The sequence below is a fragment of the Myotis nattereri genome (genome assembly GCF_964212035.1).
Source record: "Myotis nattereri genome assembly, chromosome: 15".
Lineage (NCBI taxonomy): Eukaryota > Metazoa > Chordata > Mammalia > Chiroptera > Vespertilionidae > Myotis > Myotis nattereri.
The window spans coordinates 2,182,097-2,251,833 of record NC_138090.1 but is presented as its reverse complement, the minus strand read 5'-3'; the positions used below and the strand labels follow the sequence as shown (position 1 = coordinate 2,251,833).

General features: G+C 58.2%; 1 protein-coding gene across 1 annotated transcript; it reads left to right on the top strand.

Annotated features, from left to right (window-relative positions):
- The first annotated feature begins 39,208 nt into the window (after positions 1–39,208).
- N4BP1 (NEDD4 binding protein 1) lies at positions 39,209–69,531 on the top strand. The gene is made up of 7 exons (XM_081107020.1): positions 39,209–39,430; positions 52,851–54,508; positions 60,191–60,321; positions 62,271–62,367; positions 63,910–64,017; positions 66,951–67,058; positions 68,894–69,531. The coding sequence occupies exons 1-7, from the start codon at positions 39,233–39,235 to the stop codon at positions 69,249–69,251; spliced, it is 2,658 nt and encodes an 885-aa protein (XP_080963146.1). The 5' UTR covers positions 39,209–39,232; the 3' UTR covers positions 69,252–69,531.
- Positions 69,532–69,737: the final 206 nt, after the last annotated feature.

Sequence of the window (69,737 nt, the reverse complement as noted above, 5' to 3'; positions counted from 1 at the left end):
TGGACACGAGGGCCAGGAGCACTGGGTCCTCCGCTGGCACTGGCTCTTTCTAGCTCGCTGGTCTCCACACCTTGCGTTCCCCATCTGTAAGGAGAGGATTGGACTTTGACCTCCACAACCTTTCCCAGAATTCCCATTCGGGCTGGAAGGACAGCTCCACTGGCTTAAGCACTGCCTTCAGTTCACCGCAAGGCACGATGGCTGGTGCCCCTCCCTCCCCAGCTCTGGCTCTTCCGTGTTAGATTTTTTCTCGCCTGGCGTCTGCCTCGTGGTGGCAGAATGGCTGCCAGGAGCCCAAGGCCTGAGCAGTCCCAACGGAGAAGCACATGACGAGTCTTCCATAGGGAACTGAAACGAAGTTCTGAAACCCAATCTCAATGGGGAGATCTGGTCACGTGGCCTTCCCATGCGTCATCCGATGCTCTGATTGGCCAACTGGGCCCAGGTCCACACCTCCCTGAGCTTCCTGGGCTGAGAGTTGGTTCTTCAAAAGACATACTGGAGAGCGACGGGTGCTGGGCTCCTGACAGTTAGGCACAGCCCCCAGGGCCCCTGAGAGGCCAGAAGAGGCCACGTGAGACCATGTTGAGTTTGGATATATTGAACTAAGCGAATAAAGGCCAAGAGGAGGTTAGAAAAATGAAGAGATACTCGTATACTTTTAACCAACACACCAAGGAACTACAGTTGGCCCTTGAACAGCACAGGGATTGGAGCGCCAACACCCGACTCCATCGAAAATCCACATGTAACTCTTTGTTGTTGTTCATTCTCACCCGAGGATATTTTTCCCATTAATTTTTTAAAGAGAGTGGAAGGGAGGGAGGGAGGGGAAAGAGAGAGAGAAACATCAATGTGAGAGAGACATATCCATTGGTTGCCTCCTCCATGCACCCCCACCAGGGCCTGGAATTGAATCTGCAAACAAGGTGCATGCCCTTGACTAGGAATCAAACCTGTGACCCTTGGGTCCTCAGGCCGACGCTCTAATCCCTAGGCCAAACCAGCCTGGGCCACATATAACTTTTGATGCCCAAAACCTTCAGGGATTGGTTCCAGGACCACCTGTGGACATAAAAATCCGAGGCTGCTCAAGTCCCCTGCATAAAATGGCACAAAGCAATGTGGACCCACACAGTTCACACCTGTGTTGTTCACGGGTCAGCGGTAAGAGAGCATCATGGTGCTGATTGCAAGATAAATCCAGAGCTGATTGAAGACATGAATCTGCAGAGCCCAGCCAGCTCTGCTCCATGAGTGACACGTACGCCCCTGAGGGTTGGACGGCCTCTCTCCGTGCCCCGGGTGGGCCTCGGACCCTGAGCCAGGCTCCCAAGGGCACCGGGGGTAGACCCTCAGCTACGTGGATCTGCATGGTTTTATCACAACTTTGCCGGCAGCTGGCAGCAAAGAGGCTTGTGGGAAGGGGCCTCGCCTATGTGGATTCACTGCCTTGGTCAGGGGGCGAGCTCGAAAGTCTAACTGTGGGCCCTTTTGTGAAAGTGAGGCAGAGGCCAAGCCGCTCTCTCGTTCCCGTCATCACACACAGACAGCGAAAGTCCTAAAGACCAACTGAGAATGCGGGTGCCCGGCTGGGGTGGCTCAGGGGCTGAACATCGACCCATGAACCAGGAGGTCACAGGACAATTCGGGTAAAGGGCACAGGCCCGGGGTGTGGGCTTGATCCCCAGTGTGGGGCGTGCAGGAGGCAGCCGGTCCATGATTCTCTCTCATCATGGATGTTTCTCTCTCCCTCTCCCTTCCTCTCTGAAATCAATAAAAACATATTTTTAAGAATAAATAAATAAAGAGGACAGATTCAAAGACCGGGATTTGCCCTTTCGGAAGGAATGGCGAGCAGAAACCCCATTGTAACAGCCGCGTTTTCCCCCGTGGGCGCGGACAGAGCCCCTCGGGAGGGTGGCAATGCCTAGGGCAGGTGTGGGGTCTCAGGTGGGAGCATCCAGCCCGCGCCCAGGGGGGCCTCTGCCTTCCATGAGCTCAGGGGGAGAGAGAGTGGGGGGAGGGGCCGGCTGCCACAAGGAGGGGCCATTCCTCAAAGGTTTGGGGGGGGATGAGGGGGGGCTGAACGGAATGGCTCCCTCCTCTCCTCGGGCTCTTTGCTCTTTGCGTTTCTCTGGCTGCTGTGGGCGCCCGGTGCCGACTCTCTCTGACAAAGACTCATCCCCCAGGGGCTCAGATGAAAGCGTTAACAGTGACCCAGGAGGGCCTGGGTGTGATGCTGCTGACAGGATCCTGATTCTATGTGAAGGCTCCAGAGGGTCCTCCCACCCCCCACCCCCACCCCGTAAGCAATTACCCAGCGCCCTGAGTGCTCCTCTGCCCCCTGCAGGGGAGGGGGGACTGGCTATGTCAGACGGGGGCCAGGGATATGAGATGGGGAGGGGAGGGGACGGGGACCTCAGAAATGCGGAATCTGCTGGAGGACCAGCGAGTGGCAGGGAGCCTGGGGAGGAACTGCAGGTAAACGGGGAGAGCAGGGCAGCCCCCCCCCCCCAGAGGAGAGGATGGGGAGGGGCTAGGATAAAGCAGAGGGGAGGTCGGGCGAGGGAGGAGTGGGCAGGGCGCCACCAAAGAGGAGATGAACTGTGGGGCTGAGAAGGACGAGGGAGAAGAGGAGGGCGGGGAGAGACCCCGACGGAGGGGCTGTGGGAATTCAGCAGCATCGACCGTCTCCCCGAGTGGGATTGATTCTGGGCGGGGCGGCCATCCATCCATCCGGCCACCCCGCACTCTGACTGGGGACACAGCGGCGCTTCCTAGCTGCCGGCGAGACCTGGATAAGTGGGAGCAATTGGGCCGGGCGCCTCCGAGGCACAGCTGCCCCGCACGCGGGTGCCGGGCCCAGCTCAGCCTCAATTAGGGCCCAGCGTCTAAATCGGCCGCGTTCACCGCTGAGCATGTCCGGCGCCTCCTTTACCGCCACCACCTGCCCAGCCAGCTCCCCGCAGCCCCTGAGGCGGCTGTGCCACCGGGAGGCTGTGCCACCAGGAGGCGTGGGGAGGCAGGGGTGTCGGGGAGGGCGCGGGCCCTGCAGCAGCGGGTCAGTGATCTGCTTGCCCGGCGGCCAGGCACCGGCCGGGACCTCGAAGACATGACTTAGCTCCGAGGGCAGCCTCTGCCTGCTTCCCAGCTGAGGAAAGCTGAGTTTCAGGCAGGGAGGGACCTTGCTCAGGTCCTAGCTGCTAAGTGGGGAGACAGAGACTTGAACCCAGAACCCGGGCTGCACTCCCAGCCGGGTCTGCACAGGCCCACAGGGGGAGGGGACCTCGTTCAGTTCCCAGCAGCAGGGCCTGCCCTGTGGGACCAGCCAGGGAGGGGCTGGCTTCCTGCGAGAGCCAAGGCCTGGAGTCACAGCTCAGCAGAGGGAGTTGCCAGAGGCAATAGAGTCCCTCCCTCTCGTCTGTCAGACAGGGAAACTGAGGCCTGGGGAAGACGAGTCGCGATTGGAACGAATGGCAGGTGGTTACCACCCTCCCGTGCTCTCGGGCACCAGATGCTGCTCACCTGTTGGGGGGGGGGCAGAGCTGAGGGCCGAGGCCCCTCCATCCACTGCAGTGGGTCCCTCAGAAGGGGGGCTGGGAAGGCCAGTGGGCTGGGCCCTGAGAGGGGGGCAGGAGGAACTCGGGGTGCCATGGCCCCTGGGCAAGCTCCTTAGCTCTCTGTGATCCTGGGTTGGGGGCTCAATCCCCAGTGGGGGGCGTGCAGGAGGCAGGGGTTCCAGAGTCTCTCTCATCACTGATGTTTCCATCTCTCTCTCCCTCTCCCTTCCTCTCTGGAATCAATAAAAATATGTATTTTTTAAAAATGACTGGAGAGAATCATGGATCGGCTGCCTCCTGCATGCCCCCTACTGGGGATCAAGCCCACAACCCCGGCATGTGCCCTTGACCGGAATTGAACCCTGACCTCACGGTTCACAGGTTGACACTCAGCCCCTGAGTCGCACCGGCCGGGCTGTGCTTGGTCTTTGTGTGTAACTGCCGTCACCTGAGCTTGGTGCCCTCAGCACGCCATCTGGCGACCTCGGCCCCCCCACTCTGTTTGGGGTACTGCCTGAACCAACAGGAGGAGTCCACGGAAGTACCCAGGCATGTGCCCTCGACCGGAATCAAACCCGGGACCCTTCAGTCCGCAGGCGGACGCTCTATCCGCTGAGCCACACCAGCCAGGACTCACCCCCCTCGCTCTAAAACTCTGTGGCGTCCGGCAGATTACAGGACCACTTTGTGCCTCAGTTCCTTTGTGTACAGACTGAGGTTAACACCGCCTAACGCCGTGGAGGGTTTAGGACAAATCACACGCACAGAGCCCTTGGCACGCTGCCTGGCAGGAGCACTCACGGGGTCCCAGCCGTTCCGCGGGTCCGGCCCTCCACCTCCAGCAAGTAGGTTCCTGCTCCTCGTCCACGTTCTGCGTGCAGAGCTGCCTCGTCCGTGGGGTGGGCCAGGAGCCCGAGACGGCGCCCCTCCTCCCTTGACTCATCCGGCCACCTGGGAGGCAACAGAGAAAGAGCCTCTAAGAGGGACACGCAGCCCGTGGGAGAGGAAGACACGCAGCCGGGAACAGACACAACAGGACGGACGGCGTCGCCGGACGCGAGAGCTCCCGTCAGGCGCGAAGCTTGGCCTCAGGAGCTGGAGGAGAGGGGCTCTGAGCACCATGTCTGCAGCTTTCGCGGGAGAAACTGTGACTTACGTTCCCAAACATCATTCTGACCAACCAGCCGAGGCCGCCCGGAGCCCTGGCTAAGCATGAGAGGCCGTGTCGGGGCCCGTGGGAAAGAGGGGTGACCCCTGGACACGTCCTCCGGGGCCCAGGAAGCAGGGGGGCTCCGTGCAGAACATGCATCTCCTGGCCCTGCTCGGCCTCTTATGTTTCACTTGGAGAAACCAAGGCGCAGAGAAGTGGAATGACTTGCCCAAGGTCACTCAGCTGGGGGTGCTTAGTCCCTTTCGCCTACAGTTTCTTTGTTCGGATTCCAGGACGGAAGACGTCAGGGGCCATAGCAGCGAAAGTCAGGTTCTAATTGATTCCAAAGATCGGGGTACCGGAGGCTTTGTTTGCTCAGAGCTGCCGACAGAAAGATGGACGAGATGTGGGAGAGAGAAAGAGAGAGAGGAAGGGAGAGGGAGAGAGAGAGAGAAACATCAATGATGAGAATCATGGACCAGCTGCCTCCTGCACACCCCACACTGGGGATGGAGCCCACAGCCCGGGCCTGTGCCCTGACCGGGAATCGAACCCTGACCTCCTGGTTCCTAGGTCGACGCGCAACCACTGAGCCACGCCGGCCGGGCCTCTCACAAGCTTTAAATATCTGAGACGCGGAAGGAAGGTGGCCGCCACTGAAGGTGCGGGGTGGTCTGGAATATCAGAGCCGCAGCGGCCGAGCTCACTGGGAGGTCAGCGAGGTGGCGGTAATCTATGCGCAGATCTATCCGCGTTTGTTTGGGCGAACGTCTCGTCCAGGAGTCAAATGAGAAAACGTTCTATTTTTAACTCCATCCTACTCATCCGTGCCATTCCATAAACACTTACTTAAATATTTGCTGAGTTCTCTCCTCGCATCAGCCTCCTCGTGGCAAAAGCCAAGCGAGAAGAACTGGGGGGAAGCCTTCCTGCCGGGGGTGGGGGGACGCGGGAGGGAGGGTACAGGACGGCTCCTCCCAAGGTCACGGCAGCAGGCAAAGCACGGCTGGTCACGGAGAAGAGACGGGCCTTGGAAGCTGTGGCTCCCAACTCCATCGACTCCCAGGACACTTGTGGCACGTGCCCCGCCCCCACGAAACAGGATTTTGGGGGAGATGCATATTGTATTAGGGTTTTCCAGAGAAATAGCACCAATAGGAGGAGAGAGAGAGAGAGAGAGAGAGAGAGAGAGAGAGAGAGAGAGAACCAATAAGAAATATTTTTAGCCCTGACCAGTTTGGCTCAGTGGATAGAACGTTGGCCTACAGACGCAAGGGTCCCAGGTTCAATTCCGGTCAAGGGCATGTACTTGGTTGCAGGCACATCCCCAGTAGGGGGTGTGCAGGAGGCAGCTGATCGATGTTTCTCTCTCTTCGATGTTTCTAACTCTCTATCCCTCTCCTTTCCTCTCTGTAAAAAATCAAATAAAAAAAAAGATATAGATCTATATCTATCTATGGATTTATATCTAAGGTATAGAAGATCAATATCTAAAGATTTTACTGGCTATGTTCTCAGAGGGGCATGTATATAATTTAGAGAGATTTATGTTAAGATTTATTATTGGATCATGAGATTCTGGAGGCTGAAGTCCCAGGACCTGCAGTCAGCAGGCTGGAGCCCAGGAAGGAGATGAGGCCAGCTCCAGTCTGTCTGAAGCCGAGGACGGACGAAGCACGACACCCCCATTTAAAGACGACCAGGGCCCCGGCCAGGGTGGCTCAGTGGTGGGGCATCATCCCATGCACCCCATGCACCGAAAGGTCACTGGTTCGCTTCCCTGTCAGGGCACATGCCCTGGTTGTGGGCTCGATCCCCAGGAGGGGGCGTGCAGGAGGCAGCCCATCCACGATTCTCTCTCATCATGGATGTTTCTGTCTCTCTCTCCCTCTCCCTTCCTCTCTCTAATTAATTAATAAGACCAGGCAGCGAGAGCCCCCAAAGGCTCTTAGCTTCTGCGCCTCCTTAGACGTCTCGTCTCCAACCATGCGCTTCCTGTGTATGTCCACGTTTGGCTCATCCAACCCCCTCTGAACCAAGTGGACACATACAGCAGCATGAGGGGGCGCCACTCAGAACAGAGCCAGCATCTCCCTGAAGAGCCAGGCCTGGGCCCCGAGCGCCCAGCTGTCGGGGGCGGTGAAGCCAGGGGCCGGGGCGTGGAGTCATCACACTCCAGGACTAGGAGTGGGGGAGGCGGCTGGGAACTCAGTCCCTAGGCAGGAACAGGGACCCCAGGGCGTCCTGTGAGGACCATGTACAGAGGGGCCGGACCAGGCTCTCCCTCTGATGACGGGCCAGAACTCTGCACCCACAGGGCTGATAAGCAAAGGCTGGTGAGGTGGCTGGAGGGGCAGGGACAGCCCACGGTCACGGGTTGGAAACGCCATCCATGCAGCACAGGAGGGGAGCGTGGCCAGTGGATGAGCTGGTCGCAGGCTGCCTGCCCCGAAGAGATGAGCACGGGGAAGAGGGAAAGTACGGCACGTGCACACACGTGTACACATGTGTTAAGACATGCACATGTGTGTGTACACGTGCATATGTACACGCACACATAGACACGCATACACCACCCTGCACTTTTCTTCTCTCCCCCTTTCTTTTGCCCGTGGCCCTGGTGCCTGCTCTTCACCCAGCAGACAGCACTCCGTCCGTCCGTCCGTGAGAGCCGGCATTTCGGCCCCAAGGTTAAGGACAAGGTCAGGTTGCTTTGTCACTGCCTGGGCCACCTCCATCCTTCTCCCCCTGAGAAACCGCTTAGGAAACGCTGTGTGAGAAGGTGCTTGGGGTTGGCAAGCTGCTATTTTTCTCCGGAGGTTAACAGCCTGGCCTCCGGCCCCGGGGGCCCGAGGATGGATTGCGGAGCGAAGGGCACAGGACAGCCTCCCCCGGTGTTTCCGCCCTGACAGCGCGCCTCGTTTGTGTTGTGCGTCCCCAGGTCATCCCACCGCAAGGCACTCGGCTAAGGAACAAAAGCAGGAGAGTGAGAAAGCCTCAGAACAGAGAGGCTGAGCCCAGCCGAGGCGGCTCCGGGGCTGAGCTTCGACCTGGGAACCAGGAGGTCACGGTTCGATTCCCGGTCAGGTCATATGCGGGGTTGCAGGCTCGGTCCCCAGTGTGGGGGTGTGCAGGAGGCAGCTGAGCAACGGTTCTCTTTCATCATTGATGTTTCTATCTCTCTTTCCCTCTCCCCTCCTCTCTGAAGCCAATAGAAATTCAAATAAATTTGAAAGAAGAACAGAGAGGTTAAGGACTTTCCCTGGGGTCACACAGCCGGTGAGAGTCAAAGCTGGGGTTTGAGGCCAGAGCCTCTGCCCAGCATACGTCCCCCTGCGCTTCCTTCGGACACGCTGACTGCTGATTATGAAAGAGAAAGCTGCCACCCACTCGCCTTAAATTCCAGTGAAAGTGAAGGAAATCGCAACTTGTCAGAATGAGGATTAGGATACTCCGGTTTCACACCACTTAGAGACATGCGAAATGTGTCGGCAAAGATGTCATGGACCATGAATTGGACGTGACCCGGGACATACAGTCTCCCGCCTTCCTTTCTCAGACCGGGAAACGAAAGTAGAGCGCGGAGAAGGAATGCAATGTCCCCAGCAGCGCCGCCTGGGGCTCCAGCCACGGCACCCAGCGCCCACTGGACACTTGCGCCCAGCGCCAAGACGGCAGTGCGCCGGTAACCCCAGCTAAGCTCCTCAGGCCTCGGGCAGCGGACACCATTAATCCCCCCTTTCTCCATTCCCCTCTCCATCCCCCCACCTTCTCCTTTCCCCCACTCCATCCCCCCCACCCCACCCCCCACTTACAGACCGGGATGCAGGGGCTGAGAGAGCTCGAGTAGCTTGCTCAAGGTCACAGGGTTGGTAAGAGCAGAGGCTAGAGTTGAGGCCAGGTCGGGCTAACCCTGAAGGTCACTCAAGGTCGCGCTATGCCGTCCCTGCCCCACCCGGGAGTCACGGGGCTGTGGGAAGTGCTCTGCACGGGGCAGACTTTGCTCTGAGCCAGGTTCCACTGCTTCCTATCCCGGCAGCGTTAAGCTACTCAGCTTCTTGGACGTTCAGTTTCTTTGTCGGTGAAATGGGCCTCATAACAGCACCCTGCGGGGTTACTGTAAGGACGGAGACGACCTATGTCTGTCACCTGGCACAGGCTTGGCCACAGCAGAGGACATCCGTTCTCTTGCTGACTGATTACCAATGTGTGTGTGTGTGTGTGTGTGTGTCCATCCTGTGGTGACCAGCCCCAATGCCTTCTACCTTCTAAGAGTCACATCCTGGGCACATTCCTCCCAAATGTACCGGCCAGTCTGTGTGACCAACAGAATTTAGCAGAAATGGTGTACATTTCCAAGGGCAGGGGTAAAAGACCGTGCCTCCCACTGTGGTCTGTCTGTTTGTGTATCTACCTACCTATTTATGTACCCATCTATCTATCACCTATTTACCTGCCTGCCTATCTACCTGCCTGCCTATCTACCTACCTACCTATCTACCTACCTACCTACCTATCTACCTACCTACCTACCTACCTATCTACCTACCTACCTACCTATCTACCTACCTACCTACCTACCTACCTACCTATCCACCTGACCACCTGGGGTGCCAGCAGCCATGTCATGACCGGCTCTATGGACAGGAATACAAAGCACAGAACTGAGGCCCCTGGCCCACAGCTCGCGGGACACGGAGGCCACCCAGCAGGCACGTGGTGAGCGAGGAAAGGGCCCCTCCAGCCCCAGCCCAGCATTCAGGTGGCGCCCCAGGCGACAGGGCGGCCGCAGCTCCTGAGAGACCCTGAGCCAGAACCACCCAAGCCAGCAGCTCCCGCTTCCTGACCCTCCGAAGCCAAAGCGTGCGAAATCGTCCGTGTTTCTTGACCTTAGGTGTGGGGGTTATTTGTGACACGGGAGTGGGAGAGGGGTACCCCCTCACTGGATTGGCGCGCGGGGGGGGGGGGACGGTGTCCCGGGGCCTCGGGCTGAGCCAGGTCTGCCCGCCGCACCCTCCAGGCTCCTCCCGCCCTGGCTGCGGCACTGGGTCCGCATTTAGAAGCTGCTTCCCAGCGTCTTTAAGCAGAATCCTGTTCCAAGCCATCGAGCAACAGAAACAAAGGTGTTGTCATGGGGAGAAATAAAAGCCTTTTTTTTTTTTTTTCATTTACATGTCAGCCGGGAGAGAACGTGAAAGCGCTTTGCACGTTTTCTTGAATCGGGGCTTCTGTTTTGATTGTTTTTAGGTGCAAATCAGCATCCAAGCTCAGACCTTGAGTCGAGAAAGTTAATTGGAATGTGGGATGTTTTACATACATTTCTTTCTTTCTGCTTAAAACATCATTGAGCGGGACGCGAGAAGAGGAAAAAAGGCCTAGTCTGAAAATTTAACCCCGAAGCAGAAGCAGGGGAGCGGGGGGAGGGGGAAATGGGGGGGCGGGTGCTGATACTGACCTGGAACTGGGGTTCTTTGTTAGGCCGAAGATGGTCGTGTATCAGTCAGGAAACTGCCATCAGCGTCCAGCCCACGTTAGTCACGGGGACACTCCCGGATGCCCTGGTCCCGCTCCTTCAGGGCACAGGCCACAGTTTCAATCACCTCACGCCCTTTAAAGTTACGGAGGGCCACGTGACTTGCTCTGGCCAATGACGAGCAGAAATGAGGGAAACTTTAAGAGCTAGAGCTACAGCCCAGCTGGCGTGGCTCAGTGCATGAGCGTCGATCCATGAATCAGGAGGTCACGGTTTGATTCCCGGTCAGGGCACAGGCCCGGGTTGCGGGCTTGATCCCCAGTGAGGGGAGTGCAGGAGGCAGCTGATCGATGTTTCTAACTCTCTCTCTTTTTTTTAATATATTTATTGATTTTTTACAGAGAAGAAGGGAGAGAGAGAGAGAGTTAGAAACATCGATGAGAAACATCGATCAGCTGCCTCCTGCACGCCCCCCACTGGGGATGTGCCCGCAACCAAGGTACATGCCCCTGACTGGAATCGAAGCTGGGACCCTTCAGTCTGCAGGCCGATGCTCTATCCACTGAGCCAAACCAGCCAGGGCTATTTCTAACTCTCTGTCTCTCTCCTTTCCTCTCTGTAAAAAGTCAATAAAATTTTTTATAAAAAAAATAAATGAGGACAGAGATGAAGAGTGCGTCTCTGAAGTTTCCCAAAGCAGCGGGGACACTGATGCGCACAAACAATCCCAAGGCCGGTCCTCTGAGCCGGCGGCGCTGGGAACGTCTCCCGGGGAGCGTGACCTTTGAGCTGGGGGCCGGAGCAGGACCAGTGCAGACCAGGAGAGGGCATTCCTGGCGAAGAGCATGACCTGACGGCATCATGACAGGCCTGAGAAACCCTTTGTCCGAGAAAGTCCTCCCTGGTGACTTAGCCGGGAAGTAGCCGGGGTGGGAGGAGGCGAGTCCATGTCCTGCTGGCCGCCCCTTCCCGGCTATAGACATTCATGGAGCCTCTGCACCCAGCCGGCCCGGGGCTGGCCCTGGGGCTGCCGCTTTGGGCGGCTGGGCCTTGCAGGCCTGAGCCGAAGGCTGAGCCCCCGCGGCCAGGCCAGGCTCAGGGAGAAACCCCAGCGGATGAGTGACCTCGGGGAGGGTTTCAAATAAGGGCCACCTCCCAGCCTCTTCTCAGCCAGCCGTGTCCCGGTGCAGACCTGGACCGAGCGTCTAACTCAACGCTCCATCCAGACGCGTCCTCACGCCCCCGGCCTAGGCCTCTGGGCGCTGCTGCGCTCTGGTGGGGAGTTTTCTAAAAGTCCCGGCAGCAGAATGCCGGGGCAGCGGCAGGATGGGCTGGCTGGCGGCACGGCTTTGGCGGCCATGAGAGGATCAAGTGTCCCACGAGCTGGTGCTCGGCCCTGCTTCCCGGCCCCCACATTCCTGCCGGAATTGAGGAGAAAGACGCCCTAGAATCCTCCCCACTCGGGTGCGTGAGGCAGACCAGCCGCTCACGTGCCACCTGCCCTGCTACCATCGCGCTCTCTCCCGGGGCTGAGCTGGATCGGGCGTGTTCTCCGTGGCTGCAGACTGCGGAGGGGGTGCGTCCAAATCTGCATCAGCGCCCCGAAAGCTCAGAGCTCAGACCTGGCCCCGGCCGGACTCACCGCTCAGAAACAGACCGATTCGCCAAAAGTCATTTCGTCCAGAGCTAACTGGCACAAGAACCAATTTTCCAAGAGACGAGCGGACAGTAAGAGCCTCACCCAGTGAGGGCCTGTTTCTGGACACCCCTCCCCCTCAGTCGGCTCCCGCCCTTCAATTATGTGCCTTCAAATTCTTACCTAAAGGGTTCATCCACCCGGCTCAGTGGCTGAGCGTCGACCTAGGAACCAGGAGGTCACAGTTCGATTCCCGGTCAGGGCACAGGCCTGGGTTGCGGGCTCAGTCCCCAGTGTAGGGCGTGCAGGAGGCAGCTGATCCATGATTCTCTCTCATCATGGATGTTTCTCTCTCTCTCTTTCTCTCTGAAATCAATAACAATATATTTTTTAAAAATCAAATAGATGATGCATCAGTGAATGGGACGCTCGGGGACCTGGCCCTGCAGGCTCACTGATAGCTTCCAAGTTCAGCCGGCAGCCCCTCGCCTGGTGGGCACTCCCCCGCCCCCAGGCAGCGTCTGACAGCACCTGTCAGAAAAGTCTCCGTCACCTGGCTCCGCCGAGTGGGGGGACATCGTGTGTGAACACGGGAGAGTCGTGACCGTCCTCCCCACACACACACGTGGATGCGATGCCCCTCCCCAGAGTGGCACGAGGCCTCCGTGTTGGAAACTTGCCCCTGATGGTTTCCTTACGTCGGGGCACCTGCTCTGACCCCGCGGGGAAATCATCACGGAAGAGCAGGCTCTTGGCAGGTGCCTACAAGCGACGCAACGCGCTTTAAAACACCTCGTGCAAATGCGTTCCTGCCACAGGGTGGGAACTGCGGTCGCAAACTGCGACATATCCTCATGGGTGAGGATTAAAAAAGAAAAGACGACCGGGCTGCCTCCGTCGAGGCAACAGCGAGTCCTCGGTGCCAGGAGGGGTGCCGCCCGCCCAGCTGGTGTGGGATATAACCGTCTACCAAATCAAAGAACGGACGTGCTGTTCCTTCTCGGGGCTGAATGCAGCCATGCCCCATCTGAGCTAAGCTTTTTTTTTTTTTAATATTTTTTTTATTGATTTCAGAGAGGAAAGGAGAGGGAGATAGAAACATCCATGATGAGAGAGAATCATGGATCGGCTGCCTCCTGCGTGCCCCCTCCTGGGGATCGAGCCCATAACCCGGGCCTGTGCCCTGACCAGGAATCGAACCGTGACCTCCTGGTTCCTAGGTCGATGCTCAACCACGGAGCCACGTTGGCCGGGCCCACGATTCTTAACCATGGAGTCCTACTGCCTTTAAGTCAGCACATGTGGGCTCTGGGTGATAAGCCCAGGCCAGAGCGAGAGCCACAAGGTATGCCTTCCCAGGAAGTGGGGGAGGTCCGGCTCCTTCAGCCTCAGCGCCCTTTACATGTCAACACAAACGTCGGCGGTCTGGGCACACGCAGATGAATCGCTGCACAAGCCCTGGCGCTCGCCGACGTCTGCTGGAGGCGAGAGACGGGTCCGTGTCAGCTGCACCGCCGAAGACGGAAGACTTATCTGTTTATTTTGATACATGTAAATGAATTCTATTACTTGTCAAAACGTTATCAAGACCCCAATGAAATGAGCTCCTTTTTTTTTTTCCTTCCTTTTCAGGGTGAAGGGAGTGACGGGGAGAGAAATGAATGCTCAAGACAGATTGCTTTGATTTGAAATGAAAACAAACAACTCAAGGGGGGGGGTTAGAGGGGGAGCTTTCATTATTTGGGAGGCCTTGGCATTCTTGCAGACACAGTCATGAATTAATCATTAAAATCCTGAAACGGGGAATAAATCATGTGGTTTCAATGCCAGCCCACAATCAAGGGGCCTCCTATTGGTATGAAGACACGGGGCCCTAAGCGGTGGCTGCCGCCCGGAGTGACTTTTCTCCAGGAATCAAGTGGATGGCGCGTGTGTGTGCGTGCGTGCGTGTGCATGCGTGTGTGTGCGTGCGTGCGTGTGCGTGCGTGTGTGTGCGCGCGTGTGTGTGCATGTGTGTGCGCGCATGCACATATGTCTGTGTGAGGCAGCCCTGGGGTCCCAAGCTGGAATTGTGTGTCACCACGAAGTCCCGCTATGAAATGCCTGCTAATGGAGTGACCCTGTCTGCCATCGACAACAAGATCAAGAGGGCCTCAAAGCTTTTAAATTATTAGCACTCATTAGGCAAATCAAAGAGGAGGAGGGCGAGGAGACCCGAGGACCGACGCGTTAGAAGGAACGCGAGGGGATCGCTACCCACCTCGCACTGTCAAGATGGAGAGACCAAACAGCCAATTAGTGCGGAGCGGAGAGAGGGGGCAGGCCTGCCCGGGCAGACGCAGGATGGCTTCATTACGGCGACTCCCTAATTAAAATGTAAAGGTTGCTGATTATTGCATAATTAAATAACGTGGCCGGCGGTAGGAGACAGCCATCCAGGAGTTTCTAGGCCTTGCCTCGCGCCATTAAAGCCGCCTCCGGGCCTTCGAGGCCCTCCCGAGCACCGCCCGCTGAAAAGCCCGTTAGGACCAAAGTGCTTGGAAGGGGACCTTTCTCCTTCCTACCCTCCGCCACCCCGTTACCAGCCCTGAGACTCCTCTGACTTTCCCCATCACCTGTTTGCAAGCTAATTGCTCGGGGGGAAGAGGATGGGGAGGTGGGGAGCGGAGAAACCAAGCCCAATTAACTCCCGCCGCTGCCATCTTCACATCCAGCTGCTGAAGCTGAGGTCGTCCGCTGCCGACGTAACCTTTACCCCTCTTTCTTTTTTCTTTTTCTTTTTTTTTTTTTTTATCTGCCAGGAAGCAATGCTGTTTCCTTAAGGGCTGGATTGGCAGCTGAGCTCAGGTTTGACACCGAACCTCGGGCTGCCGGATCTACTCAGAACGCCCGCAGGGGTGAGAGGTGAGAGGCTGGTGGGCCAGAGGTACCGGTACCAGGCCAGGAAAGCGTCTTTCGGCATCAGAGGCTGCGTGTGATGAGTTCCGGGAAAGTCGAGCTAGGGAGTCTTATCTGCTGGGACCTTTAGGAGTGACCTTTTTTTAAAAAAAAAAAAAATGTTTTTTAATTGATTTCAGAGAGGAAGGAAAGGGAGAGAGAGATCGAAATGTCGATGATGAGAGAGAACCATTGACCGGCTGCCTCCTGCACATCCCCTGCTGAGGATGGAACCCGCAACCCGGGCACGAATCGAACCCGGGACCCTTCAGTCCACAGGCCAACTCTCTACCCACCAAGCCAAACCAGCGAGGGTTAGAAGTGACCTTCTTTAAAAGTCAGCTCCTTTCCTTCTCTGTGCCCTCTGCTATGGTACTTCCTCCCTCTTCTCCAGTCTCTCTTCTTGCTGCTTTATCTTCTCTCTCTACTTCTGCTTCCTCTTCTGTGTCCTCCGCCCAGCTCTCTTCTTTGTCTTTACTTCTCCCTTTCCCATGCCCCATCTTCCAATATCATATTTTCACCATAACTAGAACAAATGTCAAGTTTTTTGTTTGCTCACTCTTTGATTTTTACTGTAGATTCCTTATTTTGTTTTTATATGTTTTTATTGATTTCAGAGAGAGTAAAGGAGAGGGAGAGATAGAAACATCAGCGTGCACACCCTATCTGATTTGGCTCAGCGGATAGAGTGTCGGCCTGCAGACTCAAGAGTCCTGGGTTCAATTCCAGTCAGGGCACATGCCTGGGTTGCGGGCTCGGTCCCCAGTAGGGGGGGGGGGGGGGCAGGAGGCAGCTGATCCATGATTCCCTCTCATCATTGATGATTTTATCTCTCTCTTCCTTTCCCTTCCTCTCTGAAATCAATAAAAATATTTTAAAAACAAAAACAAAACATCTATGATGAGAGAGAATCATGGATCAGCTGCCTGCTGCCCGTCCCCACTGGGGATGGAGCCCACAACCCGGGCATGAGCCCTGACAAGGAATCAAACCGGTGACCTGGTTCATAGGTCGATGCTCAACCAATAAGCCCCGTCGGCCAGGCAGACACTACATTCTTAGCATGACGCCTGGCATGTGCTAAGGCCTCCGTAGATAGGAACTGTTGAGACAGCTGCCATGCCCACCACTACTGCCGTATTGTTGTTCTTACAGTTTCTTCCATCTGTCCGGTGCCCCCTTCTCATTTCCCACCTAATCGAGGTCCCATCTTTTCCGTGACCTCTTTCCCTTTAGCATCGTTCCCAAGGGCTTGCTCTAAACCCCCGCCACCCAGGGGAGCGCGTTATCAAAGCTCTCACCGTGAACGGGAATTCCCTGCGGTTTAGCTGGGTTGTTTGCTGGGCCCCGAGCCTAGCACAGTGCCTGGCGTAAGACAGGGGTTCGCTGTTACTATTCTTGAGTGACGAGCCCATGTCCCGAGATGCACGCGTGTCAAAGGGCCCGATGCATGCCCTTTCTCGACACGGAATCCCACTGCTTTGAGGTCATTCTCTGATTTTCCGTGTCGGTTAGTCTTGTCTTCCCGGGGAAATTGAATTCACGGGTCCTCGGAATGATCTTTTTAAAATGTAAATTGGATCTTTTTTATTCCTCTGCTTGATCCCCTCCCCATGACTTCTCATCACCCTTAAAATAAGCCCCAACTCCTCACCGCAGCCCGTAAGGCCCTGCAAGGCCTGGCCCTGTCCCGGTTCTCTCGTTTTATCCCATGTTCCTCCTCCACCCCCCACCCCCACCCCCTTGAGCCGCACAGGCCTCCCTTCTGCGTCTTGACTTCACCAGGATTGTTCCCATCTGACAGACTTTGTCCTCACCGCCCCCTATTCCTAAGCTACTTTCCCCAAGGGCACCCTCAAAGCTGCCACCACACACGCACACACACACACACACACCCACACCCACACACACACACACACACACACACACCATTCAGGACTGAGCTCTATAGACCCGCCAGTGAGGCCTCTCCCAGAAGCTCCCCGCCTCTAAGCCTCTCCCATCACCCCTCACTGTGTGGGGCTCGGTTCTCCAGGAAACGGACTGAGGTGGGGACCTGTTAGCAGAAAGTTCCCGGGGGCCGCTCTCGGAACCAGCACTTGCAGGGCTGGGGTGGGGGTGCCGGGAACAGGACCCAGAGGAGGGAGAAGCCACGCTGAGATACACTCACACCAAGCCCTCAGCTGACCCCACGGGAGCCCTGGAGCGGGGTGGCCCCTAGAGCTGTCCCACCCTGAGCCCAGGGGCCGGGGCTCTGAACATTGGCGCTGCTGGCCATCGGGTGCAGGCTGCCCCTGGGAGGAGACGGGACCTGGGGAAGGGTGCTCTCTCACGGAGGCGGCCGGGCACCAACACTCCCAGCAGGTGGGCAAGGGGGTGCCTGGGTCCTAACGGCTGCCCTTGTCTCCTCTCTGTTCTGGACTCCCCTCCCCCTCGTAACAGGCTGCTTTCTTTTTTTACTATATTTTTATTGATTTCAGGAGGAAGGGAGGAGAGAGAGAGAGAAACATCAATGATGAGAGAGAATCATGGAGCGGCTGCCTCCTGCGCGCCCCCCACTGGGGATGGAGCCCATAACCCGGGCCTGTGCCCTGACGGGGGAACCGTGACCTCCTGGTTCATAGGTCGATTCTCAACCACCGAGCCCCGCCAGCCGGGCCCGCTCATCCAGTCTGAGTGTTCGAGAGGAAAGGCTTTTCTTCTTTAAGGAGACAGACAGTGAGGAAGAGCGAGCGCGGAGAGGTTTCCCCTGGAGACCCTCTCCGCACAGAGGACGGGGGTCAGGGTGCTCTTCCCACGGGGTCCAGAGGGCCTGTGCGTGGCCTGGAAGGGCAGCTCCAAATCCCTGGTGGTAACCCCTCCCCACCAGGTCACAGTCATGACCTAGGAGGTTTGCACGTGGTGTTCCCTCCTCCGGGACGCCCTTCCCCACCTTGAACCCTCATAGCTCATCCTGAACATCACCTCCTCTGGGCAGTCAGTCACTCCTCTGCGGGGCCACAGGCACACGCAGGCACCACCTAAGAGCTCATCTGACCGGAGCACCCTCAGCTGAGGGTGCACAGCCCTCCATGTGGGGGCTCTACCCTGGCCCGGGCTCCCCTGGGTGACGCCTCACGATGCCCCTTCAGACCGCAGACCGACAGACATCCTGGCCAGCGACGTCTGTGAACCTGGGGACGGACAGGTGCTGCCCGTGCAGCTGGTCCCCGTGAGCGCCCACGCCGTGCCACCCATTCACAGCCAGAGAAACCAGAGAACGGGGCTGCCAGCTCACTTGCCCAAGACCGCACAGCGCGTGGGAAGCGGGGCTCGGATGTGAACTCCACCGACCCAACTCCAGAACACGGGCTCGTATCTCCACGCACGGGCTGGGACATGCTCTTTTATGGTGAAGATAGCCCTGGCTGGTGTGGCTCAGTGGATAGAGCGTCAGCCTGCAGACTGAGGGGTCCCAGGTTCGATTCTGGTCAGGGCACGTGCCTGCGTTGCCAGCTTGATCCCCAGTGGGGGACATGCAGGAGGCAGCCAATCAATGATTCTCTCTCATTATTGATGCTTCTATCTCTCTCTTTCCCTCTCCCTTCTCTGAAATCAATAAAGGTATATTAAAAAAAAAAGATAGTGAAAACAGATTTTGGTTTTGGTAAGAATCAAACATCACTCAAAAGATAGATGACAGACAGATAAATAGATAGATAGATGATTTAGATGATAGATAGATGATATAGATGATAGATAGATAGATAATAGATAGATAAATAGATAGATGATAGATAGATGATAGATACATACATACATATAGATACCCATATAGACAGCAGACAGATAAATGGACATCAGTCTGGTAAACAAAGAAAGGTGGAAGTCCAGGATCATAACTGTGGTTAAACCCAGGTGCTATAGACTATGTGACAACTGGCTGCTGTGTGAATGTCATCAACTGGGAATCCAAGGTCAGTGTGAATTCCAGGACTGGGATCAGACACTCCCTCTCAAAGCCCCTCTCAAAACGCTGCCAAACACTCATGCCACCCAATGGCAAGATGCTACTGCAGCCCAGCTGGTGTTGCTCAGTGGTTGAGCACCGACCTATGAACCAGGAGGTCAGGGTTCGATTCCCGGTCAGGGCCCATGCCCAGGTCGTAGGCTCCATCCCCAGTGGGGGGCATGCAGGAGGCAGCCGGTCGATGATTCTCTCTCGTCATTGACGTCTCTATCTCTCTCTCTCTCTCTCCCTTCTTCTCTGAAGTCAATAGAACATTTTTGTTTAATGTAGTGACCCTGCTTCCCGTGGGTGTGAAGATTAGGGGATGTCGGTGGTGAACAGTGAGCCTGCCACAGAGCGGGCCTTCCATCCACAGTCACGGGGACTGTCAATCCACCAGAAGTGGTCCTTGATGCTTACCCGTGGTCGGCAAACTGCGGCTCGCGAGCCACATGCAGCTCTTTGGCCCCTTGAGTGTGGCTCTTCCCAAGCCTTAGGAGGACCCTAATTGAGTTAATAACAATGTACCTACCTATATAGTTTAAGTTTAAAAAATCTGGCTCCCAAAAGAAATTTCAATCGTTGTACTGTTGATATTTGGCTCTGTTGACTAAAGAGTTTGCCGACCACTGGCCTAGACCAAAACGCATGGAACGATGGTCTGGCTGTCCCGACCTAGAGCAACGAGACGATGGGCGGGGCAGTCGGCGGGCCTGTGCGGGTACTTCCCGGCCTCCGTTCGGGTCAGGGCTCAGTGTCCATCCCTCCTTCACGCCCGATGCAGAAAGCCTCACGGCTTTTCACCAACGAGACACTAATGTGCCCTCGAAGGGAAGTTACCCTCCCAGGGTCCGACTGTGGGTGTAAGATGTTAAATAACAAATCACTCTGTGGGAAACAGCCTTGTGTTGGCTTTTCGGTGAAGATGAGCGGGACGGAGGAGTTCATAAGACCGGCCGTCAGACCCGAGCCTCGCTCTCTCTCCAGCACGCCAGTCACTGAAAACCAGGCTCGCCCGTCTCCCGGCGCCTGGAGCGCACCGCGGTTCCCAGGTCCTGGAAAGGAGACCACAAATGATCCATTACCTCTCGGCGCCCGAGTGAAAGGTTAAACTATTACTGCTCACCGCCGCGGCTCTGACCTCAGGATTAATGCCATGAACAGAGAAAGTAAAAACACCCTTCGGCCTGGGAAGGTACCGGCAGCCAGAAATTACAAAAATTGCAAAAGGGAGATGGGGACCTCTGCTGGTAGGAACTAGAACCGCAGCCGGCCCTGGGCACAGGGAGAGCGGAAGGCGCACAGGTTCCCACTGGGAGCATTTCCACAGGGAGACCCACGCTGAGCGGGTGCAGCTCTGGGAGGAGCAAAGGACTGGGTCCCCCTTACCCCCCCACCTCCCCACACACCCCATAGCATTGGAGCTGCGTTTGCATTTGCAAAACTGAGGCTGAATGGAGGAACTGCTGGGCCCGGTGTGAGGGCCCAAGGCTGCTCCTTTGACACGTGGGGGGAGCGGCAGCCCAGGCCCCTCCCTGGTGCACCAGCCACTCTGATCCCAACGCCCACGGCACGTTCCCGCTCAGAGGCCCCGACGCGGACCCCTGTAGCGAGTTCCCGCGTGAGCATCGGAGAGGAGCACCCACCCCTTCGAGTGGCTTCTTCCCGAAGGAGAAGCCGTGACCCACTGAGCCGGCCCCCGACTCCTGGGGCAGCGCGTCTGGAACGGACAGACACTTGGCCATGACAATTCTACACGGAAGAGAATCCATGTCCCGGTCCCCCGGGTGAATGTGAAAAAGCCAAGCCCGGCCGGCGGGGCTCAGGGGCTGAGCATCGGCCTAGGAGCCAGGGGGTCACGGTTCGATTCCCGCTCAGGGCACAGGCCCGGTTGTGGGCTCCATCCCCAGTGGGGGGCGTGCAACATGCTTTTCTAAATTCGAAGAGCAGTGTTCAAAGGGCTCCGCCTGGAAGGAGCCCTCCCGCCAGTGATATTTAATTGAATCATTTTATTTATTTATCTATTTGTTTGAGAAGTGAGGAAACTAAAGTGTAGGAAGTGGAGATGTTTCTTGGTTTTATGTCAAAACAGGGGCTTCCACATAGAGTAGCGGGAGAAGAATGTTCTGTTATTCGGAAAAGGAACATAAACAGCTCAGCCAGCGAGAGTCAAGGGCGGGGTTTGTTGGAGAGTCAGGGAAACACCTCCTCTGAAACTCTACCTTCAAGCCCCTCCCAGCTGTTCCAGCGCCTTCGCTGACAACAACCACTCGAAATCTCCCCCTCCTCTGGCATACAAACGCGAACATTCAGTATAACCATGTCTACCCAGCCTAACTATTCATCTATTTCATAAGATCTCACGGTGCGGCCACATCCTGTGGCTCAGCGGTTGAGCATCCACCCATGAACCAGGAGGTCTTGGTTCGATTCCCGGTCAGGGCACAGGCCCGGGTTGTGGACTCGAGCCTCAGTGTGGGGCGAGCAGGAGGCAGCCGGTCCATGATTCTCTCTCATCACTGATGTTTCTCTCTCTCCCTTCCTCTCTGAAATCAATAAAAATAGATTTTAAGAGGAGCCCAGACGCCGCAGCCCCTCCCCTTACTCTACACAGGTGACTGCGCTGTCCCCACCCTCCAGGGGTCAGCAAACCGTTTCTGCAAAGAGCCAGGTTGTAAATATTTCAGGCTGTGCAAGCCACGGAGTCCAACTACTCAACCTGCCGACATGGCCGGAGCAGCCACAGGCATGAGCCAACAGGAGTGGGTGTGGCCCAATAAAACTTTTTTTTAATATATTTTATTGATTTTTTACAGAGTGGAAGGGAGAGGGATAGAGAGTTAGAAACATCGATGAGAGAGAAACATCCATCAGCTGCCTCCTGCACATCTACTGGGGATGTGCCCGCAACCCAGGTACATACCCTTGACTGGAATCGAACCTGGGACTCTTCAGTCCACAGGCCGATGCTCTAGCCACTGAGCCAAACCAGTTAGGGCCCAATAAAACTTTTTTTAAGAAACACAGTGGGCCGGACTTGGCCCCTGGGCCGAAGTCCACCAATCCCCGCTGCAGTTCCTGGGACTGCACCCTCCAACACCCTCCCCCTCCATCCCATGGATACTTTAAACCCAGTCTTGAGCCCTTTCGAACGGTAACATCATCTCTCAGATCCACAGGTCATTACTGCATGAAGACACAACATCCCAGCCGGTGTGGCTCAGTGGTTGAGCGTCGACCTATAAACCAAGAGGCCACTGGTTCGATTCCCGGTCAGGGCACAGGCCCGGATTACAGGCTCCATCCCCAGTGGGGGGCGTGCAGGCGGCAGCCGATCCATGATTCTCATCATTGCTGTTTCTATCTCTTTCCCCCTCTGCCTTCCTCTCTGAAATCAATAAAAACATATGTATTTTTTAAGACAACCCAGTTTTGTGTATGAACAAGAACAGGCAGAGTGCCCCATTGGCAGGAGAGTAAATCCTTTGGGCACATGCAGGTCGCTGAGAGGATCTTCCCTTGGGGAACAGGAGCCCGCTCCCTCCTGCTGGGGCTCCGCCCTGTCACACCTACAGTGGCATTACCCCCCCCCCCTTGCAGGATAGCATGCCACCCCCCCAACCCCCCTGCAGGCCTGTCTGCCTGCAACACCCGGCAGCCGGCAGCCGCCTCCTGGCGACAGCGCGCAAATGACTTGCCCTCGGTAACGGTCTGGCGCTGACAAGTGTCTGTCGTGATGAAAATTGGTCCCTTCCGTCTCTATCCCATTTGCCAACGATCCGAACGGAGCCGATCCCATCTCCCCACACCGCCGCGCACGGACCGCATCGGGAAGGGGACTTTACCATGAGCCCATCAGCACACGACTCCGGATTCACATGGAGAAAGACCCTCTCTTCTGGGAGACGTCCCAGCTCCACGGGGCCCCCAACCCGTGCGCCTGAGCTTTGGTGACAGGACCCCAGAAAACGCATTCCAGGGGCCTCGGCAAACACGTGCACTCGCCGTGAACTGAGTGAGCCGGGCAGTCAGTCACCCGCGGTGATTGCAAAATGTGCTGCTTCTCCCCCTGCCCCTCAACCCCCCATTTTAAAGCAATCACAGAATCACAGTTATTTTGCAAATGGTTTTCGATAGTTTCTCAAAAGAGAGAGAGTGCCCGGCCGGCGTGGCTCAGTGATTGAGCATCGACCTATGAACCAGGAGGTCGGGGTTCAATTCCCGGTCAGGGCACCTGCCCGGGGTTACAGGCTCCATCCCCAGCTGGGGGCGGGCGTGCAGGAGGCAGCCGACCCATGATTCTCTCTCATCATGGATGTTCTCACTCTCCCTCTCCCTTCCTCTCTGAAATCAAATTTTAAAAATAAAAGAGAGAGAGAGAGAAAGTGTGCTAGCCACAGGCTCCAGCTTCCTCCAGGGGGTGGGACAGGGAGTGGGGCAAAATGGGGAAGGTTGGAGGTCTGAGGCGGTCACCTGGTTCCCTAATTAGCTCCTCTGCCCCTCTCCCTCCAGAAGACTGTGCCAAGAGGAAGTGACGTTTAGGTGCTGCAGAGAGAGAGAGCCTGCGAATGCCGCCTGAAGGCACAGGACGTTCCCACGCGGCGAACCCTGACTGGGCTGTGCAGTGGGAGTTCCGCTAAGTGAACTCCCATAAACAAATAGGAGGGGGGTGTCCCAATAAAACTTTATTTAAAAAACACAGTGTGCCCGATTTGGCCAGGGTTGGGAGCAGGAGGCAGGGGGCGAAGGCCACGGAGGAGAGAGGAAGGAAACAAAATCGCAAGGGGTCCCTCCTACGCTCTTGTCCTTGGGTTCCAGGCAATGCTTTAGGGGACCCCTGGTCCCAAGGGGGACCCCACTAAAGGTGGGGCTGTCCTTCGGCGCCCTGATCACGGCCTCGGACGCCATGGCCTCCGGTATTCAGCTTATTACGCTACTGTTCTCAGCAACAGAGCCGCGCCCCACACTCTCCTGGGCGCCCGGGGGGCTGAGATGGGCAAACCCACGGCTCCCTTGCCCGCTGGCTTCCTGCCAGGTGCTGCTGATGGAAGCACTGAAGGGGGACCAGGAACTGGGGGAGAGAGAGAGGGCTTGGTCCTACCTGTCGCTGCTTCCTGTTGGCGTCCCCAGCGATGGCCCTTCGCCCAGCAGCACCCGTGGGTCCCGTTTTCCGGCTCATCCAGCTTCGCCGGAAATCACCTGGCCGCCTCCGCCCACCCGCCCAGATGAGCCGGCGCCAGCTTCCGGGGCCGCCTCCAAGGCTCTGGGTCCCTACAGCCTCCTCGCCTTAACTTGCTGCCTCAAGCCCCGAGCCACCCGCTGCTCCTGCGGTCACTGCCTTCTGATGCCTCAGCTTCTGTTTCTGCCTTTTAAGTCCCTTTAAAAGAGGTCATTTAAGACCAGCTGGTGTGGCTCAGTGGTTGAACATCGACCTATGAACCAGGAGGTCACGATTCGATTCCCGGTCAGGGCACATGCCCTGGTTGTGGGCTCCCCAGTAGGGGGCGTACAGGAGGCAGCTGATCAATAATCATTGGTGTTGCTGTCTCCCTCTCCCTTCCTCTCTGAAATCAATAATACAAATATTTTAAAAATAAAATTAAAACAGCCTGAAAGTGGGGGGTCTGCCCCAGAAAGGGCTCCTCTTGCCGCTGAGGAAATACATCAAGACTGTTAGACTGGGGGCAGGCAGGAGCCTCACTGCCCAGGGACCCCGGCTCCTCTCTCTCTGTCCCCCAGCCCTGGGGTGCGGGGATGGCAAGGGCACCTCCTCCACACTTGTGTGGGTTTTAAATAAACTAGCCCGTGGGGAGGGCTGGGCCTGCGTCCGGCAGATAACAAGGCTCCATAAGACTCAGCTCCTGCTGCCCATCATCACAGCCGCCTGCGGGTCCCTCTCCCGCCTCACGCTCACAGCTGCGTCTGGGCGGGATGCCCGCTCCCGCCACAGGGTGGCACCCTCTTGTCTGGCCGCCCTTCCTGCCTGAGTCACTAAAGCTTCACTTCTCAAAACCCTCAGGAGGGGCCAGGATGGACGGTGGACCCAGAAAGAGCCGGCAAAGCCCGTCTGGGTGCTGCAAGGGGCGCAGCGTCCTACCCGTCACCTCACAAGGGCAGAAGCTGCCTCGCTCCTCGTCTCCGCTGCCTCTTCTGTGTCTCCAAACCTGGGGGGCCCCAGGCCTCAGAACAGGCGACGGGGCTGGTAAAACTGGGTGGGTGGCCCCTGCCCCACACACCATGGCGGGAGGGGAACGGGCCTGAGCGTCGGAGGGAGAAGGCTCATGGGAAGCAGAGCTTCTCGGACATTTTTTAACCCTCCCCCGAGGATGTCCTCATTGATGTTTAGAGAGGAAGGAGGGGGGTAAGGGTGGGGGGTCGGGGGGGAGAGACAGACTAGCCCCAAATTCACAGCGCACAAGGACTGTGACTTCTTCGCTGCAGGAAGAAGGCTAGACCAAGGAGTCCTCTGATGCCGGTGCAGTGGCCTGCAACCTTTGGAGGACCAGACTCAGGGGTGCCCGTTAGAAACACGCCTGCCTGCCTGCCGGCCTGTGCGGCTCGGTTGGTTGAGCACCAAGAGGTCACTGGTTCTATTCCAGGTCAGGACACATGCCCAGGATGCGGGCTTGATCCCCAGTGGGAACGTGCAGGAGGCAGCTGATCATCCATGTTTCTATCTCTCTTTCTCTTTCTCTCTCTCTCTCTCTCTCTCTCTCTCTCTCTCTCTCTCTCTCACACACACACACACACACACACACACACACACATGCCCAGGGCCCACCCCAAACCCATGCACAGATCTGCTGGGGTGGGACCTGCGCACTCCTATTTGACCCGCACCGCCCTGCCTGCAGCTCAGAAAGACCAAAGCTAGACACCAACTAAGGCCTGGAGGGCGGGTCCCAGACCCCCCTCCCCCGCCCCACGCCCCACCCCCCCCTCCAGCTGCAAAACCTAAGCGGGCTTGGCGCTATCTGTTCCCCGTTCCAGCAGGTGGCAGTGTCGGGGCGCAGGCGCCCGCGGGGCACACCGAACCGGCCTCAGCACGAGGCTGCGGAGAAAGAGCGCTCGGGGGAGCCGCCCCCCACGCGTGGGAGCGGGGGGCGGTGGACCGGGGGGCGCTGCCTGCACGAATCTTGGGCACCAGCGTCCTCCTCTTCAAACAGCAGAAAGAGGGCGTGGGTGCATCAACTCATCGGCCGTGTACTGAGCTCCCGCCGCCCTGCACCCCAGCGACGCCGGGGGAGCGGACCCGGCGCCCCTGGTTGCCTGGAGCCGCCCGTGGGGAGCCCGTACGTCCGAGAAAAGCGCAGCTACGAGCAGCTCCAACAACTTGCCCGCTTTTTCCCGGTTGCCTCCGAGGCCCCGCCCTCCGTGGGAGGCCTTTCTGCCGATCACACAGATGCGCGCACTTGGCATCCGCGCGTGGCCTGGCCATCTGCTCCCGAGAGATCGGGGTCCCGGATTTCCCGGGGACTTCACTGTCCCTGCGGGGCGGGTGGGCGGGGGCCGGATGGGGATCCCACCGGCTCCGGAGGCTGCACTGACGCCCCAGGGACAGCAGGTGGCGCCCCGACCTCGGTGGCCGAGACGGGAACCCCAGAGGAGCAGACTTTCCTAGAGAGAGGAGGTGTCCCGTGCACGAGAAGTACGATCAATATCTGATAAGGGAATAGGTGTGCGTGTGACACGGGAAATCGTCTGCCGTTACACTCCGCCTGCCTCCGGGGCTGGGCTCCAGAGCTGGTGGAGGACGCGGAGGATGTCAGCTGGGAAGGCTGAACCTCTTGTGGCAGAATGGGGCACCCCCACCCAGGCACCCACGGAGAAGGGCAGAGCCCGGACCCCTGACCTGCCGGGTCCTCCGCCCACCTGGAGGCGCCCTCAGACCCAGGGCGGCCCTTCCCAAAGATGCGCGCTGTGGGCACGTCCCTGCCTAAGGGACAATGTACGGGGTGCCCAGCCAACCAGGGGCGTATCCCCCACGCTGGAGTTTTTTACATAATAAAAGGCCAGCGACCATAACGGCGTATGGACCAGAACGACCGTTCAACCGATCAACTAGTCGCTATGAGGTGCATTGACCACCTCTCAGTCCCCCCCCCCCAGGCTCTGACCACTGGATGGCCCACGGGGAACCATGGAGAACGGGGTGGGTGGCCGTGGGGCGGGACTGGGGCCTGGAGAGCAACTGGAGACAGGTGAGTGGGCGGAAGGCAGACCTCTTGGTCCCCCCGCCCCGCAGGCTCCCATCGATGGATGGCGATCCAGGAACCACACGGGGAACCAGGGTGGATGTCAGCGGCGGGGCAGGACTGGGGACTGGCAAACGGGCAGAAGATGGCCCTGATCGCAGGCTAGGCCTAGGGACCCTACTGCACACAGTTTCGTGTGCTGAGCCTCTAATATATATATACTAGAGGCCTGGTGCACGAAATTCGTGAACAGGTGGGGTCCCTACACCTGGCCGGCAATCAGGTTCCTCGCCTCCCTGCCTCCTCCTTCCCTTGCCGCCTGCGTCCACCACCACCCGCCCCCAGTCCCCTGTCCCAGCCCAGGGCCCAGCCCCGATCAGGTGATCGGGACCTGCCGGCTGGGGGTAGGGACCAGGAGTTTAGCCAGCCAGCCCCATCAGCAATCGGGGGCTGGGGGCAGCTCCTGTGTTGAGCGTCTGCCCCCTGGTGGTCAGTGTGCATCATAGCAATCAGTTGTTCTGGTCACTTAGGCTTTTATATATAGAGATAAGGGAGAGAGAGAGAGAAAAGGAGAGAGAAACATTGATCAGCTGCCTCCTGCACACCACCAAGCAGGGATCAATCCTGAAATCTGGGGTATGCTCCCTGACTGGGAATCGAACCTGCGACCTTTTGGTGCACGGGAGGACTCTCCAACCAACTGAGCCACACAGGCAGGCTGGTATTTTTCTGAAAACCAGCCCACTTTTGTTGAAAAGAGAAAAGGAAGAAGGAAGGAAGGAAGGAAGGAAGGAAGGAAGGAAGGAAGGAAGGGAGAATTCCTCCACAATGGAGTCATTTGCTCCCAGCCACTTGCAAACCCAGCATGTTGTAACCTCCACCTCTCTCTACAGACCACCTGGAAGCTCCTGGTTAGCAGTAGTGAGGCTGTCCTTCCGCCCCCCTCGGGGCTAAAACAACCTTCCCTGCCTTTTGCTGAGTCCTCCCTGCCCACCCGCTAGCGGCCTGGGACGCCATCCTGTGCGGTGCAGCCCCGCGAGCAGCCCTCGACTTGTGGTGAGTGCCGTCCAGTTCATGGACTGACGAATCGGGTCGATTCTATCTTCACATTTACTCCATTCGGATTTACTTCCTAACACTTTTTCAAGGTAAAAATAATTGTAAGGGGACCATTTCGGTGCTACAACAACGGGAGGCCCTGCTTCTGGTTTTTTGTTTTCATTTTTAAATCAAAACACAGGACTGTAAAAATAAATATATAACAAAAGTCTGGCCCGGCCGGCGTGGCTCAGTGGTTGAGCGTCAACCTAGGAACCAGGAGGTCACGGTTCTATTCCTGGTCAGGGCACAGGCCCGGGTGGTGGGCTCGATCCCTGGTAACGGGCGTGCAGGAGGCAGCCGATCCATGGTTCTCTCTCATCACTGATGTCTCTCTCTCCCTCTCCCTTCCTCTCTGAAATCAATAAAAATACATATTGTTTTTTAAAAAAATAACTGTAATTTTAAAAAAGCAAGTCTGGCTGTTTTCCGAGGAAAAGCATCTGCCATGTCCTGGGCGGTGAGTTTTCCACCCTTTGGGGGAACTGGGATCCAGGACAACCCCTCCCCCAGGAATTCGGAAGGCGGGGAGCCCAGAGGCGGTGCCGGGAGAGAGCGGGCGGCTGCGCTCTCACCCCGAGCAGAACAAAGGGGCCCCGGCTGGCGCTGGCGCTCCGGGGCTGCAGCGACCACACCTCCGGAAAGAGCCAGTGAGTTCTTTCCTCCCTGGAAGCTGAGGCGAAGGGCGGAGGCTGGGCTCCCCTGCACCCGCCCCCCCGGAGAGGAACTCCCGGCAGCTGCGGGCGGACCCCCCACCTCCTGCGGGGCCTCTGGTTGCCTCTGCCCCCTGCTCACAGCCAGCCTGGGAGGCAGCCACAGGGGCGGGGCGTGCCCTGAGTGGGCGGGGCGTTCCCGACAGTGGGCGGGGCGTAAACGGGGTGGGCGGGGCCGCATGGTGGGCGGGGTCGCGGGGCGGGGCGGAGGATGGAGACAGAAGGGGGAAGCAGCCAGGTTCAGACCAAGCCTCAGCGAGCCTGTTGTTAAGGAGGTTTGTCCGAGCTTAGTTTTGTTTGTTTTTTAATATATTTTTATTGATTTCAGAGAGGAAGGGAGAGAGAGAGAAAAACATCCATGATGAGAGGGATGCATGGATGGGCTGCCGCCTGCACGCCCCCCACTGGGGATGGAGCCCACCACCCGGGCCTGTGCCCTGACCGGGAATGGAACCTCGGCCTCCGGGTTCATAGGTGGACGCTCAACCCCTGAGTCATGCCCGCCCCAGGCCCAAAGGCGTTTTCTAACAGGGGGAGGCAGACCTTCCCTGTCTGTGCCCCGCGACCCTGGGACGTGGGGGGCCGTTTGCGCCCCCTTGTCCTACAGATCTTCAGGTCCAGAGGAGCCAGTGGCTGGTCCCGGGGGAGCCGCTGTTACCGGAAGCCCGAGGCCTTTTCCTGCGTCTGCCCGCACACACTGGCCCAAAGATGCCCGAACGCACTGGCCCAAAGAAGCGAGCCGGCAGGGTTTGCAGACCGGACATTTTAAAACCAGTTGAATGTGCAATGGGCCCACGCGGAGGTGGAGGGCGTATGCTCTGAGAAACCCGACTGCCTGATGGCACCTGGTTACCGATCATAGAGGGGCAGTCACAGGGCACCGGGTTCGGGGTGGGGAGGTACTGGGAGCTCACTGCTTGGAGGGGAGAGGAGGGTAAGGAACCATATCTTCAGGTCTGAGGTCTGCTCCGGCATCTGTCTGTCATCTCTCTCAGGAAAGTAGCCAGAGAGTGTCATTCCAGCTTAGGGCTCAGGAGCTGGAACGTAATTTACATCAAAATGTCCTCTTTAGTCCCAGCCGGTGGGGCTCAATGGTTGAGCATTGACCTATGAATCAGGAGGTCACAGTTGGATTCCCCGTCAGGGCACAGGCCCAGGTTGCAGGATGGATCCCCTACTGGGATCCCCACAGGAGTCAGCCGATCCATGATTCTCTCTCATTGTTGATGTTTCTATCTCTCCCTCTCCCTGTCTCCCTCTCGCCCTCCCCCTTCCTCTCGTATATCTTTTAATGTTCTCTTAAGCCTGCAGAGGTCGGACCATGTGACCATTAGTCAGGCCCGGGCTATTATTGTCTTCTGCTGCCTCGGGGGTTGCTGATTAGGGGGGGAGGGGAGGGGGAGGCCGGGTCTCTGAGGGGTGTGTATATATAGAGATTTCTGGAGTAGGATTTAAAACGAAGTTCAATCGAAGGCACAGAGACCTTCAGTTTCATGCTGGACTAGCCTGGTACATGTTTGGCTATGGGAGAGTTCAGGTTCACCCTCTGGTCTTCAGCCTGCCGTGCAAGCCCTGGCTCCATCCTGCCTCATGGAGGGGACTTCAGACAAGTTACTTAACCTCCCTAGGTCTCTGTTTCCTCACCTATAAAATGGGTGTGGTGCCTACTTCCTGTGGTTGTCTGTGGGGCTAGGTGAGCGTTTGCATAGAGTCAGCAAATCAGTACCTTCAGAGCACCCCCTGCTGTGTTTAGGGCTAAGTGGGCAGGGGTGTTTGGGGGAGCAATACCCAGAACAGAGAGGCGTGTTTATAGGGTGCACTCCAGTGCCACCGCCATTCCATCCGATCCCCGTCCTGCCATGGTCTCTGCGCCTTCTAACTGCCCCTCGGAGCGTGACTGCTGTCCCCTGTGTTGGTGACAGCACTCCACCTTTCATCACGGACACTTTATCTTCCATCCCTTCCTCTTCCAGAAAGATAATCGGCGCCCACCTTCGTCGCCATGCCCTCCCTCGCACCCTGGCCAGGGCCCGTAGAACCCCCTGCCTACCCCAGGCCCTCAAGCGAAGCCTGTTGCCTGCAAGTCCGCTGGCTCAGACCCGAGATCCCACCGGCGGCCGGCTTCTGTGGGTTTAGCATCTTGTGGTGACAGTGTCTAGCCAGCCAGGTGCTAGACGGGTTGCAGCACACACAGCTGAGCTCAGGGATCTCACACCAGTTCCGCGCCTCACCCACGCGCACGGGCCCTCCGGCCCCTCCCCCAGCTCCAGCGCGCTCACCACAGACAGGAAACCTGACCACAAGGCTCGGAGAGTCTGCTTGGCAAGGCCAGTGACGACCTCCTCATGACGTCCCACCACACGTAAAGCCAAGGCCCACGTCCTTCCAGGCCCAGGAGGCCCCCAGGCTCGGGCCACTGCCCTCCTCCGACCGCGACTCCTCGCCTGGCTCACCCAGCTCTGAGCACGCACATCCTTGCTTTTCTGCAAACACACGCACACGCGCTCTGCCCAAAAGGTCTTCCCCAGATGTCTCCACGGCTCCGGCTCCACTCCCATCCCTGCTCAGGTGTCAGCTCCTCAGCCGCCTTCCCTGCCCAGCCTGTCTAACAGCGCAAACAGCCCAGCGGGTGTGGCTCAGTGGTTGAGGGTCGACCTATGACCCAGGAGGTCACGGTTTGATTCCCGGTCAGGGCACATGCCCGGCTTGCGGGCTCGATCCCCAGGTGGGGGCATGCAGGAGGCAGCCGATCCATGATTCTCATCATTGATGTTTCTCTCTCTCTCTCCCTCTCCCTTCCTCTCTGAAATCAATGAAAATATATTTTTTTAAAAAATAAAAATAAGTAGCACAAACACACCTCCACTTCCGAGTCCTTGTCACTGTGGGGACACTCTTTCTCTCCGTTCTCCACATTCCCACGTGGAGGGACACCCGCCCACCCATCTCTCCTGGTCTAGCTCCCTCTTCCCGACAGGAGGACTGAGTGTCTGGTTGGTGAGGTTGGGAGCAGACACTCAGCTCCACCCCCTTCTCCTGGGGAGCCGGCACTCCTGCAGAGAGCATGGTCTCTCTGCTCTGCCTCCCAGGAAAGGGCCTCCCCACCTGCCCGGGAAGGTAGAGGGAGAGGGGGAGAGGAGGCCTGAGGGTGCAGAGCTGTTGGCACAGTCTCCTCATTCGAGAGCAGAGCATTAAGGAGCCATGTCCTCTGAGTAACATTATCGGTTTTAAACACCTGCCTGGCTCCTGTGTGGGTCTGTCCATTGGTTATGAATTTTTATCTACTGCTGCCTAACAACTCACCCGAAACTCAGGAGCTTGAATGAACAATTAACTGTTGACTATTTTCTCGTCGGGCCTGTGGGTCGACCAGATGGTTCTTGTGCTCTACATGTTGTCAGCCAGAACGCTGGGCTGGCTGCAGGGCCTCTGCAGCTTCCTTCCGTGGCTGCTGGTTGGTGCTGGCCACCAGCTGGGAGCTTGGGGGGGGGGGGGGGCTGTCCGCTTGGGGTGTGGGGGCCTTGGCTCCCCTCTATGTGTCTGTTTGGGCTTCCTCTCGGCTTGGTCACTGGGTTCCAAACAGGACTGCTCCACGAGCAGGTACCCTAAGAGGAAGGAAGCAGAAGCTAAGAGTCACCCTAACAGTGAATCTTGGAAGCCCGCAATCTCAGAGCACAAAGGAAACGGTGCACTTGCTGCTTAAAACAACCTGGGAAGGCTTCCCACTGCACTTAAGATAAAACACAGTGCCCGGAAGGGGCTCCTCCTCCCGGTGGGCACTCCTCCCCCGCCCACCCCACCCCCAATACTTCAGGCTCCATCCAGCCTCAGGTCACTGCCCTCAGGGGCTGACGGTCTGATGATAACTAGGATGGACACAATCAATCATGTCACACAAGCAAGCATATGTAAAGCTGGCCCTGGTGCTGTGAGGGAGAGGGCCCCCCACCCCACCCCACACACCCCCACCCCACCCCACACACACGCACCTGAGCCTGTGAGGAGGAGATTGACTCATCAGAGAGCCCAGGGAAGGACTCCTGGGAACAGTCCCTCTTGAACTGGGATCCGATGGATGAGCAGGAGTGAGGGAAGTGAAAGGAAAGCAGGAGGGAGGAACAGCGTGTGCAAACACCCGAGGCAGCCGTGTAAGCTGGCCGGGTGGAGAGGTGGAGAGCGTAGGCAGGAGACAGGCTAGCAAGGCCGCAACCCAAGGAGTTCGGACTCTGTTCTGGGCCTAAGGAGACGCTCCCGGAGGGCCTCGGGCCAGCGCTGGCCTGGCGACATTGGCCGCGAGGCGCTAACTCTGGCTCAGACCTGACGTGGTAATAACTGCTCGGACCTCAGAGCAGCTGCAGCTCCTGCAAGGGAGAGAGAGGCCGGAGAGAGTGTGGGGTGACCCCACTGCCCTCCGAGGGAGAGAGGACGGCGGCGTGGACTGGTGACCCGGGAGAGGAGAGACCGAGCTGTTGGCAAATGAACTAAAACTTGTGTGCGGCCGGAGGACAGCTGCATTCCTGTTTCTCACTCTAAAGCCCTCGATGCCATTGACGAGGAAGCCGGGGAGACACACCATCCTACGGACTGCCGGCCGGGACACGTCGGGTCTGTTTATCAGATTGGCCGGTGTATTAAGCAACATTACGTGTGCAAGTCCGTCTGCTTTTTGTTTGTTGTTTGTTTAATATATTTTTTATTGATTTCAGAGAGGAAGGGAGAGGGAGAGAGAGAGAGAAACATTGATCAGCTGCCTCCTGCACGCCTCCACACTGGGGATGGAGCCCACCACCGGGGCCTGTGCCCTGACCGGGAATCGAACCCTGACCTCCTGGTTCATAGGTCGATGCTCAACCACTGAGCCACGCCGGCCAGGCAGGTCCGTCCGCTGTGACAGCATCCGCAGGCCGGCAGGCCCCAAGCGCTAGGGGGCTGGTCACGAGGACATATTGCCTCCTATCGCTCACTTTTGCGAAAGGGCAGAAAAGCGTGCTGGTTGCATATAAAGGGTTGTTGTCATGGCATCGCACGTGCCTGGATTCACATGCCTGTTCCTACTGCTGCCCTTACCAGCTCTGTGGGATGTTCCAGAACCTCTCTGTGCTCCTGTTGCCTCATCGTTGTCATGGGAGTGGTAATAGTAGCCACCGCTGCTGGAGTTGGAGTTTTCGGAGGCCAGAGAAACCCCTCTCCTGCCCTTCTGGCTTTCAGGACTGAGAAGCAAAAGCAGGTGCCAGACAGGTAGAGACCGAAGTGCCACCTCTGAGGCGACCAGGCTGGACCGGAGGATGTGGTTGAGGTGAAAAGGCCTCATGCAGCCGCGGACACAGAGAGCGACCGCAGACAGCGGGGAGGAACACGCCCTCGCCGGGGACAGGGGGTCTGGCCAGGCCCAGCGTCGAGCCTTCTCAGGAAGTCACCTGTGGTCCTGGGGAAGTGAGTGGGAGGCCATGGGACCATGGGACCAGTCGGTGCAGGGACCAGGCCTCAGAAACCCATCTCCCCCATGGAAATAGGAGGAGGAGGAAGGGACTCCCTCTGAAACCGGACAGCCAGGGGGTCCGGGCTGCCTGTCACTACTGGAGTGAACAGGGTTGAATCACCTGAGCGTTTATTCTAATCCTGCTGGCAGCGTGGGGGCGCAGCAGGTCAGCCACAGACATCTGCTCTGCCCCCCACCGTCAGCTGCTGCTTCTGTTGGGTAGAAGCACAAAGATTCCATGGGGTAGGGATGCCAAGTGGGCATTTACAGGTATTTGCGAGGCCTGCGGGTATGCAAAGGGCTGGGGGTCTTCAAAGGGCTGGCGATTCTGGCTTCTGTAACAAGGCTGTCCATCTTCCCATGGAAACCTGCATCTCCAGGGCAGCTTCCAGGCCCCAGGTGCGACTCCCTCCCGGCAGGTGAGCATGTGCCTTCTTTCATCGGAATAAAGACAGAGCCTGGCTGGTAGTTCTTACCATTATAGCTGGTCCCCCGCGTTCTCTTTCTGCCCCAGTCGCCTCCACACCGGCTCACGGGGTTGCTATGGAGACCAGACTCTGCAAAGCGGACATCCCTGGCAGCGGCAGTCCTGGGCTGGGGAGGCTGGCCCCTGAGGGAAGTTGTGGTTGAGCAATTGCATGAAGCAAGGGAGTTTCTTAAAAGGGGATTTCTCTATTTCCCCTTCTCCCCTGGTTCCCTTTACTCAGGAAATCTTGAGAGTTTCCTAAAGGGAAATGCTGACCAGATGTGAACTGGCAAGGCTTCGAAGCAGAGGAAAAACCCCGGCGTGTCTCGATGCGGGTGAATACAGTATCGAGGTCCGGCGTCCTTTCGGGGTGTATGCAGGCACTACCTGGTTGCTTGAGGGCGGGGTTCTGTTTGCGGTGGGGTGGTGGCTGTTGTGTGCTTTTCAAGGCAGCCTCCCCTCACCCCTGACAGTGAAGCAATTAGGAATTGCGGGCAGGGAAGCAAGCAGGTACCGCCCTGGGGAGAGCCCTGGCCAATCACAGGGCAACCGCAGCTCCATGGAATGCCAGGGCAAGGGGGAGGCAGGAAAGAGCCTGTCCACCCCGGGGGCACCCTGTCAGCATGGCCAGGCCCCCCACCTGCACGAACCGCCTGAGCCAACCTCAGGTCATCCGCCTGAAGGGGGAGGCTGCCGGCTGTGTGGACGCCCAGGGAATGCCCCCGGGAGCAGGAAAGGGTTGGTCCTGGAGGCCAGCGGCTCTCTTCCCGCTGAGTCATCCCCAGGCGGGGCACCAGGACCACACCTGCCTGGGTTTCTGAGGCTGATGGAAACCCCCAGCGCCGGCATCCCTGAGCGGTCTGACCTCGGGTAATCCCTCTGCCATTCCCCGCTGGCATTTCCAGAGGCAACACCTTTAGATCCCCGCCTGTCCCTCCAGGGGAATCGGCACAGAGGGAGGGGGCTCCCTGGCCCCCACGTTCGGTGCTGCGGTTGCATAAGCCACACCAAGCTTTTCCGTGATAATGGAGCCTTAAGTAGACGGCTAATGGAGCAACAATCACAGCGAACATTTATGTAGTCATCGCTGACTGTGCCCAGGTACTGTTGAGTGGGTGTCAATGAGTCAGGGGCTTCGGCTAGAAATAAAAGGAAAAGATTTGTTCGAGGGTCTGAGGGTTTGCAAACCGGAAACACAACCAGGCCAGGCCCGGAGCGTTCTGAAGAGAGAGAAGCTGAGGGTTCGTGCAGTAAAAGAGCACACTCCTGAGCAGACTCGGTGCTGCCTGTTAGCCTCTGGGTTGGTCTGAGATGCTCGCCCTCTCACCAGCTGGCGGCCTAAATACACCAGCCTGTCATCAGAGGGCTCTCCGGGGGCTCGGTGTGTATTCAGGCATTAACACGGGACTGGAAAGTTCCGACGTTTGCATTCCGGAGCTAGTTAGAACAGGAATCAAACTGTTTCCTCGACCTACCAGAACCCTTGCTCTGAATTCTGACCGGGCCAGGGGCCGGCAAACTCATCAGTCAACGGAGCCAAATATCAACAGTACAACGATTGAAATTTCTTTGGAGAGCCAAATTTTTTAAACTTAAACTATATAGGTGGGTCCATTGTTATTAACTTAATTAGGGTACTGCTAAGGCTTAGGAAGAGCCACACTCAAGGGGCCAAAGAGCCGCATGTGGCTCGAGAGCCGCAGTTTGCCGACCACGGGTCTGGGCTGAACTAAAACACTGATTTCAGTCATGTAACTGCTTGATGGCAGTGACTCTGTTTGATTTCTTCACTCGCCTCCTCGGGACTCTACTAACTTTCACAACAATAGGAAGTCCTATTGTTAACCACATTTCACAGATGAGGAATTCAGACGTGTCTGCTCTGTCTACTACAGTTAGCCCAGAGAGAGGAAACCAGCCCTCTATCTCCCACCATCTGTTTCCATGGACTCAGAGATTGCCGAGGTGTGAGAAGGACTTCAGAGATCGCCGAGTACAACCCTGGATTCACAGACGGGAACACAGAACTGGACAGGGCTCACGGTGCATGTGCCCAAGTCCCACAGTCCAACCATGGCTGAGCCCCTGACCCCCGCGTTCTGTACCTCTCCTCTAACACACCCTCCTCCTTCCCTCCCCAAAGAAAGAGTGTTCCCGGATTTTTCTCAACCACTTGTTTGCTTTTCAATTCTCCATACTTATTATTTCCAGTTTTTTCTTCTGTTACCATTTTTTTAATATATATTTTTTATTGATTGCAGAGAGGAAGGGAGAGGGAGAGAGAGAGAGAGAGAGAGAGAGAGAGAGAGAGAGAGAGAGAGACATCAATGATGAGAGAGAATCATGGATCAGCTGCCTCCTGCATGCCCCACACTGGGGAGGGAGCCCACAACCTGGGCCTGGGCCCTGACCTGGAATCTAACCGAGACCTCGTGGTTCATAGGTCGACACTCAAACACTGAGCCATGCCATTCGGGCTTCTGTTACCATTTTTAGTGAAGAAAAAAAGGGGGGGGGGAGATAAGAAAAGAGGAAAGAGAAAGGAAAGAAAAGAAGAAAGAGAGAAAGAGGGAGATGGGTAGGGGGAGAGAGAGAGAGAGAGACAGAGGAACGGGGGGACTGTTAACAATGATGTATTAGACCTTTGTTTTTGAGTTCGCCTAAGAAAATTCAGAGCAAGAACTCTGACGCAAGAAGTTTATTTAGAAAGTCAGAGGTGGAAGGAGTGAGCCAGCTGGGCCTCGTGGACTCGGGAAACAAGTTACAGAGGAGAGAAGGGCCCTGGGAGCTTAGGAGAAGGAAATCGAAGAGTCGGCAGCTGAGAAAAGAAGGGGGAACAGGGAGGGCGTGGGAGAGGAGAGGGAGCGAGTACATGGGGCCCTGGTCTTAAGGGTTTTTATCTATTTTCTGAAGGTGGGAATTTTAGGGGAGGTCTCAATAGACTATTCATCAGCTTCCCAGGTGTGTCCTTTCAGGGTCCTGGTCTCCACAGACGGACAGACGGACGGACGGATGGGTTGGCACTAGGGCAGGAGGCCATCAGTCAGTGCAGCTGGGCCTGGTGCCGGCCACGGCCTCGCCTTGTCTGGTTCCGCTGCTCTTCTGGGCCTGGAGCTGAGACACACTGAGGGCCTAGGTGTTACCTCTCGTTTGACCAAAACCCCGTCTCTGTGGTCAGCAGACCCGCTCTGTTCCTCCGATGATGTGTGTGGGTCAGAACCTCACTGTCCCGAGGGCTCGATGCTCAGGGGAGGGTCCTGCAGGGGCTTGTGTGGGAGTCTGTGAGGCTGTTCCCCGCCCCCTTGTCCTCCTCGAAGGGGTCTACCACATGGCCAGCGACATGCCAGGGGAGGGAAGGCCCCCTGGGGTAAGGTCCTAGCCCAGTGATGGCGAACCTTTTGAGCTCGGCGTGCCAGCATTTTGAAAAACCCTAACTTAACTCTGGTGCCGTGTCACATATAGGCAGTTTTTGATATTTGCAACCATAGTAAAACAAAGATTTATATTTTTGATATTTATTTTATATATTTAAATGCCATTTAACAAAGAAAAATAAACCAAAAAAATGAGTTCGCGTGTCACCTCTGACACGCGTGTCACAGGTTCGCCATCCCTGTCCTAGCCTGTTTTCCCAGTTTTGCCTGTTGCTAGGCATCCAAGACTTCCTGCCCTGCGGACCTTCCTCCCTGGCCCTTTGTGCCTGTGCCTGTCCAGCTGCCCCCTCTGCCAGAACTCCGTGCCCATCCATTGATGAGAAGCTGGACGGCCCAACCCAATCTCCAGCGCCCTGGTGCCGGGGTCAGGATGTCTGAAGGCCAGCAGATCCCTGGCCTGCCCCCGGGTCAGTCCCGCCTCCTCGTTCTGAGCCTCAGTTTCCCCACCGGCAAAACCAGAAGTTCACCATCCAACAGGTCATCCGGAAGCATTTTTTGTTCGTTGTTTGTTTTAAAGAGTAAATTCTCCTTTATTTTTTATAAATGTTTTTATTGATTTTCGGATAGGAAGGGAGGGAGGAGAGAGAGAAACATCAACAGACACGCCCATTGGCTGCCTCCTGCACCCCCTCCTGGGCGTGGAGCCCACACCCGGGCACGCGCCCCCACCGGGAATCGAACCAGGACCCCCTGGTCCCTGGGAGGGCGCTGCGTGCACCTGAGCGCGAGGTGCTCCCCAAAGAACGAGCCCGGGCTTTGCCCTCAACAAACATGGCATCGGCGGTGACGTCGCCTTCCGTCGCCTCGCGGGCCCCCGCCCCCCGCCCCCCGAGGGCGGCGAGCCCCAGTGACGGCAGCGCGCGGGGCGCATGCGCGGCGCGGGCCGCGGCGACGGCGACAAGGGGCGGAGGCGGCCCTGCCCCAGTGGCCCAGCCCGGCGCCGGGCGCGATGGTGTAGCCGGGCCTGCGGGCGGCGGCGGGCGGCGGGCGCGCGGGGCGAGGGCCCAGGGCCGCGCCGCCACGGGCTCGGGGACAGCGGCCGCGCGCGGAGGGGGGTCGCCGCCCCGACCCCGGCGCCGCCGCGGGAGGCCGCGCCCGCCATGGCGGCCCGGCTGGTGCTGGACGAGTTCACGGCGCCCGCGGAGAAGGCGGCGCTGCTGGAGCGGAGCCGCGGCCGCATCGAGGGCCTGTTCGGCGTGAGCCTGGCCGTGCTGGGCGCGCTCGGCGCGGAGGAGCCGCTGCCCGCGCGCATCTGGCTGCAGCTGCGCGGGGCGCAGGAGGCGGTGCACAGCGCCAAGGTGAGTGCGCCCCCCGGCCCGCGCGGTCGGGGCCTGGGCGCCCCACTCCGCCTCCCGGCCCCGCGCGATCGGGGACCCAGGGCGCCCCACTCCGCCTCCCGGCCCCGCGCGATCGGCGCCTGGGCACCTCACTCCGACCCCAGGCCCGCGCGATTGGGGTCCTTGGGCGCCCCACTCCGATCCTTGGCCCGCGCGATCGGGGCCTGGGCGCCCCACTCTGACCCCCGGCCCGCGCGATCGGGGCCTGGGCGCCCCACTCTGACCCCTGGCCCGCGCGATCGGGGTCCCTGGGCGCCCCACTCCAATCCCCGGCCCGCGCAATCGGGGTCTGGGCGCCCCACTCCGCCTTCCGGCCCCGCGCGGTCGGGGTCCCTGGGCGCCCCACTCCGATCCCCGGCCCACGCAATCGGGGCCTGGGCTCCGCCTCCCGGCCCCTCATGATCGGGGCCTGGGCGCTCCACTTCTATCCCTGGGCGCCCCACTCCGCCTCCCGGCCCGGCGTGCGGGTTAAAGCGCACCGACCTGCGTGTTCAGCCCTCGGGCCGTGTGACCTTGGCTAGCGGTTTCATCCCGGCGCCTCGGTTTCCCCATTTGCGCGGGGCGCTGACGAAAGCGCCGACCTACCTGGGCTGTCGCGGAGCGAGGCCGGCCCTGAGCGCGCGCCACGCCGCTGCCTGTTGTTATGGTTCCCCTGCCCTCCGGGGTGCGCGGGGCTGGAGATGCGCAGGGCCGGTGGGGGGCGGGGGTGTGGGGCTGGGGTGCGCGGGGCAGGTGGGGGGGTATGGGGCCGGTGTGGGTGCCCGGGGCCGGTGGGGGTGTGTGGGGCTGGGGGTGCGTGGGGCTGGAGATGCGCAGGGCCGGTGGGGGGGTGTGGGGCAGGTGGCCCCTGGGAGGTGCGCAGGGCTGGACCTTTTGGGGGTTTCAATCCCCTTTGAAGATCTGACTCAAGGCGTATGCAGAAGAGGTGCGGATGTTTGATAATAATGTTTAAAAACGGCGTCGTTTCTTGTGATGTTAGGTAGGACTCGCATTTACCGTCTTGTTTGAGCACTTCCGACATCGAGCTAAATGCACTGCGCTCCTTACACATCCGATGAGGCCGATCTTACTCTCTCTTTACCAGTGAATTCACAGCTGGGGAAACTGAAACTTTTGAGGTGGTGACTCACCTTCTAGATCAGCGTTTTCCTCTTGTACCTGATGGGGGCGGCCATCGGGCCCCTCCCTCCTCCACCCCAAACCGCCAGGGAACGGCCCTCCCTGGCCCCCTCCCACGTGCCAGCTTCTCCAGGCTTTTCCAGAGTTCGCTTCCAGAGCCCTGGCTCCCAAGCGGGGAGCCTCTGGGGCTCGGGGAACCTTCCCGGGACTTCGGAAATGCCACGGCGCCTGTAGCCTCGCTGAGACGCCCGACTTTCTTGGATGGAAAAGCCGGCGGCTTGCTTTCCGCATGTTGAGAGGAGAGAACACTTAACTGTGTGAGTCCTCTCCGCAGCGCGACTGGGAACGCAGCAGGTGTCGGAGCAGGCGTGCTTTCCTGCCCTGCCGTTTCTAAGCCATCTGTCTGACTCTGGACAACGGACCTGCCCTTCCCAGTCCTGGGGCGAGAGGTTGGCCTGGCGGAGCCCTGAGGTTCCTTAGGAAAGCTTGCGGCCTCCACCTCCCCTTCCTGCCACCACCTCCCTTCCCGCACCTTTGCTGCAGATAAGCCCTCATTCTGGGCGGGTGCCCCCTGCCCCCTGATCACTGCCTCACTCCCGTCCCCCTCTTCTCATCCCAGCCCTCACAAAAGCCCCTCTCCTGCCCTGGGACCTCCGAGGGCAGCGGTTCTCAATCTGTGGGTCGCGGCCCCTTTGGGGGGGATCGAACGACCTTTTCACAGGGGTCGCCTAAGACCATTGGAAAACACATCTCTAATTACATATTGTTTTTGTGATGAATCACTATGCTTTCATTATGTTCAATTTGTAACAATGAAATCGGGGGTCACCACAACATGAGGAACTGTATTAAAGGGTGGCGGCCTTGGGAAGGTTGAGAACCACTGTCCTAGGGCCTCCGTGGCCTCTCTCCCTCCCTCTGAACCCCTCTGAGTTACACACTCCAGTCGCCCACCTGCCCAGTTCTGTGCCTCAGCCGCCCTCCAGGGAAACCTGCCCTGGGGTCTGGCGGGGGCTCCCTGGCTTGGAGCACTGCCCGCTCCAGCTCAGCCTGACTGGACTCACCCTGAGCGCGGAGAGAGCTTCTTGGGCACAACAGAGAAAACTGGCTGCCCTTCTCACCAGCTCCCCCCCCTCCCCCGTCAGACCCCGCCACCCCGTCCTCTCCCCACCCTGTCCTCTCCCCACCCTGTCCCCTCCCCGTCCCCGCCCCGCTGGGCGTGAGCTCATGGGAGAAGGTGTGCCGCGGTGTCTGGAAGCGTGTGTCACCTGCCCGCTTATCTCTGAGATGTGTTACTCACGGTCCCACCCTCCCCTTTGCCAGAAATCCTTTTCTGGTTTGTTTCCCCTCCAGGCTCCTGGGGAGCGAGTACCACACGCAAGGGCCTTTGGTTTTTGCTAACTCTTGTTTTACATTCTTTTGAGGGAGGGAAAACCATTGACTTGATTTTTGAAGTTAGGAACGGGAAAGCAGAAGTCAACATCTACCCTGTGTCCCCTGAGGAGGGGTGAGGGGGGAGGAGAGCTGGAGGAAAGGGGTGAAAGGCTGGCTGCTGAGCGTGGTCACGGGGCGCTGCGGGCCACCGTTCCGGGCGCGTCCAGCGGCTCAGCACTTGGCTTTCAGGCTTTTAAAATGCCCATCCCCGTCCGCACAGGCCAGAGGGCAGGTGGAGGCGGAGTTAGTTAGGGCCCAGGACTGGCGAGGTGAGGAGAGGGTGGCCCGTGGTGCCCGGGGCGGTCCCCGAGGTGCATCGGCCCCGTTGTCAGAGGGAAGCTCATGGAGGAAGCGGCTTCAGGTGCCGGTGAAGAGCCTGGGCGATCCCAGTGCCGGTGGCTGGGAGCAGAGGCCTGGGAGCCGGGAAGCAGGGGTGAGGCTCCGTGCGGCCTTTGGGGGAGCCGGGCGCCCGTTACGGAGTCTGAGGGTCCCCATGGGGGTGGGTCTGTCTGACAGTCTGTGTTTGGAGGCAAGAAGACCCCTCTGTGGAAGGGGCATTGTTCCCCGTGAGCAACACGGGAGGGGGTGACACGGTTCTCACTGGGACCCGGATAGAGGACAGCCCTGGTGTCAGAAAAGATGGTGGGTGCCTTGACTGCCTGTTGCTTGGTGGGGCCGCGCAGCTGACATTTAAAGAAAATGTGTCCAGCCCGGCCGGCCTGGCTCAGTGGTTGAGCGTCGACCTAGGAACCAGGAGGTCAGGGTTCGATTCCCGGTCAGGGCACAGGCCGGGTTGCGGGCTCGATTCCCAGTGGGGGGCGTGCAGGAGGCAGCCGATCCATGATTCCCTCTCTGCATGGATGTTCCCTCTCCCTTCCTCTCTGAAATCAATGCAAATATATTTAAAAATAAAGCAATAAAGAAAGTGTGCCGAGAAGTGCACTCACTGTTGCCTCCTGACAGCTCAGCTGGGCAGGGGGGAGACCCTTGGAAACAGATCGCGCAGCGTGGCCCGCGTGGCCCACGTGGCCCGTGTCAGCGGAGAGGGGGGTGGTTCTACCCAGTTGGGCGCCGGGGGGGGGGGGGGTGAGTGGGCTCTCCAGAGAGAAGAGCGGGTGCAGAATCACAGCGATGATGCCAGACTGTGGCTCCTCATAGGCCTGAGCGCAGAGGGCGGGAGGGGGAGTGGCCGCATGAGGGCCAGGGCAGGAGGCTCTGGAGCCGCTGAGGAGCCGGGACTTGCCCAGCAGCCCACGGTGGGAGGCCTGGGGGGCTGTGAGCGAGAGCGATGGCCTTCACGTCCCGCCTTGCCTTGCTGGCTGGGGGTCATACAAAGTGGGGAGCGGGTTGAGCCTCCTGTGTAGCCACGCAATGTCTCTGCCAGGGCCAGGGAGTCCGGGCCGGAGTGAGAGGAAAGCCAGAGGAGGGCATTGTCCGCAGGGCCCGTGGCGGGGGGCGGGGGGGGGGGCAGACGTGCAGGCACAGACGTTTGTGGACGAACTTCAGAGAGGAAGTGGAGTGTCTGGGCTGTGGCCTCACTCAGGCCTCATTCACTCCTTCCTGGGATGGAAGCTGCAGAGCAGGTGGGACCCTGGGGCCAGGCAGTGGGGGGAGGAAGGAGGTGGGAGGGAGCCTGCCTGGCCGGCGGGAAGAGTTAGAATCTCTTGCTTTAGACCAGAGAGCCACAAGTTGCGATGTTTCCCGGGTCCAGGTGGCTGCACTTGGCGGGCTGGCCGCGTTGGGAGGTGCCGGGCGGGTAGGAACTGGGGGACAGGCGCTCGCTGGTGCCCTGAGGGCGAGGGCAGGTGCCCAGGCCTCGTAGGAGCCAGTGACACCCTGTGAAATGGGCCCAGTGACGTCTGATCACCTGCACATGCTCTTTAGAAAGAAAACAAACCAAAGAAACCAAACGCATGCTGAGCGTCAGGTGGGCAGCCTCAGCTCTCGGCGGCCTTGGGGGGCAGGAGGTGAGGGGGCCTCCGTTAGGTAGTGGGCGAGGCAGGAGGGGGTGGGCGGGTGCTTCCTTTGCGGAAGTGGGCACTGGGAGGCCGTTGGCCTGTCTCAGGAAGTGGGGGGGCTGGGAGACGGGGGGGGCTGTGTGGGGCGATGCATTGGAGGGGCTGTGGGAGTGCGTTGGGAAGAGCGTGGGAGGACGGGGAGGACGGGGTTGGGGGCTGATGGGAGGGCCACGGACGGTGCGATGGCTTGACTTCGGAGCAGGACTTGGTCCCGAAATGCTCAGGTGGGTGGTGGTCGCCCACTGGGTGTTGGGGCGCCAGCCCCGTGGGGTTTCCGAGAGGCCCGCCTCTGGGCTAGGGCAGTCCAAGCAGGTCCAAGGCTGACCTCCTATGTCCAGTGACCTGGGCCTGCGAGGGGCAGGGGGGGCTGGGGGGCAGGAGGGGCAGGATGCAGGGTGAGTGGGGACCGACCTCGGCCTGTGCCCCCTCGGGTGCGGGAGTGGGGCTGAGAGAGGGCAGGTTCAGTCAGCACTGGAGACGCCGCCAGGGGTGGTGAGAGAGGAATTCAGGCTCAGAACCTTGGCTGTGGGGGATTCTGAGGGCCAAGCGCGGGGGTGGGGGGGCTCCTTGGTCCTGCGTGAGGTGGACGTGTCCCTTTCCACTTAGAGAGGCGGAGAGAGGGGTGGAGGCGCTGCAGGGCTGAGGGCACCGGGTCCAGCGCGGGCGTCGGTGCCAAGGGAGCTGGTGCACCAGGACCCTGCCCTGGAGGCTCGCAGAGGAGCAGGAATTGGAAGCGAGTGGCCGGCTCCCGCGTGCAGTGTGTCCAGGAGCCGTAGGCGCTGAGCTTGCTGCCCGCGCTGCCTGCCCGGTGCCGGTGCCGGCTCAGGCCCAGCCTCACAGCGAGGAGCCGGGGACAGAGCAGGGGCCGGCCCGAGCCCCAGCCTCACAGCGAGGAGCCGGGGACAGAGCAGGGGCCGGCCCGGAGCCCCAGCCTCACAGCGAGGAGCCGGGGGGCAGAGCAGGGGCCGGCCGGAGCCGCCTGGAGAGCTTGCGGGAGAGGAGTTAGAGTTAGGAGGACCGTCGCCCTTCAACACTGACATGACTGCACCTGGGAACGAGCTTTTAGTTTGTGAGGAAAAGCACACGAGGGGAGGGGGGTCTGAGGAAGAGGCAGGGGGTGTCCTTTCCCAGCTGAGTCCTGACGGCACTTTTGTGCAGCGAGAGGGAGGAGGGGGAGGTGCGGCCTGTGGAGGGGCCTGGACGGCTCCGGCCGCAGGGGTCTCGTCTCCGTCTACGAGAGCCTGGTGCCCGCTTCTCCTTCTGTTCACGCCTTTTCTGGTTGATTGTTTTATTTTTTTTGGTCCCTGGTTTCCTGAATGGGTTCTTGAGCAGTGGGCCTGGCCGCGGCGGAAACGGGTCGATGTCATACTGGGCGGCGACGTCGGGTTTTTGTTTTGATTTTACCAGAAGGGAGGCCGGTGGCGCTTCTGCATTTCCAGGAATGATATTTTTTGCTCGCCCTGGTTGTGAAAACCGTCTTCTGAAGAAGCGGTGGTTTGTTCAGCTCTTTGTGGGGTTGCTGCTTTGGGGTTGTGCCAGCATGTGGAAATAAGGGGTTCTCTCCCTGAGTTTGCGGGGGGGGGGGGCAGTGACTGCTCGTGACTCGTTTCCTTCCCTGTCCGCTTACCAGCTAGTGTCCTGGGTTTTCATCAGATCAAGGACCACTGCTCCGCGCCGCCTTTCCACTGAATTAATGGCCGTGTATACAGCTCCCAGGTTGGCAATCCAAGAACAAGGGGGGGGGGGGGTCCTTATATAATTAATTAAAGAACTTTTTTTAAACAAGGTTATGTCTTAGGGAAGCAACCTAGGAAAATGCTTTTGTTTAAAGGAACGGGATTATTCCTTTTCGCTGTTACTTTAAGGGGTTCCTTTCCGCTCAGGGAGGTTTGGCTAGTCTGGGGCTGACACTTCGTGGTTCACCGTGTTGCTGAGCGCAGGCTGCGTGGCCCCTCGTGTCCGCGGGAGCGGCGGCTGCGCTGGCGTCCGAGGCTGGGCCTGTCCGCCCGCCCGTCACCAGCATCCTCGTCCTGCCCGCACCTGCACCTTCAGGTTGCCGTGCCTCCTGGTCAGCCCTGGTGTTGTTCAGGTGAAGACGTGAAGTTATCACTTTGTTATCATAGCCAAGGTAGTAACATCGGGGGGAGGACTTCTGTTTTGAAATTAGCATTAAATTGATCAAATCCCATCCGTTACTCTAAGGATTATTTTGAGGACATGAATAAAAATAATAATGCTCTCGAAGCATCTGTTTCGGTGACTTTTGAGGTTCGGGGGGGCGGGGGCGGAGTCCTGGAAGGGCTCACACGTCAGTACCAGCTGTGTCGTTTCTTTATTTGCAGGGAATTCTGGGAACACAGAGCTAGGCCAAGGCTTGTTCTCTATGAGCCAGTTAGAACCAAGCTTCTTTAAGAAGCATCGTGCCCTGACCAGTGGGTCAGTGGATAGAGCATCGGCCTGCAGACTCAAGGGTCCCAGGTTCGATTCCAGTCAAGGGCATGTACCTGGGTTGCGGGCATATCCCCAGTGGGGGGTGTGCAGGAGGCAGCCGATCAATGTTTCTAACTCTCTATCCCTCTCCCTTCCTCTCTGTAAAAAATCAATAAAATATATTTTTTAAAAAGAAAATAAACATCATAATCTAACTTATTAGTATCCCTTGAGACAATGTATTCCCACTCACACCATCAGAAGTAAAGGCTTTTCTCGTTTTTAGGCACAGACATGCAGAGAGCTGCGGCTTTCTTTGTCCCCACACTCAGCCGCAGTCAAAAGTAAATCCCACTCCGCGCCCCCCGACCCCCAAAGCACAACCGGGCCCAGCGCTCCGGCTGCGAGGGCTTCCCTCACGCCCTGGGACAGGCGCCCGCACAGCGGAGAGCCCAGCCCGGTCCCTTATGGTCCCGTCGCATGGAGAGCGGGTCCCTGTTCCCCGCCAGGCGGATCCGCAGAGTCAGATCCCCGCAGGCTGGCGGAGGGGAGGCTGCCCTGGCCCCGTCCGAGCCAGGAAACAGCAAAGGCAGAGCCAGGGAACAAGGAGCAGCGGGCAGTGGCGCTGCAGGTTCTCTTTCCGCTTGGGATCCGCTCGGCGCCAAGATGAAACGTGCTTGGGCTGCAGGGCCGCCGAGTGCTAGCTCCACGCGGTGACAGCTCCACGCGGTGACAGCTCCACGCGGGTGACAGCTCCACGCAGTGACAGCTCCATGCGGGTGACAGCTCCACACGGGTGACAGCTCCACGCGGGTGACAGCTCCACGCGGTGACAGCTCCACGCGGGTGACAGCTCCACGCGGTGACAGCTCCACGTGGGTGACAGCTCCACGCAGTGACAGCTCCATGCAGGTGACAGCTCCACGCGAGTGACAGCTCCACGCGGTGACAGCTCCACGCGGGTGACAGCTCCACATGGTGACAGCTCCACGCGGGTGACAGCTCCACGCGGTGACAGCTCCACGCGGGTGACAGCTCCACGCGGGTGGCAGCTCCACGCGGGTGACAGCTCCACGTGGGTGGCAGCTCCACATGGTGACAGCTCCACACGGGTGACAGCTCCACGCGGGTGGCAGCTCCACATGGTGACAGCTCCACGCGGGTGATAGCTCCACGCGGTGACAGCTCCACGCGGGTGACAGCTCCACGTGGGTGACAGCTCCATGCGGGTGGCAGCTCCACGCGTGTGACAGCTCCACGCGGGTGAGCTCCACGCGGGTGACAGCTCCACACGGGTGGCAGCTCCACGCGGTGACAGCTCCACGCGGGTGGCAGCTCCACGCGGTGACAGCTCCACGCCGGTGGGCTCCACGGACCCTCCAGGTCCCTCAGAGCTGCCCACACTGGCCGGGTCAGCACTTGCTTTCGAGTAACAGGCATGACGCTCACAGGTGGTAGCTGGTGGGTGAGGGAACCAGCAGGAATGTAAGGCTCAGAGAGCGTTTGAGGGTCTGAGTGGTGTGTGTGTGTGTGTGTGTGTGTGTGCGCGCGCGTGGTTAATCCTCACCGAGGATACATTTTCCTTTGCTTTTTAGAGAGTGAAAGGGAAGGAGGGGGCGGAGAGAGAGAAAGACTAGAAAAAAATCCATGCGGGAGAGACATCGATTGGTTGCCTCTCGCACACATCTGGACAAGGACCCGGGATGGGACCTGCCACCCAGGCACGTGCCCTTGACCGGGAATCGAACCAGCACCCTTAGGTGCGCAGGTTCTAACCACTGAGCAACTGGCCAGGGCAGAGAATCCGAGTTTTATCAGAGAGAGAGAGAGAGAGAGAGAGAGAGAGAGAGAGAGAGAGAGGTGGGTTACAATTGCCTGATTATATTCAAACTGGCTAGCACCTTGGAGACGGTGAAACCATGACCTTTGGGCTCTCTCTCCTCTCAGACCGAGGCCACAGGCACCTCTGCTGGACAAGCGCCCATGTGTTAGCACGTGGCCTCGCAGTCCTGGCCCAAAACAGCCACGAAAGGTGAGTCAGAATACATTTCCCAGAGCATCGCATCGCCTGTGGGCGGGCCAGGCGTGCTCCCTGGGACAGAAGGGCTCCTCCCGCCTCCTTAGGAGTTGGACCGTTTTCCTGAACCGCACGCACTCATTACTGGCGCACACGCCTCTTTCTCGCCATTTTAGCCCCTTTCGTAAACAGTGGCACCCGCATCACCGGTACCGAGCGGAGTCAGCTGGTGTTCTCCACGCTGCTGCTTTTATTGTTGTTAACATTTATTGGGGCGACATCGGTTAATAGGGTCCTATCGGTTGTCCCCACCTTCCGGTTCCCGCCTCGACGTGTATTTGTCAGGCATTAATGGCCAGGTGTCCCCGCCATGGCTCTGCCCACGGTTCAGTCAGAGGCACCTGGTGGTGGGGGCTGTGCCGGGCCTTGTAGGGTGTTGGCAGAGTGCCCAGCCTTACCCCGAGGCGCCAGGGGCACCCCCACGCTGTGCCCTGACACGGCCAGTGCCCCCCGCAGAGTTCTCCCTGCTCAGGGCCCTCTGTCTGGTGAAGGTGCGTAGATGCTCCGGTTTCCGATGCCACCACGGTGGGTAGAAAGCAGATAAGCATCCGTCCCCGCCCTGGCGTCCCCCCCGCCCCCACCGCCTCTGGGATGTGCTTTTGGATCAGAGGTGGAAGGTCAAGGTCAGATCGGGCTGCGAAAATGAGCAGCATGTGAGAATGGAAACCACGAGGACTTGAGTGCGGGCCTGGGGGTCTCGAACCCCCATCGGCCGCAGCGGGGGCGTAGGGAGTGTCCGCGTGGGGAGTGCGACCGGTGCGCTGGCTCCCGGCGCCTGGACACTGGCCGGAGGGGAGCGGAGGGCCGAGCCGGCAGCAGAAAGACACGTGCAGAGCCGGTTCCTGTGGTCACGGAACCGAGGTCCGCGAGGCCCCACGATGAGAGGGGAGCGCCGGTTCCAGGCGACAGCCACGGCCGCACTGAAGGGACTGGCCCCGGGGCAGGCGGGAAGCTGTGGGACCAGTGGGACCTGTGGGTGCTTCGCGGGCCGCGCCCGTGCCCTTCTCGCCGCACGTCCAGGCGCCTGTCGCCAACCACACGCTGTCGGGGGACGAGCCGGCAGGCCCCTCCTGCCTGTGCGTGATCAGAGGCGGGAGGAGGCGGGAGGTGGTGGGAGGTGGTGGGAGGTGGGGAGGTGGTGGGAGGGTGCTGAGTCAGCCTGCAGGCTCTCCAACGGCCCCGTGGGTCCCCCTGGTCCTAGCTCGCGTCCCTCCAGGTTCGTGACATGATGTGCGGGTTGAGAAGAGCTGAGATGGCAGAGGGTGGTCTAATAGAGACTCATCTTGCACATGAAAGGGAGGCTGTTTTATGTGTTATATGCCCCCCCTTTTTTCTTAAACTCCTGAGTAATGTAAACAACAGGAAGCCCTGGCCGGTGTGGCTCAGTGGGTGGAGCATCATCCCGTACAGGGAACGGTGGTGGGCTCCGCTCCCGCCAGGGCACAGGCCCAGGTTTCGGGTTCAGTCCCTGATGGGAGGCAACCGATCAATGTTGCTCTCTCACATTGATGTTCCTCTCCCTCCCTCCCTCCCTCCCCTTCTCTTTCTAAAATCAATTTAAAAAACAACAACAATGACCCATAGACACAGTGAGAGCCTGGGTGGGGGTGGGAGGGCTAGAAGAGGTCAGTGGGGGGGGAGGGGGGCATATGTAACACTTTCAACAATATTTTTATTTTTTATTTTTTATTTATTTATTTTATTGATTTTTACAGAGAGGAAGGGAGAGGGATAGAGAGTTAGAAACATCGATGAGAGAGAAACATCGATCAGCTGCCTCCTGCACACGCCCCACTGGGGATGTGCCCACAATCAAGGTACATACCTTTGACCGGAACCGAACCCGGGACCCTTCAGTCCGCAGGCCAACGCTCTATCCACTGAGCCAAACCGGTTAGGGCAACAATAGATTTTTTAAAACACGATATGAATATTGCAGGATGGGGAGACAGTTTTTGACTAACATTCAAATGATCAGATAGCAAATGCAGCCAAATGCAAATGATGGCTATTTGGGTCCACAGAATCTTTCTCATCCGTCCATGTGACGGCCAGACGTCTCCTAGAATGGAATAATACTGTATACTTTATTGCTCACCTCTGAACTTGAGTAAAAAAATCAATTGTTGTTACTTAGTAATTCTCAAGAGTCAATTATTAATGAAAAAAATTGAGTAATTCTGAAGGGACAAATTACTCATGTCTTTTGGGGCATGCGCGCGCACGCGCACACACACACACAACTCCTCAAAACTATGCTGTTCGCCCTATCTGGTTTGGATCAGTGGATAGAGCGTCAGCCTGCGGACTGAGGGGTCCCAGGCTCAATTCCAGTCAAGAGCATATGCCCAGGTTGCATGCTCGATCCCCAGTAGGAGGCGTGCAGGAGGCATCCGATCAATGATTCTCTCTCATCATTGATGTTTCTATCTCTCCCTCTCCCTTCCTCTCTAAATAATAAAAGTATCTTTAAAAAAAAAACTATGCCGTTGGCCCTGGCCGATGGGCTCAGTGGTTAGAGCGCCAGCCTGCAGACTTAAGGACCCCAGGTTCGGTTCAGGTCAAGGGCACGTACCTCGTTTGCAGGCTCGATCCCCAGTCGGGGCCGTGTAGCAGGCAGCCAATCAGTGGTGTCCCTCTCTCACTGATGTTTCTGTCTCTCTCCCCTCCTCTCTCTAAAAACAAAGTCAATAAAAACATATTAAACACACACACACACACACACACACACACACACACCAACAACTCTGCAGCTGGCATTGCAGCCATGGTCTTGGTTGTCGGGGGCGACGCCAGACAGCTCTGCTGCGTGGGTTTCTCTGCCAGCCCCCTGCCCCCCCCGTGCCTGCCCCCCACAGCCATGGCTCTTGGGGATCCAGCATTAACTTGATTATTTTTTCTCTGAAAGACAATAATCTAAATAGTATGTATCTGGATGCATCCCAGAGAGCATCACTTGCTGGAAAGGATTGTAGAAGCTACATAAAGTCTTTGTAAATAACAGATCCGATGGACAGTTTCAGGGTATTTTCTGAGGGTTCGAAGGGAGAACATTGACTTAAGGTGATAGAAACGGGGACTTCTGTGATGATCATGTGGGAAATCTCTGTACCTGCTCAATTCTGCCCTGAACCTAAAGCTGCTTTAAAAAATAAAGTCTTTTTTTTTTTTTACTCAAAGTTGGGGTTTTCCACTCATCTGTGCAGTTACCTGTCTGCCTCAGCATCCAGTTTAATGTTAGGTTTTCTGTGGTTGTGTAGGATCGAGGGCGTCTTAAACTGTATGGCTAATTGGCTACAGATGTACCAGTCTTTGGACAGATCTTCTTGCAGAATACGCTTCAATTACACTAATCCAGAAAAGCAACAGAAATAGTAGAAAATAAATGTCTCAAAGATGCATCACCCGGTATTTCATAGCTGCTGGGGCTCCTCACCTCCAACAGGAATGGGCAGAACTTGAGGTCGGGGCCCAGCTGTTGACGGGGCAGTGTCGGGAATGCTGTGGTCTCCTCGCTCACTGCTTGTTAAAATTAGAAGGTGTGCCCCGGGTGCAAACAAGCATCAGGTGGCTCCCAGGTTTCTGTAGTCGGAGCAGCAGTTTCACTGCTGCCCCCCAACCTCTAGGGGCAACTACACTTTACTGGATTTAGCTTCTTGTTCAGATGGTTGCCTAAATATTAAACAATCTACTGCTATTTCTTATAAAAATTATATATATATATATATTTATTGGTTTCAGAGAGGAAGGGAGAGGGAGTAAGAGAGAAACATCAATGATGAGAGAGAATCCTGGATCGGCTGCCTCCTGCACACCCCCACCTGGGGATGGAGCCCGCAATCCGGGCCTGTGCCCTGACCAGGAATCGAACCCTGACCTCCTGGTTCATAGGTCGACGCTCAACCACTGAGCCACGTGGCTGGGCTCACGATGGTTACTTTAAACCAGGGGCCCTCAAACTTTTTAAACAGGGGGCTAGTTCACTGTCCCTCAGACCATTGGAGGGCGAACTATAGTTTTTAAAAAAACAACTATGAACAAATCCCTGTGCACACTGCACATATCTTATTTTGAAGTAAAAAAACAAAACGGGAACAAATACAATATTTGTATTTGCATGTGGCCCACGGGCCGTAGTTTGAGGACCCCTGCTTTACACCCTTTGTTTGAATCACGCCCTGTCCCCAGGTATGGGCCTGCTTTCCCCTTGTGCACGGCCCAGCCTCTGGCCCGTGTCGCCCGTGTGTGTCGCCCGTGTGTGCGTGTAGGAGCCGCTGTGAGCTGACCCTCTCCTCTCTTGCAGGAGTACATCAAGGGCGTCTGCGAGCCGGAGCTGGAGGAGCGCGAGCACTACCCCAAGGCCATGCACTGCATCTTCGTGGGTGCGCAGGGCCTGTTCCTCAAGAGCCTGATCCAGGACACCTGCGCCGACCTCTGCGTGCTGGACGTGGGGCTGCTGGGCATCCGCGGCAGCGCCGAGGCCGTGGTCATGGCCCGCAGCCACGTCCAGCAGTTCGTGAAGCTCTTCGAGAGCCGCGAGAGCCTGCCCAGCTGCCAGAAGGAGTCGGAGGTGAAGAGGGAGTTCAGGCAGGTCGTGGAGGCGCGCGCCGACAACTACACCATGGACTTGCTGATCCTGCCCACGTCCCTGAAGAAGGAGCTGTTGGCGCTCACGCTGGGGGAGGACACCCTGTTTGAGGTGGGAGACGATGACGTCATTGAGATCAGAGGGCCTGAACCGACAGCGACGGCGGGCGCACCGAGCGCGGCCGCGGGGCTGAGCGTGGACGGGGCGGCTCTGCGGGAGGAGGCGAGAAGCGGGGCCGGGACCCCCGTTTCCGAGCTCACGAAACAAATGGACACCGTGTTCTCTAGCGCCCAAGACGCGCTCTTCCCTCCCGTCAACGGCCTGGCCCCCGAGGACGAGCCGGGCCGGGGCCGGGCTTGCCACAAGCGGCGGTCCTCCGACTCCGAGGAGCGGCACACCAAGAAGCAGTTCTCTCTGGAAAGCGTGGAGGGGGCCGAACCGGCGCCGGACGCGAAGCCGGCCGCCGCCGCTGTCCTCGCCGACCTGTCCGAGGCGCCCGGCGAGCCAGACGGGTTAAGCCCCGACGTGAAAGACACCACCGAGGAGATGGAGCACAACATCCTGGTGAACTTCTTCAAGACCATGGGCTACTCGCAGGACATCGTGGAGAGGGTCATCCGGGAGTACGGGCCGTCCGCCGAGCCCCTGCTGCTGCTGGAGGAAATCGAGAAGGAGAACCGGCGGAGCCAGGAGGAGCGGGAGTCGGCGCCTGCCACCGGGCACCCCGAGACCAGCAAAGCCAAACACAAGGGAGTTTGTAGCAGCACCAACGAGTTCACCGTGGATTCCACCCCAAAGAAAATGCAAGCTCACGCACAGCAAAATACGGTGAAGAAATTTTCTCCGCTGCCGTTCAAAGCGGAATCAAAACCGTGTACCTCAAACTGCAGAATGAACGCTTACAAAACGGGGCCGATGGAGCAGAGGCCGGAGCCCTGGGGGCCGCACCCCAACTACGGCGGGAACATGGACCTGGAAATCGACGGCTTTGCCCCCTCCGTCGCCCCCTCGAGCCCCAGTTTTGTTTCGAGGGGAGTGTCAGGTCACCAGCCCAGGATTCCGGTTTTCCCCGAGAATGGGGTGCAGCCGCACGGAGAGGCCCTGCTCCCCAACCACCTCAAGTCGGCCTGTGAGAGCCGGGCCGGCTGCCTCGGCTCCCCGCAGTCCAGGCCGAACTGCCAGCCCCTCCCGGCCACGCCGCTGCCCCCGCGGGCGCTCTCAGCCGGGTTCTCCGATCACATCGACTCATCGGTGACGGGGGTGCAGAGGTTCCGAGACACCCTGAAGGTGCCCTACAAGCTGGAGCTGAAGAACGAGCCGGGGAGGACGGATCTGAAGCACATCGTCATCGACGGGAGCAACGTCGCCATCACGTAAGTCCTTGCGGCCGCCCACACTGGTTCCCAGCAGCACCCCAGGATTGCGTGCGTTGGGGGGACGGTCCTGTGTGTGTCTAGTCGGTCTGAGCTTCCCTGCGGGGAGCAGCTGGGTGGGAAGCCTTGCTGTTCCACCTTCTAGAGTCATCGCTTGGTCCACCTGAGGGCCTTGCATTTCGGGGGCAGGAGATGATGGAAAGGGTGTCTTTTCACATCGCTTTGCCACGTGATAAGCAGTGCGGAGACTTTTAATGAGTAGTTTTTTAAAGAATGTATTCTTATTGATTTCAGAGAGGAAGGAAGAGGAAGAGAGAGATAGAAACATCAATAATGAGCCGAAACCGGTTTGGCTCAGTGGATAGAGCGTCAGCCTGTGGACTGAAAGGTCCCAGGTTCGATTCCGGTCAAGGGCATGTACCTGGGTTGCGGGCACATCCCCAATAGGAGATGTGCAGGAGGCAGCTGATTGATGTTTCTCTCTCATCGATGTTTCTAACTCTCTATCTCTCCCTTCCTCTCTGTAAAAAATCAATAAAATATATTAAAAAAAAAAAAAAAAGAAACATCAATAATGAGAGAGAATCATGGATTGGCTTCCTCCTGCACACCCCCACCTGGGGATCGAGCCTGCAACCTGGGCATGTGCCCTGACTGGGAATTGAACCGTGACCTCCTAGTTCATAGGTCGACGCTCAACCACTGAGCACCCCTGCCAGGCTCAAATATGTCATTTCATCCACAATTATATTAGTATCTATTTTTTTTTTAAAGAGGATTCTTTTTATTTTTTTTGAATGAATTATTGATTTGTCCTTTGCTGCCAGAAATAAAAGGAAAGAGGAAAGAGCCAGCCTTGCACTCACAGCTTGAGGAGAGGCAGTAAAAAGATGCATGAACGTGTCTGATTCCAAACAGTGTGCTTGCTGTCCTTCGCTGTGCTGTGGGCAGTTCCTCCGGGGAAGCCAGCGAATGGCCGCAGCTGCCGCGCTGTCTGAGGAAAGTGTCCGTGCGGCTGCAGCCACAGCCCGCCGGCACCAGTTCCTCACTGTCTCGGTGTTTGGAGCCAAATGATGATATAAAATGCAGGTCACGATCGTGAGTAACATTAATCCTTCGTCATTTTTCTGTATGTGGAAAGATCTCCCAGATTGCTGTTCAAAGAATAAGAAATGCAAATTAACCCAGGATAAGTGTTGATAACGACACTGTGTGTGTGTGTGTGTGTTTTGTTGATGTCAGAGAGGAAGGGAGATGGGGAGTGAGATAGAAACATCAGTGATGAGAGAGCATGATGGATCGGCCGCCTCCTGCTCACCCCCTTACTGGGGATCGAGCCCGCAACCTGGACATGTGCTGTTTACCGGAATCGAACCTGGGACCCTTCAGTCCACAGGCCGGGGCTCTATCCATTGAGCCACACCAGCCAGCGCAATAATGACACGTCCCTTAAAACCTATTTGGAGGAGTAGTGCATCTCTCAGAGGGGCTGTTGGGGCTTGGAGCTGTGTGGGTATCCAAGACAGGACGTTTGCATATCTGGCCCCTCCCACTGTGGCCAGAATGCCCCCCCTCTGCCTCCGTCATGTGACAGCCCAACACACTCCCAGGGTTTCCCTAACACCCTAGTGTACCCTCCTGCCCTTGAAAACCTCTGAATCAGTGCTCTCAGGGAAACCACAAGCTGACTTCTGCGAATTTTTAAAAATCTGATACTTTTGGGAGGGTTTTCATTTTCTCTGAATTCACAAGATGTCTCAGTTTTAAAGCACCATTTTCACAAAGAAGACAGACTTACAGCTTGATGTAGGTGGATTTGAAACTATCAGTAATTAAAATTAACTTATTCTGGAGAGAAACGGCTTAACGGGTGGAAATGTTTTGGAACAAGATATAAGCGGTGGTTGTGTCCTAAACACCACGGAATTGTTCACTTTAAAATGATGGTTTTTTTGTTGTTTATCTCACCTACATTTTTTAGGCGTTGGGAAAACATTCACCCTTATTCTAAATTAACTGCTTCATATGAAATGTGAACTATAGACTCCGAGTTCCATGAAGAAATTGACCGTGTCTGGTCTGTTCTCCGAACGCCCCCCAAGGTCATGGTGCCTGGCACCTGACGCTGTCACAGGAAGAATGAATGAGAGAGGGGGTTGTTAAAGATGAGGCTTCTTGGCCCTGGCGGGTGTGGCTCAGTCGGTTAGAGCATCATCCTGATACGCCAAGGCTGTGGGTTTGATCCCCGGTCAGGCGACGTACAAGAATCCACCAGGAATGCATAGCTAAGTGGAATAACAATTTCCCTCTCTTCCTCTCTCTCTCTTTCCTTTCCTCTCTCTTTAAAATCGGTTTGTTTGTTTTTTTAAAAAAGAAAAGATTAGGACTTTTTAAATGACTTTTCACCACCCATTTATAACTTGCAATTCCAGTTGCTATGTCAATAATCAATTCAGGTTAAACTTTGAGGCCATATATTTAATTTAACAAGTATTTGGAATCTTAAAGCTGAAACTGATATGTGTTAGGTACTATCATTTATCTTTTTTTTTTAAAGTTTTTATGGGTTGTAGTTGTCGAGAGAGAGGAAGGGGGAGGGAGAGAGGGAGACATTGGTAGAACCTGCGACGTTGGCATAGGCCCTGGCGGGAATCCAGCCGGCGACCCCTGGGTGCCCGGGGATGACGCTCAGCCAGCTGAGCCCCGCCGACCAGGGCATGCACTTCATCTTTCTTTCTTACTTTCTTTTTTTTTTAATTTATTGAGTTTTTACAGCGAGGAAGGGAGAGGGATAGAGGGTTAGAAACATCGATGAGAGAGACACATCGATCAGCTGCCTCCTGCACACTCCCCACTGGGCATGTGCCCGCAACCAAGGTACATGCCCTTGACCGGGATTGAGCCTGGGACCCTTGAGTCCGCAGGCCGACGCTCTATCCACTGAGCCACACTGGTTAGGGCTGTACTTCATCTTTCAAAACAAACTTCACACCCGCTCTGTGAGGTGAAGATTACCCGGAATTTGCACAACATAAAGTGGCCTGGAAATCTTGTCCAAGATGACACAGGCATGAGATGCAGCCCCGACGGTCCCTGCCCTCTGGACACCCTGCCTCTGCCCGTGGAAATGGAGGCGGGGCTGGGGCCTGGGCAGCGTTGGATGCTCACGCTGACGCCCTGCCGAGCGCACCTCACTCCTTTCACCCCGCCCGTTGGGGACCTCGTTCACCAGGAAATCTGGGTCCTTAGCAACAGGGTCTTGGGACCCCACCCGTCGTCGCCAAGCTTCTGCCCGCAGGTCAGACCCCGTGAGAAATTCCCAGCACCCTCCCGGGCTGCGGGTGACACAGATCTGTACCTGGTTTTTCCCCTTGGTCGCCGTGAGTGACTCAAAGGATGAGTCAATGGAAATCGCGGCGGTGAGTCCCCAGCATCGAGTGGGGCCGGCGCTGCTCTGCGGGGCGGCCCGCGTGAGAGCACCTGACTGCTGGGCGGGTTTTCCTGGGGCTGCGGCCGCCCCCGCTGGCCGGCCGGCTGTGTGTGACCCTGTCCGTGCCGGTCGCCCCGCGGCGGGTGCCGGCTCTTTGCTAAGCGGAGCCACAGACGGAAGCGGCCCTCTCCGGGCCACTGGGAGAGGTTTCACTTTCCCCGCTGATGCCATCGGGTTCCTTGTTGTTGTGTTTGGTAATCCTGACCCCAGGATATTTTTCCCTTGGATTTTTTTTTTTTTAAGAGGGAGAGGGAGGGGGAGGGCCAGCAAGAAACATCGATGTGAGAGAGACACATCATTGGTTGCCTCCCACACACGCTGACTAGGGGGCTGGGGACGGCGCCTGAAGCCGAGGGGCATGCCCTTGACCCGAATCGAGCCCGAGACCCTTCCGTCTGCAGGCCGACGCTCTAACCACTGAGCACACTGGCCAGGGCCCTTGTCATCCGTTTTCATCCCCCGTCACCCACCTCCTTCCTGCATTGGACGCGTCCTGCTGGCTGGCTGCCTGCGACAGTGTGGGGACCACCAGGTGATACGTAGCTCGTTTCCAGGGAGGCGGCCGCCGGGCCTGGGCCTCCCCTGCGAGCCCGCACACCTGCCCGGGCCGGTGCCCACTCCTTTTGCGTTTGGCACTGTGAGCCCTGAGCGTCGCCTCCTCTGCGGTCAGAGAGGGTCGCTGTGCCCGGCGCCTTGTCCGGGTCGGCGTGGCCAGCTGGTCCGGGTGCGCCTGTCCCCAGGCTCCGGGTGGCTGGCAGGCAGGCCCGGGGGCAGCGAGAGCCTCACAGTGCTGCCTGGTCGGGGGTCGGACCCGCTGTATTGCTTGGAGGATGGTAGTTTTGTTTTCGGGTAAATCTGTGTGTTCTCCACCAAATGTTTCAGGTGCCCACAGATGGTGTGATCTCGTTACTGAGGGTGACATTTTGGAAATTAGTTTAGAGCTAATGTTTCTAGAACTGCCTCCAAGCTTCCCCTGTGAGCCGTGAGGGGCCCGGGGCGGCAGAATGCCATCTGATTGTGTTTCCGGCCATTTCCTCGGTGCCCCGTGGGGTGGGCTGGGTCCCCTCCCTCTGGGGTCCCCGCTGTGCGTCAGGAGCCTTAGAGGCGAGGAGGGGAAGGGCTCCACAGACTGTGCCCGAGCGGTGAGCGAGCGAGGGAGGCACTCTGCAGCCCTTGTCAGTGCCTTTCTCTAAGGTGCTGTCCTTCCCCGGGGCCCGCCTGTACCTGGTTCTGGGGAGAACCAAGGGGTCCACGCAGCTGTGTTTTGTTCTGGCTGCGGCTGCCATCAGCTCTGGCCTTCCTGGCTGAAGTGACTGCGGTCATTTCTTCTTCTTCTTCTTCTTCTTCTTCTTCTTTTTTCAGAGAGGAAGGGAGAGGGAGAGAGAGAGAGAAACATCAACAATGAGAGAGAGTCATGGACCGGCTGCCTCCTGCACGTCCCCACCTGGGGATGGAGCCCACCATCCGGGCCTGTGCCCTGACCGGGAATCGAACCGTGACCTCCTGGTTCCTAGGTCAACGCTCAACCACTGAGCCACGCCGGCCAAGTCATTTATTCTTTTTAAAGATTAAAAAAAAAAAGACACACACAGACACACACACAGACAGACACAGACAGACACACACACACACAGACACAGACAGACAGACAGACACACACAGACACACACACAGACAGACAGACACACACAGACACACACACAGACAGACACACACAGACAGACAGACACACACACACAGACAGACACACAGACACACACACACAGACACAGACACACACAGAGACACACACGCAGACACCTGTCCCTCTTCTATGAGAACTACCCACAGCCTGTTTCCCGGAGCGAATGGCTTGTGGCTGCCTCCTCGCCGCCTCGTGTGCTTCTGGACAGGCTGCTGCCGCCCTGTCGGGCCATCGCTCTCGCCGTCACCAGCCGGCCGTGCTGCGCGCGTGGCTGCGGTGCCTGGGTCTCGGGCGTTTCTGAGTCGCTCCCGCAAGTGTCCGTGGAGTCTGTCCTCCAGCTGCAGGGGGGTGTGCTCTGCAGCCCCCCACGGCACGGAGCCCCCCCCACGGGCAGGAGCCCCCCACGGCACGGAGCCCCCGCAGCAGGAAGCCCCGCCTCTGGGAGCCGCGGGGTGGCTGCCTGTCACTCCCCCAGCCGCTGCCCACAGTCGCGCTTGTGTCCCCACAGCCACGGGCTAAAGAAGTTCTTCTCCTGTCGCGGCATCGCCATCGCGGTCGAGTACTTCTGGAAGCTGGGCAACCGCAACATCACCGTGTTTGTGCCGCAGTGGAGGACCCGGCGCGACCCCAACGTCACGGGTGAGCCGGCCCGGGTCCGAGTCATGGCCGCTCGCGCCCCCGCGGGCAGGCGCAGCTCTGGGGGAGGGGGCACAGAAGCCGCGGAGAGAGGGCCGCAGGCGCGGGCGGGGCCTGGCGCCCGTTCGGGAAGTCACGTTGGAGTTTGTTAATGCCGACGGAGGTTAGATAATGCCTTTTTTGTAAAAAAAACTTGACCGTTTCTCTTTCGTCAGGCTGGGTTTCTGCCTCTTTACATATTGTTTTTGAAAGTGGTCACTTGATAAATGTAGAGCCCTCAAATAGCATGTGTATATTTTTTAAGATTTTTAAATTGATTTTTGGAGAGAGGAAGAGAGAATGAGACATGGGTGTGAGCCTCCTGCACGCGCCCGGACCAGGGAGCCCGCAGCCTGGGCGCGGCCCTGACCGGGGAGGGACGGGTGCGTGGGACGGGACGCCGCCCAGCCAGCAGCCACAGGGGCCGGGGCAGAGTGGCCTTTTACTGGTCTGCCTGGAGCGAGTCACATCATTCTGTGATCACACGCCCTGCAGGCCCCGCACCCAGGCTTGAACTTATAATCCTGAAATATCCCAGAGAAACTGAGGGCCATCGTGGGAGGAGCCGGGAAGGGCTGACTCGGGCAGCTTCCCGCAGACCCCTGAGCACCTAGAAACAGACGGGGCGGGGGTGGGGGTGGGGGGCGTGAGGTGCCCAGCATCACACAGGAAGTCGGGCTTAGCCACTGTCAGGTGGGGCGGTAAGTCCCAGCTCCCTCACTTGGGGTGCATTTGTCCTGAGAGGGTCTGGGAACAGCGAAGCCGCTCGTTTTACAGCTATTTTTGCGCTATTTTTGCGCTGGTTCCCTGGAGGGTCTTCTTTCCTTTTAATTTCCAGCCTCTCTTTATTTTTTATTTATTTTATTTTTTTTATATTGCTTTATTGGTTTATTTTACAGATAGTAGCATTCTTTTTTTAAAAAAATATATTTTATTGATTTTTTACAGAGAGGAAGGGAGAGAGATAGAGAGAAACATCGATCAGCCGCCCCCTGCACATCTCCTACTGGGGATGTGCCAGCAACCCAGGTACATGCCCTTGACCGGAATCGAACCTGGGACCTTTCAGTCCGCAGGCCGACGCTCTATCCACTGAACCAAACCGGTTTCGGCCAGCCTCTCTTTATTAAAAAAATATTTTTATTGATTTCAGAGAGAAGGAGAGAGATAGGAACATCCATGATGAGAGAGAATCATTGGTCGGCTGCCTTCCACACGCCCCGCTCTGGGGATCGGTCCACGCCCTGAGCCTGTGCCCTGACCGGGAATGGACCGTGACCTCCTGGTGCATGGCCGCGGGCCCTGGAGCAGTCTGGAAGGCTGTGCACGGTGCGTCCCGGGACAGCAGCGCGCGGTGACGGCGTTCCAGCAGGTGTGGGCACCCCAGGCCGGAGCTCTGGCCTCTTCTTCCCCGTCACTGGTTTTCTACAATGTGGCTCGGCCCTCCGTCCTCCGGAGTCCCCGCACCCGTGACAGTCAGTGCGCATTCGCACCGACGGCCAGAGGCTGAGTCGGGTGCCCCAGGGGGAGACAGGGAGCAGCGCTCCTGGGGTCCCCTCCCCTCTCCCCGGGGGCTGTGGCCCTCGCGCTCTGTGCTCTGCTGCCGGTAACGCGGCCGCAAAGTCCTGGGTGGTAGGGCTCCTCGCACACAGCTTTGTGGTTCACTCCTGTTCAGCAAATGAGCTGAACTTCTTTATGCTCAAAAATTGCTAAAGTCAGGCCCCACGTTGCATTTGCCTTCGTCTGTGCCTCGCTGGCTGTTTGTTCTCTTCCCGTGAGTCAGCACAACCGAGTGTCCCTGAGTCGGCGGAGAACAAGGTTTCCCACGGCTCCGCCAGCGCGGCTTTGGGGTATGGTCACTGTGGAACCGTGGGGGGCGGCCCTGCTGACTGTGCCCCACTCCCTCCGAACAGAGCAGCACTTCCTGACGCAGCTGCAGGAGCTGGGCATCCTGTCCCTGACCCCCGCCCGCATGGTCTTCGGGGAGCGGATCGCTTCCCACGACGACAGGTAGGAGGTGCCCTGCTGGCTGGGTGCGCCCGGGGCGGGCGGGCCTGCTCCGAGGGACACTTCTCCGCCCTGGGCCCTCATTCTTTGTTGTTATAGTTTTTCCATTGATTTGGAGAGGGAGGAGGGGAGAGGGAGAAATATGGATGCGAGAGAGACGCATCCATTGGCTGCCTCCCGGTTGTCTGCCTCCCGAGTGTGCCCGCGGGGAAGCAGCATGGCACCCAGGTCTTTTTAAACAAAAGCCGGCAGGTCCGGCAGGAAAGCCGCGTTGGATGGGGAGCGTGCCCGCGGGGAAGCAGCGTGGCACCCAGGTCTTTATAAACAAAAGCCGGCGGGTCCGGCAGGAAAGCCGCGTTGGACGGGGTGCGGTGCTGGTGCTGCTGCTGCTGAAAGCGCGTGTTTGTCTCGCGCTGTCTCCTGGCTGTGGGGCCGTGACCTGCACCGCGATGCCCGAGCCCGTGTCTGTGTGGTGACCCGCCTGGGGGTAACCCACCACCCTCCCCACCTCCCGTAAGAGCTGGACCTGAGCATCTCCAGCAATGGAACAGCCTGCCCGCGCCCGGCGCCCCCACCTCCCCGTCGCCTGTCTCTCCACAGCTGGGGGTTGAGTGAGTCTCTACTTGGGCGAGGCGGCCCGGCAGTTCTGAACATCGCTGCTTTTTTTTTTAATCATTTGTATGTCCTAAGCGTCTATAGATGCAAGCGGCGGACCTTTTTAAATTAAATTCAAAATATCGTGGCAGTTAACTGGTTAAAATTGACTTTGTACAGAGAGAGGAAGGGAGAGGGAGAGAGAGAGGGAAACATCAATGATGAGAGAGTCATGGACCGGCTGCCTCCTGCACGCCCCCCACTGGGGATCCAGCCCGCAGCCCCGGCCTGTGCCCCGACTGGGAATCGAACTAGCAACCCTTTTGGTGCCCAGGACGGTGCCCAGCCAACTGACCACAGGCCAGGGCTGAGCATCGCTCCCTAAGTCAGAGCAGAACGTGACCCTGTGGGGACAATGATGGCAAGGCTGCCTGTGCCAGCTGGCTGATCTTGGCACCAGAGCTCCCGGTGCACAGCCGAGAACCACAGGGATCCGCTGGTGGCTCAGCCCGGCCTGGGTGCCCCGCCTCGGCTCCCTGCCGCCCCCGCTCACCCCCCTCGGCTCCCTGCCGCCCCCACTCACCCCCCTCGGCTCCCTGCCGTCCCCACTCACCCCCCTCGGCTTCCTGCCGCCCCCACTCACCCCCCTCGGCTCCCTGCTGACCAGGTGGTTCTCTGCAGCACGTGTGAATGTGGGTGTGATTGTGGCTGAGACCGTTTTCAAAAAGAGAGTCAGGTTGTGTGAGAACCAGGCCCCTTTCCAATCTACTAGGCACCTCAGAGGCACTCAGCGTCTCCTGGGCCCTCAGCTGGCCGGGCGAGGCCTCTCTGTCCCCGGCCTCAGCCGCGTCCTGGGGTTTCCTGTGAAGAGGGAGGAAGCCCTGCGTCTGACTGCACAGCCCGGGGGGCCGGGGGCCGCCTGCCCTCTTAACCTCTGTCCTGTTACCACAGGTTCCTGCTACACTTAGCGGACAAAACTGGTGGCATCATCGTAACGAATGACAACTTCAGAGAATTTGTGACCGAGTCGGTGTCCTGGAGAGAAATTATTACAAAGAGGTAACGTCCCTCCCTGTCTTTCCTCAGCTGCACGTGCGGTGGCTCGTCCTTCGGTTTTGTTTGCTGTTTGTTTGTGCTCACCTTGCCCTGCGGAGAGCGAGACGGGGAGCCAGGTCCTAGGACTGTGTGCCCGGACGGTGAAGGGGGGCTGGGTGCCCACAGGCACCGCTCAGCCCGGAGCTCCCTGCGGGCAAGGGCACATCTGGGCGCCACTACCGTTAGCTGTGGGACGTGGCAGGAGTGCCTCCTCCTGGCTCCCCCCGATGCCCAGGGGGCTTCTGCAGGTCACCGGCCTCACACGTTAGCCATGAAACATAAACATTGCTGGTAAATTGGGTTCCCGAATCCAATTCCAATGCAGGGGAGAGGGGTGGGGTTCCCCCACGTCAACAAACAATTCTCAGCCACCATCATGGTGTCTAGGAATTCAACTCACTTCTTCCTATTTTACAAATATACTAGGGGCCCAGTGCACGAATTCGTGCACCTTGAAAGGAACTGTGGGCTGCAGTGGGCACAGGGGCGGGTCTCGGCCCCATCCTCTGTGCCCTCACCCGGCCTCCCCCACCCCCCGCCATGGCCCGAGGCCCTCTGTCTGCCGGCAGCCCCACTCCCGCTGCCGCTCCCACACACTGACAGCGCCGGCCGCACTTGCACCCGCTGATGGCGCTGAGCGATTGGGGCCGGTGCCGGCAGCAGGTGTGTGCAGCGGCTGCTGCCCCGATCGCCCCTCAGGAGCAGGGGGAGGTGGAGAAGCCCTCGGGGCAATCAGGGCCGGAAGCCTCCGTGCGCACCCACTGACGGCGCCAAGCGATAGGGACTGGCACTGGGCACTGGCAGCGGGTGCAAGTGGTGGCTCTGGCGCCGGCCACAGGTGTGAGCACCAGGTGGGACTGCAGCTTGCGGGAGCAAAGAGTTTTCAGTAACCACCAGAGGCTCGCCCCGATGACAGCGACCGGCACCCCGCCTTGGTCTGGCGCCCCTGCTCACCTGCTCCACCATCCCCCTGCAGTCAACGCCCGCCCGCCATGGTCTGCGCTCGCCCCCTGGTGGTCAGCGCACATCAGTTGTTCAGTTGTTCCGCTGTTCGGTCTATTTGCATATTAGCCTTTTATTATATAGGATTTTTATTGACTTCAGAGAGGAAGGGAGAGGACGAGAGCTAGAAACATCAATGATGAGGGAGAATCATCGCTCGGCTGCCTCCTGCACGCCCCACACTAGGGATGGAGCCCGCAACCCGGGCCTGTGTTCAGACTGGGAATCAAATCGTGACCTCCTGGTTCATAGGTCGATGCTCAACCACTGAGCCACGCCAGCTGGGCAGAATTCAACTCAGTTTTGATGCTGTCTACCTGGAGGTGGCTCAGATCCCACGTTCAGGGTTCAGTCCTACCAGATTGGGCGTCCCCCAAACACACACAAACAGACACCCAGGACAGAGCGCCATCCGACAGCTACTTGACCAGTTACCTAAAGGAGCGGACTGGTACCTACACAGCTGCCCACGCTGCCCCACTAGGTGGCGCCTCGGTGGGCTCTCAGCTCCCACGGCGGATGTGTGTCCGTTGCTGAGCCATTAGGGGTCACAGGAAAATGGCCTGTCGCTGCCGAGGCCCAGGTGAGAGCGAGTGACTCCATGCCTGTGGCCCGTGTGTTGTTAAAAAGCTGTCGATAGCCGAACTGGGCTTTGACCTCTGGGCACAGTTCACGAGCCACGGATCTCCTGGGGCTAGTCCCTGCTGGACGCTGGCCCTGGGCCCGCATCGGCGTTTCCCGGACACTGTCCGTGTCCACACGCAGCCTGAAGGCACTGAGACGTGTGCACGCTGGCCGACCGCTCTCAGAGCCCACCCGGGCCCAACGTCAGAAACACAAAACAAGGCCTGGACCCGGTCCAACAACTGGCACTTTCGTTTTCCCAAAAGTTGATAAATTAAACACAACTAACCTCTGCTTTCACTTCCTCAAGTGCCATGCCTTTCTTTTAAAAAAATATATTTGTATTGATTTCAGAGAGGAAGGGAGAGGGAGAAGGAGATACAAGCATCAACGATGAGAGAGAATCATTGATCAGCCGCCTCCTGCACGCCCCCTACTGGGGATGTGCCCGCAACCCAGGCCTGTGCCCTTGGCTAGAATCAAACCTGGGCCCCTTCAGTCCCCAGGTCGGTGCTCTATCCACTGAGCAACACCAGCCAGGGCTCACGACTTCCTTTTTTAAAGGTGTCTTCAGTGGTTTGCCAGTGGACAGCAGCTTTCACAGCTGAAATCTCGGGAAGAAAGGGTTTATTAGGCCATGAGCCCCCCAGAGAGGGCCAGGTCCTGGGCAAGGAGTCTGAGCCGCCAGCCGCAGGGCCAGAGGGAGAAGAGCGCGCAGCCCTAGGCTCCCAGGCGCTTCTGTGCGTCCTGTTTGGGGGAAGAGAGCCCTGCGTGGTGTGGAGGGGCGGGGCCACCGGGCAGGTGCACATAGGAAGAGCTGTTTCCTGCTCCCTGGCCGTGGGAGGCAGCCCAGGAAGCCCCGCAGGTGCGTGTTAGCCCCCACAGCCCTCGCCGCTGCTCCTGTCTCCACTCTGGGCTGTGGTTTGATTGAGGACCTCGGGGTCCCCCACATCCACTCGAATGTAAACCTTCGTCGGGCACCCGCCGTGTCCTAGGCGAGTCTGGGCGTCTGGCCTTGGGAGGGATGTTGAAAGTGAGCCCGCTGGGTGCAGCTGCCCCCGGGCTCAGACAGACACCAAGGTCTCGGCAAGAAGGGGGAGCTGCTGAGAGCTGCTGGCTCGGCTCCACTGGGATCCGGGGGAGGAGCTAACGTGTGGGACGGGGTGCCTTGGCCTCGGGCCTTGAGCGGCGCTAGGACTTTGGGGGGCCTTTGTCTGCCGCGGCCCCGGCGCTCTCCACGCCCTCCACGCCCCCCTCACCCTCTGTTGCAGGCTGCTCCAGTACACCTTCGTGGGGGACATATTCATGGTTCCTGACGACCCTCTGGGAAGGAGTGGACCCCGATTAGAAGAGTTTCTTCGGAAGGAAGTCTTCCTTAGGTATTTCCTCTCCAGATGGCCGCGTGCTTACCCGTGTCTTTCCGGGCTTTGTGCAGGTTTAGAGCAAGCATGTCCCGGGAAGCTAAACAGGGCTCCTTATTTCATTTCAATGGTCTTAGATTGAGTGCGGATCTTGTCTACGTGGAAACTAATCAAGCCAGTGCCCCCGAAAGACTAAACCTTCATTTGTGGTCCTTTTGGTTTTGGGGTTTTTTGGTTAGTCCTCACCTAGGGGTATTTTTCCATTAATTTTTAGAGAGAGTGGAAGGGAGGGGAAGAGACAGAGAGAGAAACATCCGTGTGAGAGAGACACATCGATTGGTTTCCCCCTACACGAGCCCCAACTGGGGACCGGGGATCGAGCCTGCACCCCAGGTCCAAGCCCTTGACCAGAATTGAACCCGGGACCCTTCAGTCCTCGGACTGGTGCTCTGCCCACTGAGCCACACCAGCTCCTCGTGGAGAGCGGGGAGCCAGGCGCCTCCTGTGGGTCTGAGAGGACAAAGCAGGCACTGCGGGCGCCACATACCAGCGAGTCACCATTCAGGTTGGCTCTTGTTTCTGTCGTTAACCAGTGTTCTGTGTGCCTGACGCAGAGCCTCTAACCCAGCGGTTCTCAGCCTGTGGGCCGCGACCCCTTTGGCGGCCGAACGGCCCTTTCACAGGGGTCGCCTAAGACCGTCCTGCAGATCAGATATTTACATGACGATTCATCACAGCAGCAACATGACTGATGACGTAGCAACGAAAATAATGTTATGGTTGGGCCACAGCATGAGGAGCTGTATTTAAAGGGCCGGAAGGTGGAGAACCACTGACCCAGCAACGGACCTTTTCTCTTTAAAACTAAAACAGGCTGCACTTGTGTGTGTTTCCAGCAGGAAGGCGGTCAGGGGTTTTTTCCATTTGCAAGGAGACCCTGGGGGTTCCCGGCTTGGCTGTGGGGGTGACTCGCACAGCGGGGTCGCCTGCAGGGCCAGGTGGTCCCCTCCCTGGTCTTGGGCATCCTTTCTCTTTGAGCCCTTGGTGTTCAGGACACGAACGCGGGCTGAGCACCCACCCTGCTCCACACCCACCTCTCGCACCTCTCACCTCCTTCCCGGTGTCCCCACTTGAACCCGAGGCCCGTGTGCAGGCCTCACTGGCCTCACGGTCCGCGGCCCAGCTGCCGGAGGAATGTTCTCTGGCTCCGCCCGCAGCAGGCTCGGCGGCTGATAAGGAAGTTAAACACTCACCTGTGTGCACACAGTTGCGGGTGCCAGTGCCGCACCCAGACGTCGGGGAGAGCGGGGTGCACAGGGTTCGGTGAGGGCTGCCCGTCCACTCACGGGGGTCCCTTTTCTGAGGCCTGTCAGCCAGGGCCCCCGGACAGCATCAGAGTCTCGCCCTCCGTCCTCAGGCCGGCTGGACGCGCCCAGGCGGTGCCGAGCCAGACGGAGGGGCGGGCTCAGTCCTCCCAGAGCCCACCTGCAGGTGGAGTGGCTCTTTTTAAAAACACACACACACTTTTTTTATTGAATTCAGAGAGGAAGGGAGGGAAGGAGAGAGATAGGCACAGTAGCGATGAGAGAGAAGCACGGACCGGCTGCCTCCTGCACGCCCCACACTGGGGGTGGAGCCACTGAGTTACACTGTCTGGGCTGGAGTGGCTCCTGAAGCGCTGTCATCCTGTCCCCACTAAGCCTGGAGGTGGCATGGGGACATCCCCGCCCCGCCCGCAGTCCCGCCGTCAGCAGCCAGGGGGCGGCACCGGGCTCGGGGGCAGCAGCAGGTCCTTTCCAAGGGTCTCCTGTTCATCTCCTCACCCAGCTCACCAGGCCTCGCTTCGTTCACAGGGACCTGCAGCCCCTGCTCCCCGCCCTGCCGGCCGTGGGCATGTTCGACCCCAGCTTCCGGGGCCCCAGCACCCAGGCCGCCGGCACCGGCCACCAGCCCCCCGCCCGGGTCCAGGGCCCCCCGCCCGGCCACTGGCTGCCCCAGCAGCCCCGCTTCCCGCTGGGGCCCGGCCTGCCCGGCCTGCCGCCCAGCGTGCCCCTGCCCGCCCAGCGGTCCTCCGCCGAGACCAGCGAGCTGAGGGAGGCCCTGCTGAAGATCTTCCCCGACTCGGAGCAGCGGCTGAAGATCGACCAGATCCTGGCGGCCCACCCCTACATGAAGGACCTGAACGCGCTGTCGGCCATGGTGCTGGACTGAGCGCGGCCGGCGCACTGTGAAGAGGCGGCCGGGAGCCGCTGCGCGTGCAGGAGAGGAGCGGACCCCGATTTGTGCATAAACCCTGGGTTTTCAAGCCAGCTCTTTTCTACATAAATGATGCTGCTATCAGAGGACCGGTTCCTGTCGGAGGAGAGTCTGCATTCTCTGCCTGCTCAGACTGTTTCCTAGCAGTGACTCGAGTGTAATGACATTTTTATGTTTTTTAAACTATTTTCCTTAAAGCTGAAAATATTGACAAATGAATATGATTAGCCTTTCTAAATAAAACAAAACAAAACAAAAAAAGAGCTGCTTCCTTAGGGAAGCAAGATCCTTAAAGTATATTTTCTTGAGGTGACGGTCACGGCCGCCAACCTGGAGTATGCCCTCCCCGCGCCTCTGCCTCCCTGGATTCCCTGCCGGAATCCTTGCTTAGAGAGGCCGGGCGCCACTAGAGGGCACCTCGTGCCTGCCGCGGTCGGGGAC

Bases quoted from the DNA above. Each gene is read 5' to 3' on its own strand.
- N4BP1 (XM_081107020.1), top strand. From the start codon at position 39,233: ATGGCGGCCCGGCTGGTGCTGGACGAGTTCACGGCGCCCGCGGAGAAG. The intron at 54,509-60,190 runs GTAAGTCCTTGC...GTGTCCCCACAG, and splicing joins GGGAGCAACGTCGCCATCAC to CCACGGGCTAAAGAAGTTCT. The intron at 64,018-66,950 runs GTAACGTCCCTC...CCTCTGTTGCAG, and splicing joins AGAGAAATTATTACAAAGAG to GCTGCTCCAGTACACCTTCG.